At 44.0% G+C, this 71691-nt stretch overlaps 2 protein-coding genes across 7 annotated transcripts; both read left to right on the top strand.

Annotated features, from left to right (window-relative positions):
• The first annotated feature begins 32635 nt into the window (after positions 1-32635).
• LOC116892230 (zinc finger protein 2 homolog) lies at positions 32636-43581 on the top strand. 2 transcript variants are annotated; one of them, XM_032893796.1, is made up of 4 exons: positions 32636-32811; positions 35517-35606; positions 35962-36063; positions 41001-43581. In XM_032893796.1, exons 2-4 carry the CDS (start codon positions 35591-35593, stop codon positions 43361-43363), a joined length of 2481 nt encoding a protein of 826 aa, XP_032749687.1. In that variant the 5' UTR covers positions 32636-32811; positions 35517-35590; the 3' UTR covers positions 43364-43581. The 2 variants fall into 2 exon arrangements, with proteins under 2 accessions (XP_032749687.1, XP_032749686.1); XM_032893795.1 differs by having other exon boundaries at positions 32640-32811; positions 35517-35643.
• A 4044-nt stretch (positions 43582-47625) lies between these two features.
• On the top strand, positions 47626-60239 carry LOC116892231 (zinc finger protein 883-like). Of its 5 annotated transcripts, none has more exons than XM_032893798.1 (4): positions 47626-47794; positions 50347-50455; positions 54894-55020; positions 57572-60239. In XM_032893798.1, exons 3-4 carry the CDS (start codon positions 54987-54989, stop codon positions 59479-59481), a joined length of 1944 nt encoding a protein of 647 aa, XP_032749689.1. In that variant the 5' UTR covers positions 47626-47794; positions 50347-50455; positions 54894-54986; the 3' UTR covers positions 59482-60239. The 5 variants fall into 5 exon arrangements, with proteins under 5 accessions (XP_032749689.1, XP_032749688.1, XP_032749691.1 ...); XM_032893797.1 differs by having other exon boundaries at positions 47626-47806; XM_032893800.1 differs by lacking the exon at positions 47626-47794 and adding an exon at positions 47808-47851.
• Positions 60240-71691: the final 11452 nt, after the last annotated feature.

Below are 71691 nucleotides of genomic sequence, written 5' to 3'. Positions count from 1 at the left end.
TCTGCCAAAATCAGTGTCAATTCAGAGGTATACAACAGACCCTGGAAAGTCTGACAGATTTCTTTCCTCCAGTGTACATTACTTTGTAAAAGGCAGTAGGCCCTGTTGGGAAGGACTGGAGAAAGGCTAACTAAAACCTTTTAGGTATTTTATCAAGGTCCTTCCTCAAGGAAACCTTGCCCTCCCTTCATTCAAGGAGTTCTGGATCTTCAAACTGGCCCAAGTCGGGAAATTGATTCATGGGTGGAGATTCCCTTTTGCCATGACCCAACATACCCTTCCTTTCATCTGAGAATTTTTTTCATGTATCAAACAAAAATCCACTATGCTTTTATCTATTTCATTCTTGGAACCATAATGATTGATTAGCCAGCACCAAAGGACCATTCAAGTCGTGCCACTATAGAGTTCACTTTGCCTGTGCTGACCATTATGGGTTAGGCCATTGTGAACATTGCTTTGTCCATGCTGCCTATTGTGATAAATACCATCACCTGGTCTTTGGCAATTCAGTGCTGCCAACTGGCCTCTGCTACCTCCGGGGCCCAATTAAATCCATTGTATTTATTACTTTATCCAACTTGAGTAGCAGCATCTTCAACCCTAAGGCCTGGCACAAGGAAATGGGCAACAAAGAAACTCTTCAAATGTGCTGGCTCCCCTCTCAGCGTTTTGCATCTTGTAGGATCCATGAGAGCCTTGTCTTCTGGGCCTTCCCATTGTGGAGGATTAGGTTTTATATAATGTACCAACTCTAGCACTGCGATTTCCCTGAGCCCTAAATTCTCTTTACCAACACTAAGGCAAGGGATATTCGACTCCTTTTCAGTAGGCCATCCTTTAACAAATGCTCAGCCAACCAGTCGAATAAACTTTTGACACATTTTTTTTCAATTACAGGAACATACAAAACCTAGGATCTCCGTCTGGAGGACCTGTATCAATAAATTCAGCCTGATCCAGTTTTATGTTCCTTCCACCATTCTCTCTCTCTCCCTCTCTCTCTCTCTCTCCCCTCTTTATTCCCCCCCCTCCCCCTCTCCCTCTCTCCCTCCTACACACACACACACACACACACACACACACACACACACACACACACACACACACATATATAGGCAAAAAATTCATACACATAAAATATTTTCCTTTTTTACTCAGTTTTGTTCATACCATGTGTTCTGGAAGTTTCTCTTCCCTTAACTCCTCCCAGATTTTCCCTACCCACTCAAATCCATACCCTTCCTTTCTCTAATTAGAGAACAAATAGGCATTTAAAAAATAAAATAAGATGAAATAAAAAAATAGAAAACATTCACATTCACATAAAACCAATGAAAACTAATGGTAAACTGTAAGCAAAAGACCTGTTAATTAGGTTTTAAAAAAAACTCAGACAAAACATTATGAGACCAAAAAAAAAATTCCAAAAATACCATTGGGTTTACTTTGTGTTGCCTGTTTACTGCTGGGCATAGCGTGTGTCCTTAAATGTGGTTTGTATCCCCAGTGAGACTTACTCGGAGAAAACGAATTTTTCCTTTGCAATTACTTATCAACTAGAGATGGCTCCTTTGTTAGAGGTGGTGCTTGTGTCCACTTCCCCCTCAATGCTGGGACTCCATCTGGGTTAGATGTGTGCATTTTTAAAGTTTAAATATATGCTAAAAGGAAAAGAAAAGTGACTTTCTAGTTTCCTTATCTGTGACTCTGCCAGTTACCTCCTGGGAGTGAACTCATGCCATTCCTGTCCCATTTGACTGCTGGCTTCACTTAACAATGCAGTCCAGGTCTCTGTTTGTCACATACATGATGAATAATGTTCCTTTGTGTATGCCTCACTGCTCTGTGCTGGATTCCCATGTTGCTCCTTGCTGTGAGCTGTGGTGACATTGATATGACCACGGACCATGGAAGTTCCCTCAAGACTCTGGTCTCAGCCCCGAGAAGGCTCAGTGAGAGGTGGGGCCACTGGTTCAGCTCCTCGTGTCTGGGTCTATTTGGGGTTTCACCATGGAGCTGTCTGCAGCAGCTGCATCCTGTCGCATTCTCAGCAGAAGTACCCTGGAGTTCTAGTTCCTCTGTCGCCTTTAGCACCTGTCACTCCCATTTGCCATAGTTATTCTTGAAATGGGCACGAAGTGGTTTTTTACTGTGGTTGTAAGTTCTTATTGGCATATGCTCATTTCGAGGGGACATGTTGACATTTTCATGCATGTGCAGAGTGTGATTAGATCACATTTATCCCTCGACTGCTTTCTCTTACCCCTCAGTCCCACTCTACCAGCCCCTTTCCCCAATGTTCCTCTTTGTCTCTCTTCTACTTTCAGTTCTTGTGTCCTTTCTATATTATGCACGCAGCAGAAAACATTTCATACTTGTACTCCTCAGTCTGGTTTACATCACCTAACATGATAATGGGTGTTTTAGCTGCTTTCCAGGGACAAACACAAAGATGCTGGTTTTATTTATGTATGTGTGGTTCTCAGTCTGCGGACTCACTTATGCAGTCACAGATGATGTTGGGCTTCTGATCCGCTTACCTCTACATACTGGGATTATGAGCATGCTGTTTTTACGTGATGCTGGAGACCAAACCCCAGGGCTTTCCTGGTCTATGCAGGACAAGCACCATTTCAACCAAGCCCCCAGCCTCCAGTTCAAGGGTCTAACTTGCTTTTCAAAGGACAGTGATATTGAGTGTATTGTCGTATATGGGTTGCCAGTGTGTCCGTCTTTAAGAGATGTCTGTCCATATTCCTGGACTATTTTAAAATGCAATTATTGTTCCATCATTGTGAAGCCGCAACTTTAAGAAGGAAACAAAACAGGCAATGTCTACTTGTTTCCAGATTTCTTTAGGACAGGACTGCATTCAGTTCAAGCTGACCTTGAACTGGTTTTGTAGCTGGGGATGGCTTCAATGTTGTGATCATCCTACCTCCACCTCCTAGGTGCTGTGATGACAGACATCAAGCACAGCACCCAGTGTCTGCAGTGTTGGAGATAAAACACAAGCATTTCTATGGTTTTTTTTGCCAGTCAAGCGTCGAGGGACTACATAAAGGATCTTACAGAGCAGAGAAAAGTTTGCATCACACAAGTGAGCCTCACATCCAATCGTCCCCCTGTGAGAGAAGCAGAGGGAGATGGCTTGCAGATGCAAGGGGGAGTGACAGGGCAGGAGGTTAGCATATCCGTGGTCTCCAACACCTAGAGAGGTGAGAAGTGAATGGTCTCTGGCTCTCTAGAAGGAAGGCCGCTGTGTGACCCTGATTTCACCACAGGCAATCTGACCTCAGTTTCTGACCCTGAGTCATTGTACTGTCTCCCCGTGGGACACTCCCCACTGGGAATCCCACCAGACCTCCTGCTAAACTGCAAGAGGAAACATCTGTGTGTCAGACATCTGCTGTGTGTGACTGTGTCAGGGACCATCAGGGGCTTATCAAGAGGCATCCACAGAACAAATACCACTGGAGAACATACAGGGACTCTGCATTCCTGCCTCCCCTTAATGGCCTCTTGTTCAATGTCTTGTCATTATTTGCTCTAAATTACCACCTCTTCCTGTGGATAACATGAAGTACCAAACACAGATCCCCATAGGACCCTCTGGGCTAAGCAGTCAGTTTCTGCCCCCGAGGCACTGCACTGAACCCCCTCCCCCAAGAGTCCCCTATGGAAAATGCACCAGACCTCCTTGCTTCTGAGGGTACTGAAACATTACTCTATGCCTTCGCACTAAGGTATTGTCCCCAGAGTCACCAGCCCCTCTGAACATACATCACCCCCTGTTGGGAGTGATGCCCTTAAAACCCTCCATTGTTGATGTTAATATTATGGTTAGAATTAAGTATGACTGGGTTCATGGAAAATCCCCAGCCAGCTGCAGAAGACTAATGCAAGTCTGGTGGTCAGGATGACTATATGACAAACTTGTGACCTTTCTGAAAAATACATCTGGTGGTCAGGATGACTATTGATATGACAAACCTGTGACCTTCCTGAGAAACCAACATCTGGTGGTCAGGTTGCTCAATGATATGACAAACTTGTGGTGGTCAGGATAGGTAATGATATGACCTCTCTGTGACCTCTCTGACATGCTGTTGACATAGCCGATTGCCTGACCACAAGAGCTATGTCCTGGGCCTGTGTAAATGTTTCCTACTTCCCCCCTCCCTCTGTTACCCCTGCTATGGTATAAATTCAGCCTTGGGAAAAAATAAAATTGTCGCCTTGATCAGACTCTTGTCTTGGTGTCCTTCTTTGCGTCTCTTGTCCCCCATTCTCTTCCAGGTACCCTCTGCGCCCTCGTTGACTGCCCTGCAGGATGTCCAACTGGGCTAGACAACCCCCTAATTTGTATGAATTAATCAATTTATTATTTTCATGCCAGTTATGATCACTAGATTGACAATTTCCTACTGACAGAAGTCGGGTGCCATGTGTTGAGGCATCTCTGCCCCCACAAAATTGGTATTCCCTGGTAGACACTCTTATTAGTCAGCAACATGGTCCACACACAATGATGTCATTCCTGTACGCAGCCCTGTGAGCATCACAAGGACACAGCACTCTAAGCGAGGAGCAGGCTGAGTGTGAGGATGATTAGAATGAGGACAAACCCAAAAGGGGAAAGAGTATTTTGGAGCGGGAAAAGTGCATAGTCTCTTGTGCAGGAGGTGGGGGCAGGCTTGTGGGAGGATTATCATGCAAGATGGGAGGGCTCAGAATACAGAGAGCAAGAAGACCTCAGCACAGGCTGTCATGTTTTTCTGTCTATCCATGGACAGGTTGATCAGACTGTGGAGGAATGGAGTTATGGTTGTATTACAAGTACATCCTGGGGTTCAGTGCTAGGGAAACAGGGGTTGTAGGTGAGGGAGACCGGGGACCAGGGAAAAATTAGGTCTAAGAATGACCAATGTTGGGGTGGTTTGAATATGCTTGACCCAGTGAGTGGCACTATTAGGAGGTGTGGCCTTGTTTGAGTAGGTGTGGCCTTGTTGGAGGAAGTGTGTCACTGTGGCCATGGGCTTTAAGAGCTTTGTCCTAACTCCCTGGAAGCCAGTATTCTGCTAGCAGCCTTCAGACGAAAGTGTAGAACTCTCAGCTCCTCCTGCACCATGCCTGCCTAGACACTGTCATGCTCCCACCTTGATGATAATGGACTGAACCTCTGAACCTGTAAGCCAAGCCAATTAAATGTTGTCCTTTTAAGAGTTGCCTTGGTCATGGTGTCTGTTCACAGCAATAACACCCTAACTAATGCATACGCGAAGGACTGACTCTACAAAGCAGGATTTGAGAGAACAGTGTGGGATAATTTTTCAGGCCTTGTTTTAAATGTGCAAACTAGGGATTTTTTAAGGAATGTGGTTACATAGGAACTTGGCAAGCAACTTTACAGAAGCAGACAACAGATAAGATTATCTTGGAAGAACCTCTCAAGATATCTCAAGATTCCCTGGCAGAGCAGTCTATCTTATTGGGCTAGAGTTCAGGGTATGTTCATACTATGAGTTAAATTCCATAAAGTGGGAAGCAGATCAAATTCCAGAAATAGGTTAAAGCACAGCCAGACTTGAGTTTTGTAGTAGATAGAAATGAATTTATTCTAACATTATACCAAAATGGCTTCCAACCCTAACATGGAGTCAGGCTAGTCCATCAATGGGGCCACTGATCCTGGAGTATCATGGGACCAGGTAGGGATATGGGCTTAGAGGAGGGAGAGTAGTGGACCGTCAGTAGCCATGCTAAGCCAGGTCATACTGGATCCATCACAGAGAAGATTCCTGAAGAACATTAAATGCTGGGTTTCCACATCATAAACCTAAGAGAGTAACCCACAACAGTGTCTGGATAACCCATGTGCGTAGCTGGCTTCTCCCCTTTCTTCCTATGGGATTTCATGCCAAGTGAGGAGACTAGAGTGTTCAATGTGGGCATGTAAGGGACCAGATGCAGCAGCTACATCCCCTGAGCCCTAATCATAGGCCCTAAGGGTGGTTGAGGGAGAGATTGACACCCAGATCACAGGACCCAGCTGTGGAAAACAGCCTTCTTCCCTGCAATGACTTCTTAGCTATCATGCTGACTACGTCTGGAATTAAGCCAGTGGCTGGGCATTCCTGTGAAGGACTTTTCCTGACTGAATTATTTAAGGTTGGAAGACCCACCTTTAGTCCTGATCTTTTGAGGTGGGGAGAATTATCTTAAATCTGGGCCACACCTTCCTGTGGTAGCCTATATGAAAGACATGGAAAAAGAGCTTGCTCTTTGCCTGCCTGCGTTTGCTCTTGTTCATTTCATTTATTGGCAGCAGAATCTACTTCTTTAGGACCTCACTCAGTGTATGCTGAAAACATCCAGCCTTGTGGACTGAACAAACATTGGGCTCTTTCCATCAGAAGACAGCCATTGTTGGAATGCTAAGGCCATAGGTCATAGACTGTAACCTGTAAGCTACTTTAATAAATAAGTGTGTGTGTGTGTGTGTGTGTGTGTGTGTGTGTTCTGTTTCTCTAGAGAAGTCTAATATACTCCTCAAATGGGCACATATTTGACAGCTCCGGTGTGGTGAGAAACTGTCAGTACCCACAAACTTCCTGCCTGGATACTAACCCTTAAGGTGCTCAACACTGGGGGTCTAGGATGCAGTCTCTGTCTTTCTCGTGACTCTGCTTTGGTCCAGGAGCACGGCTCACCTAAAGGAGAGGAAGCAGATACCAAGAAGTGGAAATCTGATAGCAGCCTCAACCACAGCCACCAGAACCAACTTTTACCAGGGGCCCTGATTTCCCTGCAGAAATGAAAATGGAGATGAATTTTGCCTGCTAAGCCTTCTCTAAGTAGCACTTACATATGGTCCTCCAAACCTTAGTTCACCCATAGACCTGAGGGTGCATCAGCCCCAGCTTCCCTGACTCCCTCATCGCATTATCCAACAATAGATCAGAAAAAAATCACTTTCTATCGTAAATAAGCTTCAGTCACAGAGGCATGGTGGCCATCTGTGATCCTACTATTCAGAAGGATGAAGCAATAGGACTGTGATCCAAAGCCAGCCTGGGTCACTCTCCACGAAAGAAATCAAAACCAACGAACCAAAAGGGTAGGGGAAGAACTTGGGAGCACATGGCTAATTGTGGCAAGGGGTAGCTGTCAAGCACACAAAAATAACTCTTCAATATTTTAATATTTTATTTGCCTGTATGGATATATGTGCGCCATATGAATGCCTGGTGCCCTCTGAAGTAAAAATGGCGCTGTCAGACCCCCTAGAACTAGAGTGAGCTGCTGAGAAATGAACCCTGGCCCTCTGCAAGAGCAGCCGTCTCCCCACTAAATAACTCTAGCTTTTGTTTGTTTGTTTGTTTGTTTGTTTTATTTTGTTTTGTTTTTGAGGGCTGGGATACAGGGATAAGATGAAAGGGGTTATGAGGGGAATGGTCTGTGGAATCCACAGGAGACATGAGGAGGACCAAAGAAAGGCTGCAGCTGGTAGTGTGTTGCAATGCTGGGAAGGAGACAGAGGATCTGGTTTGGGGAACAGAGAGAGAAGAGGCCTGTGGCAGCCTATCTAATTATTTGCTTTCGAATATTACTTCTTATTACATATTTATTAGCTATGTATTGTTTGGTCATTTCAAATATCTATGTTTTAAGCATCTTGTAAAACTTATAGGTTTTACAGAGTCTCCCCAGCGGTGCAGGAGGGACGCTGTGCTGTGCTGGCGCTGGTCTGTGCTTAGGGATGGGTCTGAGGCGTCTGCTGGGGCCGTCTGATAGGGTGGGGGTTGATTGTTTCGTTTCACCCTGTTTTCCGAATTTTGTGTGTTTCATCACTTCCCAGTGTGCTCTCCTGTGGGATTTCACAGTCTTCCATGAAAGTTGTCATCTGAGGACATGAGAGGCAGGATTCAGTGAGGGGGCGCTGCGGGAGCGGGTGGGAGCCGGGAGCTTCAGGGGGAGGGCTTTGAGGTGGCTTGTGACCCACCCAGGGCTGAAGGAAATGGGTCTGGGGTCTCAAGAAATGACTACACAATCCAAAGTATTTCAGAAAAGCAAAAGTTTTACATCCGTAGAAGGGCGCATAGCTGGACTTAAGGGAGCAAGCACAGACAGCAAGGGTTCTCCTGGGTTTTAGGCCGCCATAAAGGGGTCCTGTGCTGCTCAGTGCTCAGAGCTCTGTCTCAGATTCTTATGTTATGCACTAATACTGAGCGGCTCAATGACTTTGGAGAAATGAAAGGAGTGTATATTTTTCAACCCAAAAAGTTCCGACCCTGCAGAAATTTGAATTTCTGTCAAGCGGTTTCTTTACAGCGTTTTAAATGGAATTTTGTCTGAGTTACCCCTTTGGTAGAAAAGACAGTGTTAGAACACGCTAAGTGGAGAAAGTAGGATGTTGGTATGTCATAGATGTCCCACCTTTGGGCCATATCTAGTAGCTAGAATCAGGCCACGCCCCCCGTGCAGCTCTCTCTGGGACAGAGTTGAGAATCAACAGGAGTGAAACTTCTTGCCATCTCCAACAGGCCATAACAATCAAATCTTTCCCTTGTTCTGGTGACTGGCTACAGTTGGGAGAATTGCTGGAGGATTTGGTCCAAAGATGAAGGCTGCTTTCTTAAAAAAAGACTCCTCTGCCCTGCTGCCACCCACTTCTTGGAGGTGCTGAGCTCAATCCCCCACCCACCCAAGCTCCACTCGCTAGGTTTTAAAGGGAAGCCTCTCCTTCCCTTTAAGGACCTATCATATTTAGCTCTCCATGTATTATAGACTTTCTGTCTAAGGCTCTCCTTTCTACCTCTAGACCTTGAGACCTTTGCATTGCAATAAATCTCATTCCCGAAGGGATGTGTTGTTGCAGAATATTTGACCACACTGTGAACCTTGAGACTATGTTAGTTGCTGGAAAACCCTGTTTCTAGTTGTGGTATGACTCAGCCCTAGCATACACCTTTAATCCAAGAGCTTTCTGCTTATTGTAAACATGATTAAATATGTAAATGTGCTTTATTTAATCAGAAAAGGCACCCAGCTGACCTTCCTCCTCAGTTGATGTCCCAAAGGGAAAAGGAAGTTCTCCTTCTTCATGCTGTCTTAAAAACCCCTCAAACCAAATGCCCCTTCCTTTTACTCCCTTTGTCTCTCTATCCATCCTCCCGACTCCCTCATAACCTCTGTGGTTTCTTCCTGTGTTCAATCCCTGTCAACTGGCTGCTTGTGCACCTCTTGACCTATGGTTGACTTTACTTAATCCTGTTCACAATAAACAGAAAGCTAAAACTAAAGTGTCCACTGTTTGCACAGAACCTGGTGGCAGTCGAGGCATAGGGCAGGCAGTTTTCCCCAGGTTATTATTACCACAGTCCAGGTGGATTTGTCATGGCAGGGCCCCAACATTTTGGGGACCTCAGAGGTTACTGTTAGGAATGGTAGAAGAATTAAACATTTTAACTGCCATATTCATCAGATCTCAGAAAGGTTTGGGAACCACAATCTCTTAGGTAAATCTGAGGCAAACAAACTTTGTTCCTAGTTATCCGCTCCAGACTCAACCCTGAAAACACATATAGGAAGCTAGATGAAGCCTATTTCCAGAATTAATATCCTGTGTGACTATAAGTATCGCAATGAAAAGTTTATATATACATGATAATCCTATAGAATTTGAGATTATATATATCTTAAGAAAAGTTTGAGAGAGTCAAATGAAAACCAAAAGATTATGAGATTAAGGAATAGAATATTCCCTTTTTTCCCCCCTCTGTCCCATACCAGTTGGCTTTTCTGGTATGAGACAGAGATATTGGATTTTCCTTTTGACAAGCATTCATGGGTTTAGAGAAGGAGGGAGCCACATTCCAACCCCAAATCCAGCTTTAATTTTTAATTGAATTGAGACCACATAAAAGCCATTTGCCATTTATGTCTGTAGTATTGGGATCCAGAAGTTTCCCCACAAGCCACACAAATACTGGTGTCAGTCAGCCATGGATGGTTTATTGAACACATACCCTAAGATTGACCAATGAGGGCTGTAGCTCAGAATTTGAAGGCGGAGGCTATGACCCTGAACGTTTTTTCTAAGTCAGCTTACAAAGGCTAAAACTGAAAAACAAACAAACAAGCAAACAAAGAACAACAAACACACAATAAACTCATATGTAAGTGTTGGAAGTGCTGCCCAGTGGTTGGCCCAGACTCAAGCAGTTTTAGACAGAACAGTTCATATTGACCCTTAATTTGATAGTTTCTATATGAAGCTTATAGTTGTGGAATTTTTTTAAGATTAACAAACCTCATAACATACAGAACAACAGGGAACGTTGAAGTTGAAATTTCTGGTTTCTTTGGAAACTCAGTTGTGTCACGTGATGTTTTTCTGGACGCTGTCTTGTGGGAGGATGTTTTGCTGGAGCAGACACTTGAGAGGACATGTGGTGTTTGGAGAGAGTACAAGTAGAACCCCACAGACCATGAAAGGACACTCTTGCATGACTACACCTTGCAATGCTTTGCTAGTCTTCGCTGGTCTTTGCTGGTTTCCACTGATCTTTACTTCACAGAGAGAAACACGCCGAAGAACTTCTCAGGGTATTCCAGCTGATTCTTGCTGGCTCTGCTGATTCTTGATCTGCTGGATCAAGCCATCCCTACTAACTCCTGTTTCATGTTTGCTATTGAACTAGACTGCTGCTACTGACTCATGATTGGTGTTTCTATTGGACTGGACTGTTGCTATCCTACCAATGAAGATTGGAATTACACCCGAAGAACTACTTCTGAACAAGCTCTCCAGAAAAACAATTTGATGGGTTCTATGTGAAGCTTCTAGTTGTGGGAATTCTTAAGATTAACAAAATGAAATAGCTAGAAGGCACAGAACCAAATAGCCTCAGCTATGGTAGGGGGAAGGCCTCAAGATTGGTAAATTATCATTAGAAAATACTATTTTTTAATTTTTATTTTTGCATGCCTGATCAAATGAAAGGAATTTGTTAGTCTTTATAAGTTAGTTTGGACTGAATGGGCAAACTGTCTGACCAACTATCACCTCTCCTTCCTTATTCCTGTCAAAATCTTGTCTTTATCAATTTTGATGTTATCCACAGCTCTTAAACTGAAAGGGGGAAGATGTACAGGGATTTAAATCCAGCACTGTAACTACCCTGGCTGGAATACAGGCATCCCCTTAGCACTCAGCTTTAATCCTAAACAATGACAGTAAAGTTAGTTTGTTGAAGGAAGCACCTGCATTTGAAGTGTTGTCTATTGATTGGCAGACAAAGTGATGAATTTGAGAAAGATTTGACAGAACAGGATATGCCCAACTCTCATGAGAACAGAGAGAAAAGAGGGGTGACTAAAGAGAAGGAAGGAGGCAGTTTTACCAGGTCAGTTGTGCAGAGACAAGTTGCAGAGAGAGAACAAGCTAGACACAGGAGAAGGGAGAATGTGTTGTGGTAAAAATGAAAAAGCGGAGGAACTGGTTCCCGCGCATACCCTGGCAGTCACTGACCTGGGCCATTTGAACTGGGGCTAATTCATCTCAGATTAGTATCTCTCCCAGGGGCTCTGGTCCCTGCTTGCTGTAAACTCTGGTCCCAGACCAACAAACTGTAACCCAAAATCAAATTACAATTCTCAAACTGTAATCCCCAATAAAACAAATAAGAATTACTAGATAAGTTAAATTTCTCAACAACAATACATCCATCCCTTAAGAATAGTCAAAATCTGGAGAATTGTTAAGGATATAAAGGTCCTGAGTTCAATTTAGATAACCATATAATTTTGATGCCCCATCCAGACAACACATATAAATAAATGAATAAATCCTTTAAAAAAAAGAAATCATAACAACCTGTAAATGTGCAAGAGAGGAATCTTAACATCTGCTGCCATGTTCTCTAGGCTGCCCCTACCTTGCTCCCATCTCCTCTGCCTCTCTAAAAATTTCTCCCACCCATCCTTCCTTCTCATCCAATGACAGGCCTCATTCTATCCTGTACCTGCCTTCACCTGCATAATGACATCAACCTATAAGAACAAGCCAGAGAACAAAAAGGAACCAGATCAGAACATAATTGCTAAAGTTAGTATAAGGCTAAGCAGAGCAATTCAAGAGACGCTGAGAGAAGCCAGTTTGAATCAGTCAGCTTGGAGAGGAGTTTGAGCCAGGACATCTGAGTTGAATCAACCAGTCAGCGATCAGAAAGAACTCGGAAGGGGTGAGCTTATTCAGCAGCAAGTCTCAGGGCCTGAAAACATTCTAGGCCTAGGTTAGCAGACAGAGGCCGTAAGCTTCTGAGACAACAATTATATCAGACAAATAAAAGATACTTTTACAGTGTTTATGTGTTAGCTTTGCTTTGAGAAAACACTACTACAGTTGTCTTTGTTTTTGTGTTTTGGTTTTCTTAATCATCTTTTTTAAAAGGTAATCCATTTGGTTTAGATGACCATATCATTCCTGTCTGGACAGGGAATGTTAGGGAGCCTGTGACCTTAAGGTCTTACTCTGGGTCAGACATTATCCTAAGTGAAGAAAAAAATAGCAGGAGATATATATGAAAAATCAGTTTATTTATGTTTTTGTCCCACATTTGATAGACCAGCCATTCTCCATCAGCCTGTCCCTTCTCCCAGCAGAGCTGACCAAGAACTAGGGGACATATGTATACACTTAGCTCTGGGCATAGTCACCAGAACTGGAAGATGAGCTTTTATGCAGACATCAGGGCTTCTGGAACAGGACAAGTCATTTTTACCATGAAAGCTCTTGTAGGGGGCCAGAGATGCAAAACTAATGTTTACAAGGCAAATTCTATTCACTGGATCTGTCTCACATGAGTACTGCGGTCCTTTGAAGATGAGGTAGGTCAATGCTGGCTTCTGCTGGGTACATTGTGGAACAGTAAGGGTTGGTGATTGGCATTTGAGCAGAATGATTCTTATTGGATGATATCCTTAGGGGCTTGCTGTTGAGTTTATTGAAAGTTCTCTGGAAACCTTCTATTCTACCCTTTCCTATAGGCCACAATTTTTTTTTAATTGACGAATGATGCAACCATACAGTATACAAGACATTCTATTTGACTCAGCAGTTTTCTCCTGCACACAGATTAGTGTTTGCACTGTCAGCACACTGGTTGATAACCACGTGATATGCAGAAGGACCATTTCATTGCCATAATTTAATTTTCCTAATCAGAACATCTAGTCATATCTCTTATTAAGCTGCCTTTTCCATGCGTATTTTGCTTTTTGTACTGTTTTACCATTTTGTGCTCATGATTCTCTGCTTCTCTCTGTGTGTTGTATTAGGGTTCTCTAGAGCCACAGAACTTATGGGTAGTCTCTATACAGTAAGGGAATGTGTGGGTGACTGACAGTCTGTAGTCCAACTCCCTGACAATGGTCGGCATCAGCTGAGAATGGAAGTCCAAGGATCTAGCAGTTACTCAGTCCCACCAGGCAAGCAGGCAGAGAGGAGAAATCTTCCTTCTAATGTCCTTATGGAAATCTCCAGCAGAAGGTGTGTCTCAGATTAAAGGTGTGTGCCACCATGTCTGGATCTGGGACTTGCTTTCAAGGTCATCTGGGATATGTGTTCTTGAGTCATTGGCTTACTTCTCTCTCTGTGGATCTCTTTCTTCTGCTTCTGCTCACACGTGGCACCCAAGGCTCTGCTTGTTTCTCTGCTAATGCTTTTGTGTAGACCTCGTGTTAAGTGACCCATTCATTCTTCTCGGTCCTGTAAGTCTTGTAAGATTCTGGTGGGGTTTCCTCTGGTGTGTGTGCTTACACTGTACCTGCTATCTTATTTAGCTCCTGAAGAACACTTCCAGTGAGATATCCCAGCCTCGTCCAGGTCATACATTTTCTTTTTTGTAATAATTTTTAATTTATTCTTTGAGAAATTAATACATGAAATACATTAATACATGAGAGAGTGGATAATATCTATTCTCACTCTTTACTCCATAGCTCCCTAAGGTAGCCCTCTCCCAACTCCATATCCTCTTCTTTTGTTTTTCTTATTATTTTTCTATTATTTTATCTGTATAGATGTTTTGCCTGCACCACATATGTGCCTGATTCCCACAAAGATCAAAATAGGCATAGTTCTGGGATCCCTCAGAACCGAAATTACAGGATACTGTGAGCTGCCATGTGGGTTCTGGGAATTGAGCCATATCTCCCCTTTAAAAACATGAATAATTCATTGAGTCCAATTCATGTCTGTAATTATCCTAGGTGTGGGGTTAACTACTGGAGCAGTCAACATATGAGTGGCCACACTTGTTCCCCCAGCAGTCGGCTACCAATAGCTCCTCAGCTAGAGGGGTGCTTCATGAAGGCACTCCCCAGTCCATACTGGGATTTTGACTGACTTGATCGTGTGCAGATCTTGTACCAGGTAACCATAGCTGCTGCTATGAGTTCAAGACCAAAGCAACAGCCATGTCAGGTTCAGAAGATGGCACTTCCCCATCCTCCTTCCCACACTCCAGCTCTTCTTTCTGCTTCTTCTTCTTGCTCCATGAGCTTGGGGGATGGGCATTGGTATAGACGTCCTATTTAGGGCTGAGCACTCAAAGTTACTTATCCTCAGCGCTTTGACCAGTTATGAGCCCGAGTATTGACTACTGCCCATCGCAAACATAAGCTTTTCCGACCAAGGCTGAGAGCACAACCAGTGTATAGGCATAACACACATTTAGGAGACACTGTGACAATTACCTGCTTTTTTAAAATTTTGTTCTGATTTTGAGACAGGGTTTGCTCTGGCTGACTGCAAACTCACTGTACAGTCTGGCTTCTCAAGCTTAGAAGTCATCATGTTCCAGTCAACCAAGGCTAGGACTATTAGGCTGTCAAACCCGGACAAAAGGAAACTTTTTTCAATGACAAATTTTGTTTGATTTTTTGGGCCCTCTGGACTTTTCTTCTGTTTGATTTCTAATTTAATCTATTATTTAGAATTCTAGCCCTGTTTCTATTTTTTTAATTACATATATTCATTCTGTGTGCATGGGTGGTGCTCTGGAGCATGTGTAGAAATCAGAGAACAACTTTCCATAGTCAGTTCCTTCTCCTTCTCTCTACCATTTGGGCTCCATGAATCAAATACAGGTAAATTTGTCCACTGAGCAATTGTGCTGGTACCCACTTTTTTAAATATACATTTTCCACTTCATCTTTTATTCCTAACAGCATCACTCCAAACCAACTTTCTGTTTTCCTATTTAAAATTTTATTAAATGCAATTTTTAGATTCCACCTATGAGTTCAAGCACAAAACAACTGACATATCTTATTACTGTAAATATTCCCATTTTGTCTCTCTCATTTTCAATAGATTTTGAAATTGAGAGCCAAGCATTTAGTACATTTGTCTGTCTGTCTGTCTGTCTGTCTGTCTGTCTCTCTCTCTCTCTCTCTCTGCGTGTGTATTTTGTGTGTGTGTGTGTGTGTGTGTGTGTGTGTGTGTGTGTGTGTGTTTGAGGGGGGTCAGGTATATGTGTGTGTGTGCATCTGTAAGAAGTCAGAGATTGACAATGGGTGTCTGTCTCAATTGGCATCTGCATTGTGTATTTATCTATTTATTTACTGACTAAATGATTTGTTTATTTTTATTTTATGTGCATGAGTGTTGCCCTGCATGTACGTCTGTGCACCATGTGAATTTCTGGGGCCCTCAGAAGCAGAAGAGGGCATGCAGCCAAGCACTATGCCCACACAGGCTGCCAAGAAGAAGCAGCTGGCTCCAGACAGCTCTTTCTAAAAAAAGGGCTTGCATTGAAATTCCCACAAAGCTGGTCATGTCCAACAAGTATCCACTACACTGATGTGCTTCTACTTAACAAGTTAATGCTTTGAGTTTTGTAGAAACAGAAGGAAGGAGTGAACATTATTGAGCAAATACAATTTTTATAATTTCATAAATCCTCTCAACTTAAAGCTAAGTCTGTTTTGTTTTATAATTCAGTTCTTCTGTCAAGAATCATTATGTCTGTGTTCGTCCTTTGAAACTAAGTTGATATTTTATAATTGCTTATTACTTTAAGCAGCAAGTCCCTTTTCTTGTCAGCCATCTTGTAGTGGACTCCTGTTTACTTTCTTGAAATATTGTCATTTCTCTTGGTCACCAAAAACAACCCCCCTCTCACTCCCTCTCACTCTAACCATGGTAATATGGTGGACTCATCCCAGACTCTCACCCCTTGAGTGGCCCAGGCCTTTTGGCTTGCCTCTGGTGGTGTTCCCTGTGGCTCTTGGAGTTATGTCCCTACCCTCCACCTGGTCTTCCTCCTCAAAATCTATTTCTGTGGTGCATACCCCAAAACTTGTATCAGCTTTTAGATGCATTGTGGCATTGTGTGTGTGTGTGTCTGTCTGTCTGTCTGTCTGTCTGTGTGATATTTTTCAATGAATTGTTCCCTTCCATAAAATATGGTTTGAAATCTACTTCATAAGTTGTCAGGATGTAAGTAGTGTGTGTAGGAAAACCTTTAGTCAGAAGTCAGCACTGAACACACATCAGAGAATGCAGTGACTGTGGGAAGTCATTTACATAAACATCTCAATTGAAGATGCATCATCCAGTTCATATGGGGGAGAAGCCCTACAAGTGCTGAGACTGTGGGAAATCCTTTACGTACTCATTCACACTGAATTGCATCGCTGAATTCACAAGGTGGAGAAGCCTCACGAGTGCAGCATCTGTGGGAAAGCCTTGGCTACAAATTGCCATCTCCAAGATCATCAAGGAATTCACAAAGGTGAATTTTCCACATTCCACTAAATGCGGAAAAGGCTTCTACAAGAAATCATCTTTGCCTAGACGCCAAATCACTCACACCAAGGAGAGATGCTTTATCTGTCCTAAATGTGGGAAAACTTTCTTCAGAGTTCACAATTGTCATCTCATCAGCAAATTCACACAGGAAAGAAACCTGCTATATGCATGGTATATGAGAAGGGCTTCTCTGATGAGACATCTCTGCCTAGACCTCAGATAATTCACACTAAGGAGAGACCCTTTGTCTGTCAAAAGTTGTGTAAAGAAGACAGATCTAACATCCCGTCAGCAAATTCACACTCATCTGAAACCCTATGTGTGCCCTGGATGTGGGAAGGGCTTCTACAATAGGTCATCTTTGGCTAGACATCAGATGACTGACACTAGGGGGAGATCTTTGGTCTGTCAAAAGTTGGGAGAGTTCTTCCAGAAATCAGTGTTGAAATCCCATCAGCAAACTCACGTGGAAGGAGAGCCTTAAGACTGTCCTAGGAACGTGTTCCACTGTGCAACCTATTTGAATGTGAATCACCATACCCACTTCGTAGGACGTGTCACATCATACAGAGGTTTGCTCCATTGTTAGTGTGGAGAGAGGCACTGCAAGCCAGCAGACATGGTGCTAGAGAGGAGCTTAGAGCTCCACGTCTGTATTGGCAGACAGCATCAAGAGACACACTTGGCATGGCTTGAGCATTTGAAACCTCAAAGCCCACCCTCTAATGACACACTTCCTCTGTCATTCTTCATGGAATGGGGACTTATAGGTTCCATAGCTATCTGGTCCAAACAGAAATGGCCAAAATGGTAAAGCCTTTAGAAGAGAATTGAAGAGGTTTGGGCAGCCCATGCCAGCATCCCGGGTCTCATCTGCATTCATGGCAGAACTAATGCCAGCAGCAGGAGCAGGAGCCTGGTCTGTGTGGTGGGTCCAAGGTACAGCCATGAATGCGTTGGGAGAGAGAATCTTCCCCAAGTGTTTGCAGCTCAGTAAAAGAGCCATCTTCGAGGTTCCTTGGTGAAACAACTTGTGTGTTTCATTTCATGTGAATAGGGGCTTTATAAACATTGAGGAGTAGGGTGGGATCCAGGGGTAGATGCTTCCCATTGGTTCAGTTTGGGATGCTAGTGATGCTCTATTTGCATGGGGAAGGATTCTAGGCGTTTTCTCTACCTGACTGGTTGTTATGGTCCTCTCTCAGTGGAGTGTCAGGCTTACATGTTCCAGAACAGGTCAGCAACAAGTGGTCCCACTTTTACCATTCTCAATTCTGAGATTCACAGGGTTTGAGCTCACTCAGCCTTACCAGTTCTTCTGTCTAGTGGCACAGTCCATTTGCCCCACATTTCTCCAACAAGAACAGTGCTAGTCAAACCATCACAATCCATTCCCTTGCTCTATAATCGTATAGCCATATTATAATGCAAATGTGTTTAGTCAAACTCAAATTTCACATGATCTCCTCAACACTGTTTATTTTTTTTTTTGAAATTAGGACTTTTTTTAAAATCTGTTTATGTAAATCATTGGATGAACAAAGAAGAAAGCATATGCTACTCCTTATAGATATAATATTGACTTATTTACAGTCCTTCAAACTTGAAAATCGCCAACACAAACCCTGGCTATTTACTTCTTTTTTTTTTTTATCTTTTTTTCCATCTTTATTAACTTGAATATTTCTTATTTACATTTCAATTGTTGTTCCCCTTCCCGGGTTCCAGGCCAACATCCCCCTAACTATATGGGCTTTCCCCTCCCCATCCTCCCCCCATTACTGCCCTCCCCCCAACAATCATGTTCACTGGGGGTTCAGTCTTAGCAGGACCAAGGGCTTCCCCTTCCACTGGTGCTCTTACTAGGATATTCATTGCTACCTATGAGGTTGGAGCCCAGGGTCAGTCCATGGATAGTCTTTAGGTAGTGGCTTAGTCCTGGAAGCTCTGGTTGGTTGGCATTGTTGTTCATATGGGGTCTCAAGCCCTTAAAGCTCTTTTCAGTCCTTTCTCAAATTCCTTCAACGGGGGTCCCATTCTCAGTTCAGTGGTTTGCTGCTGGCATTCGCCTATGTATTTGCTGTATTCTGGCTGTGTCTCTCAGGAGAGATCTACATCCGGCTCCTGTCGGCCTGCACTTCTTTGCTTCATCCATCTTATCTAATTGGGTGGCTGTATATGTATGGGCCACATGTGGGGCAGGCTCTGAATGGGTGTTCCTTCTGCCTCTGTTCTAAACTTTGCCTCTCTATTCCCTGCCAAGGGTATTCTTGTTCCCCTTTTAAAGAAGGAGTGAAGCATTCGCATTTTGGTCATTCCTCTTGACTCAACACTGTTTAAAAGTTCATCATCTTTTTTGAGCAATAGCTTAACTGTAACCCCCTATAAAAATCAAAATGCAGATAACATACTTCCAACACATTGACAGAGGATATATATTACCATCCTAAAATAGGAAAGGGAACAATACGAGACCAAAGCCAGACCAAAATCCAGCTGGACAGACTCCAAACGCCGCATATCCATGCCTGATGTCAAATCACTCCTCAGATCTCCAGCTCCTTTCAGCTTTGTTTGACTGCAACACCTCTCTCTCTCTCTCTCTCTCTCTCTCTCTCTCTCTCTCTCTCTCTCTCTCTCTCTCTCTCTCTCCCACCCCCTCTCAGGCTGTTTCCTCTCCCTGTTAGAAGCTTTCCTTGGAAAGTATCCCACAGATCTGGCATCTCCAACATCTTGAAGTCTCCAGTGAAATCCAGGCTTACTCTTCACAGCTTCATGCAAAGACTTCTCTGTGCCTCCATGCAGACACACCCAAGACATACAAGAGGCCTAGACTAAGGAAAGCCTAGGAAATTCCACAAACCCTTTCTTCTGTTCTTGACCCTAAAGCCAGAAGCAAGTGGCCAAAGCTACTAAATTCTTCTGCTTGCCAGGAGATGGAACATGTTCCCCTCGTTCAAATATATTTTCACCAGCTTTCTGGTTTGGTTGATTTTCTTTGCTGCCTAAGCTTGGCTCTCTTGAAAGTTGGTCTATAAACCAGGCTGGCCTTGAACTCAGAGATCTCCCTGCCTCTGTTTCCCAGGTGCAGGGAGGTACCTGGTGCACTGCCATACCCAGCCATAAGCTTTTCTTTCATTCCTTTTCACAGGTTGGAACCTTAGCTGGGTGGGATCCTGTCCTGAGGCCACTACTGTCTCCAGTCCTCTATTCCATTTAGCATTATGTCCTTGAGCACTGGACTTACACTTCCTGGTGCTCCTTTCCCTCAAACTGTACATTTTGTATTTTTCCTTGCTCAACTTGCTCCTTTTCATTACAGATCTACATAAGCGTGGTCACTAATGACCAACCAACACAGTCAATACTAGACCTTTTTGAAATCTTCCCTGCCAATGCTATTAATCCAAAATCTTCCCACCCTCAGGACCACTGGCTTCCATGCTTCTACTAGCATGGAACCCATTAAGACCCATTTGTGGTGTTTAATTGCTTTTCTAATCCAAAGTCCACATTCCACCACCACCAACACCAACAACAAAAATGTGATTAGGCCTATCACAACAATGCCCCAGTCACTGGTACCAAATTCTGTCTTGGGCAATGTTCTATTGCTGGGAAAAAGTACTGTGACAATTGAAACTTTTATAAAGGAAACCATTTAACTGGGGTTGGCTTGTGTTTCAGAGGTTTAGTCCAACATCAGCATAGCAGAAAGCATGGTAGCATACAGGCGGGTGTAGCTGAGAGTTCTGCACCTGAATCCACAGGCAGCAGATAGAAACAGTGAGCCGCTAGGCCTGGCTTGAGCTTCTGAAACCTCAAAGTCTTCCCCAAGTGACACACTTCCTCCAACAAGGCCAAACCTATCCCAACAAGGCCATGGCTCCTAATCCTTTCAAGCATTATCATTTCCTAATGACCAAGTATTCAAATATATGAACCTATGGGGGAATCTTCTTACTCAAACCACCACAATTACCAATGCAGAAAGACTAGGAAATCATCCAATCCATCAACCACCCCAACTAAAAATGTTGCCTTTCATACTGAGGAGAGATATTATGTGTGCTCTGAATGTGGAAGCCCCTCATACCAGACACAGTTTTGGCAGGATGTACCCTGAAATCAATACACAGTCTAAAAGCCTATTTCTACCCAAATCCTAGACTTGAAGAAAATATGAGAAACAGAAATGATAGGATAAATCTATATTAAAAATGATTATATTAGAGTGGTTTACATGTTGTGGCCTGGTTAGTCCAATAGCAGCTATCTCCCAGTGGAAAAGCTAAGGATCTAATAGTTTTTCAGTCCACAGGACTAGATGATTAGTCGTTGGTCTGTTGCTATGAATTGTAATGCTAAATTCTGTATCCAAAGGTCTAGTTGCCTCAAGACTAGTGAATTTTCCTTGCTCCTTAATCTAAAACTATTGATTGAATAAGGATGCCTACATCTGTAGTTGTGCAGAAGAGAGGTAGGCAGGGCTTTGGTTCCTGGGCTTGGAGTCTGCAGAGAGACTATGAGACGAGGAGGAGCAGGAAGAAGTTTGTATGGAATAAGGGAGAACGTGAGTGCAAGGCTGGATCAAGCAGAGCATGGCGACTGATATCTCAGGATTATTGACAGGGAAGTAGATAAAAGAGCACAGAGGGCTGACATCTTCCCAGATCTAATGCTTTAAGGGTTATTATAAATATAAAGGTTTTGTGTCTTTCATTTGGGGACTAAAGGATGAAAGGTGAGAAAGAAACCCCTAAATAAGATTTACCTCAACTTGCCATCAAAAAGGTGGAGTCCAGATTTAGGGAGGGTCTTTCCACCTCAAATTATGTGATCGAGAAGAAAACATTTTGGATATTCCCAGGTGCTTAGGGTTTAGTTAGTTCCAGTCAAACTGACAACCAAGATTAGCCATTACCAACCCATCTCTTGTCAACTTGATCCGCAATCACCTCCCCTTATAGCAGGCTTAATTTCCAAATTAAAACAATAACCACGTCATACTTAAACCTAATGTGATATAACTGTCCAGCATACAACTGCAAACACACACTTCAGAACAGGTGGCAGTATTCCTTGAGGGACACCCTTCTAATGTCTCATAATGTAAATATGAGAGCCACTGACATCTTAATTGATATTACATTATATGATAAGAAAACTGAGGAAAGAAACCGCAAATACTTGCTTTAAATGTAGATGTATGTACAAACATTTATTTTTAAGAAAATACAAGACAAACGCTCATGTGTATTATAAGCATTTCTGCAACTGGTCATGTGGCCTTCACTGGTACTTATCACCACCTTCCTCCCTTTACCCAGACTGTTTCCTCCTCCCCCAGCAAACACCTCAGCAGGTCTTCACTTTTTTCTATTGCTATGAGGAGACACCATTGTAGGCATATTTATTTTGCAACCTACTTTCAATAAGGATTCAACCTCTCCTCTAGCCCACCACCCAGCAGAGGTAGTAGAGGAGAGAAGTTATTAGAATATGGGGGAAGTGGACTTGCTCAGCAATAGTTCTTTGGGGGCCAGCTTGATCTTCTTTGGCAGCCGTTCAGTCCCGTAGCAAATACCAAATACAATTCAGCATCCACAGACCAGTCCTCTAGGCAGGCAGACATCAGGCACAAACCAGCAGCTATCATCCAGCCCTTTCAGCAAGCAGACAGCAGGAAGCTGTAGTTCAATCCAGAAGAAACCTCCAGGCTCACTAACCTGCCTGAGGCAAGGGTGCAGAAGCCTCAAGCTGCCTCAGGAACCTCTTGAGCAGTTCTTTGGCAAGTTTCTATCAATGTCAGAGTTAACATGAGTTAAGTTCAACAATGCTATATAAGGAGAACCAATACCTGCATGTCTTTAGCAAAGAATAGAGAGGCAAACCAAACCAGTGCTTATCTCCCACTGTCTGTGGGGTCACAGTTATACTCCTTCATCAACAGTCCTTTCACAGGCTGGAGAGAGGGCTCAGCTGCTAAAGGCTAGGCTCACAACCAAAAATATGAGCTCAGTTCCCAGCAACCACAGCCACCTGTCTTATACCGCACCTGCTGATACAGACTACTGATATAGATAAAAATGAGTATGAAAAAAAAATGCAATCAGCATTTTAAAGTGAATAAGTAAATAAAAGACGTAAAAGAGTCCTTTCACAACATCTCTTCACCTGTGTCTGCTTCAGGAAAACAGTCTTTCATGTGTCTGCTTTACAAGACATCTTTTCACCTGTGTACCCCAGCAAACCATCATTTACTATAACTAACTTTCCAAAGAACCAGAAGTTTCCACTTCACACCATAACCAAGCTGACTTACAGGGAAACAAAAAGGGTTTATTAGGGGCTTACAGTTTTAGAGGGTGAGTCCATGAGCAGCATGGCGAACGGCAGACAGCATGGCGCCAGAGACCTACCTGAATGCTCCCAACCCATCCACAAACACAAAGTAGAAGCTAACTGGGAGTGGTGAGGGTTTACCTCAAAGCCCATTCCCAGTGACACTTCCTCCAACAAGCCACACTATCTAATACCTCCCCAAATGTCACCCCGTGGGCACCAAGTATTCAAATACATGCGCATATAGAGGCTACTCTCATTCAAACCCCCACAGAAGACTGTATTTTTTTTTACAGAAATCCCATTAGACATTGTAGAATTTATATTTAAGAAAAACATCTAGATGTGTGTTGTTCATTGAAACATGTAAGACATTATATGTGAGACAAATTACTCAAAGAATCTGTAAGGAAAAACACAAATGCTTTTTAGTGATGATGAATTCCCAGAAATAAATCCTGAATAGTGGATTGAGAAAATCCTTTCTTCAATAGATAGATAGATAGATAGATAGATAGATAGATAGATAGATAGATAGATAGATAAATGGTGAGCTGACTAGCAAGATGGCGAATGGGGTAAAGGTCTTTGCTGCCAACACTGACCACCTCAGTTCCATCCTCAGGACCTACATGGTAGATGCTGTCAATTGGCATTGTCCTCTGAGCATACATGGGCACCATAGAAGTACCCACACAGACATACACAAAAGAAATAAAAAGTAATAGAAAATGGCTTAATAAGAATTATTATGAGCTGGAGAGATGGCTCCGCAGTTAAGAGCAGTGACTGCTCTTTCAGAGGTCCTGAGTTCAATTCCTACCAACCATCTATAATGGGGATTCGATGGCTTTTTCTGGTGTGTCTGAAGACAGCAACAGTGTACTCACATACGTAAAATAAATAAATCTTTTTAAAAAATTATTATGTTTCCATGCTGATTTTTCTCATTCTAAACTATATGCCTTAATAGGCAGCTCAGTAGTCCATGGGTTGGAATGCCATAGTCCAGCCACTCTCTTGGATTTTATTACTATTACTATTATTCATTCTCTGACTTGTATGTTTTGTGTTTGCCTAGCATTCACAAAGACCTGTGTTTGACCCCCAACTCTGCACAAAACTGGGTGTGGTGGTACATGTTTATAATCCCCCAGCCCTTGGGATGTGGAGACATTAGGGTCAGACATTCAAGGTCATCCTTGGTTACAAAACAAGTGAAGGCCATCCTGAACTACATAATGTCCTCTCCATCCCTCCACCCCCAAAAAATACCTGTAATCTACTTTGACTAAGCTCACAGAACTAAGAAACTGTTGTGCCAGGGCTTCCCTGCCTGGTTTTCTTACTTACAAAAGGAAAAACGATTGTATCTCACACCACACATGAGAAATAAGCCATTGGGGGTTGGCAGTTCAAATCAGCTAGTCCTTGAACTCTAGTGCGACCTTGTGTTTCTGAGCCAACCTGTGTTCTTCTGGGCTGGATGTGCACCTGACATTGGAAGTCCTTAACAGGTGGAGAGGGTTTAGGAGGTGTCACGGACATCCTCAGCCCCAAGCCCTTTCAGGATGATGATAGGCCAAGGGGGCTTGTTGAGAGCAGACTTGGAGAACTAAGACAGCAATCAGTTGGAGGTCTTCAAAGTGAAACTGAGCACTGGTGAATTCCAACTGAGTTCCCTGAAAAAAAAATCTAGTGCAGTGAGAAATTTGTAGAGGAGCTTATTTCTCACAGCTGCTGCGATGCTGTCAATGCAAAGAAATGGAGGCCTTGAAATTTTTTTCTGTAGGTGTGTCCCAGTTTGCTTTCTGTTGCTGTAGTAAACACCATGACCAAAGTCAACTTGGGAGGAGATGGCTTATTTGACTAACAGGCTATGGCCTATCATTTGGAAAGCCAAAACAGGAACTCGGAGAAGCAACTGGGAACAGAAACTGATAGAATACAACGTACTGGTTTGCTTTCAAGGCTCATCAGCTTACTTTCTTACTAACCCTAGAACCACCAACCCAGGAGTTACATCACCCACAGCAAGCCAGGCCCTCCCACATCAATTATTAATGAAGAAAATGCCCCGCCCTCCCCAAACATGCAATGGAGGCCAATCCTCTATTAAGGTTTCCTCTTCCTAGTTGACTCTATTTGTCAAATTGACAAAAAGGTAACCAGTGCACCTGCCCAAGACCAAAATTTGGTCATGAGGAAATCTCAGGGTTAAAGCAGAGAGGCCAATCTCAATTCAATCACTGGGATTCCCACGGAAAACACTGAAAAATAAATAAATAACGCCATGTTAATTCATCAGGAAAATATGGCCTCCCTCACTTACAAACAAAACAAACAAAAAACAAATCCACAAATAAACAAAACTACTGCGTCTATCCCCTTAATGGTTCTAAGAGTACATGCACCATTTATTTTATGCACAGTACCAACGGAGCTTATGGCTTGGAGCCTGCCTGTCGCATGCCACAGATCCTGATCCAACTTTCCCCTCATTCTGTGAGCTTGGTCTCAAGCGTTATTTCATCAGCTGTGGAAATGATCACTTTGACCTTGAGGTTTCCCAGTATATTGTGCATTAGTCATGAAAAGCCAAGCATTTGAATGGCGACTGGCTACCCTAGTATTCACTCCACAAGGCTGTGGCCTCACAGTTCACCAAACACGAATCTGAAACTAACTAAGACGTCTTTTTAGGAATCGAGTCCTGTTATTCAAGACGGTGTTCAAACAGAAACTTCCATCCCTCGTAGTGTTTACTAGAAAGTTTATGTCTCCATTTTTAGTGTATTCACCCTACCCAGTACAAACTGCCAGATTTCTTGTCATGCCACAGCTGACTTCTACCAACGACGTCTGCTTGGAACTTCCAGACAATCCTCAGCTTGCCGCTTCTGAGGAAATTATAGCCAGCAAGAGACACCAAAGGTAGAAGCTACAAAAGGCATGCTTGCTGCCTACATGAGCTTTCCCGGAAGCCCCAGTCGTGGAACAGAACGGGTAGTGTGAGGTAAGGGGGCTGTCCCAGGTTCAAATCTGCAAAACTAGACAGCTGTCACAGGCAGCAGCAGATCCTGGGCTCTTTGTTCATGAGATTGGCCTTCATCCTCCGCGTAGGAGTGGAGAGTCCACAGGGGACCGATTTCCCCTACCACCTAGCTTTTGTGGGACATGCCCATTTGCTTCCTGTTGAGTTGAAGTTTATCCCTCTGTTGCATTTCTTCTGGAGAGGCTGTTTATACTCACCACAGACGGAGAGCAAATGACAGACCACAGAAATGACTGCATCGACGTCCACCTTAGTGAACCAGTGAGTTTATTGGCCTTACTTAAACATCCAGAAGCATGGGTAGCTGAAATAGCTGCCTTACTGAGCCATCCTACCCCTAACGTGGCTGTCAACTTGGAAACCGTATCTCCAAAGTCTCCTCACAGCAGCTGCTTGCTGGTTAAATAACCCTGAGGAGCAGCCCCTTTCAGCTCCCCTCATGATTCCTTTATAATAGTTGAGAAAATACTTCCCGAGAGAAGGGCCCCACAACATTCTTTCACGCACATATCTGTGGTTCCAGAGTCTTCGATCTTTTAACTCTTTCACTTGGTAGCTATTCACTGGCTTTTGAAAGCTGGGTATCTAGAAATAGTAATTTGGACATTTCAGGCTAAATCAAGTACTGTTACACGGACTCCATTTGTCTCTCTCTGTTCTGGTGTGAATACTAGAAATCCCTGAATTACTTTCAGGCTCCCTTTGTGTTCCCACTTGAGAACTCTGACCTAGAAGCACGGTCAGATTATAATTTGATGCTTTTTGTTTCTTCATAATCAATTCAGTGTGTCTAGCATGCATGACTCATTGTATCCCACCATGTGAGAACATGCCAGGTCATCCCTCCTCTGTGATATTGAAATTTATCACTACATCCGAGTCTTATCACTCAGTGCACTCTATAGTATACACTACATTATAAAGGTCTCAGTGCAGTGTCACCTTTATGGTTCAGAGATCACTGGTGAGCAGAAAAGTGATAGTATTGTAACCTCCATTCGGGCTGCATTTATTGTCTCCAGTCCTTCTGCAATGCAGATCTGGCCCTCGAATCTTCACTTAGCCTTACCTTGATTCCTGTAGAGAAGCTAGTCCTTTGGAAATGTGTCTATGATCATCTCAGTCTTGTACTTAAAACACTTATGTGGCCATTGACTCCAGTCCTCGCTGGGACTTAGCTCAGTTGGCAGAATGCTTGCCCAGGAGAAACCCTGGACTTGACCTCCAGCACTGCATACATTAAGTATGGTGATACGCTCCTGTAATCGAACCACCCAGGAAGTGGAGGCAGGAGGATGAGAACTTGAGCTGGTCTTTGGCTTCACAGGAGCTTTTAGGCCGACCTAGGACACATGAGACCCCATTCATAAGTGAGTAATTGCTTACACTCTTTCACAGTCATGTCCAGCTCTGCTCACTCTTTGGAATTTGGATGACATCTACAGTCCCACTGTCACAGGACCTCCTCTCTCACATGCAGCTCCATAAATTCATTATGGACTTCCTTACTTATCCACCTTCACTTCTCTGGAAAATTCTGTTCTCCTCCTCACGCTTAAAAACGTCTCAGTTCCAATTTAAGGTTTTGTACCCTGAGTATGCAGCAACTGCTTCCAGGTACCTAATTTACTCTCCTCGCCAGTTTGATTTGTGTACATTTAGGCTATTTCTTTTTGCATAGGGTCTCACCGTGTAGCCCTAGCTGGCCTGGAACTCACAAAAATCTGCTTGCTTCTGCCTCCCAAGTGCTGGGGTTTAGGTTGTGTTCCACCACGCCTGCCTACAATGTTCTTCAGGGCATCCATAGTTCAGCCTCAGATGCACAGGGATGTTTTATGGTATCTGCCCAGCAGCTCAGTCTCGCGGAGCACAAAGGAGAGGCACGCAGTTTCGCCTTCTGGTTGGCTTTTGTGCTTCATCACCTCCGCAGGGCAAGTGCCCCATCTTCCTGGTGGACTGGCTGTGGTTCAGGCTGCAAGACAGATGGGCACTGTCCCATGTTTACTGACTAGAAAGGTGAGCATAAGGAGAGAGCCTGTGGAAGAGCAAGGTGATGCCCCCCAGGCTGCAATAAGTGGGTGTAGGCATCAATCATATGCTGAGTTGCAGAGGACAAACGATCAGAAATTGATATTTGCACATCAACTTTTATGTAGTTTAAGATAATTTGGCATGTGCCGGTGGGTGGCTGATCTTACTCTTTGGGACCCCTGGCGCTGTATCTTTGGGCATAAAATCCTGGTCACAAGTGCACCACTACTATAATCTGTTCTCAAGATGATCAAAGTCATCTGTGAAGCCAGGCATGATGCCATATCCCTCCCAGACCTTGGAAAGCAGAAGCAGGGGGATCATGCCATGTTCAATGTCATACTCTGGTCTACACAGAACTAGAGAATGCTAACCTGAGATCCTGCACGCGATATTTCGTTTTATTCGAATATTCTACTTTGGCCTGTTGACTTATTCCCTCTACTGTACTGAACACTTTCACTACCAACTGGGCTCTCCCATTTACGATTATTTCCTTCTCCATATACCTCTGCACTATTTTCTATATATGCAAAACAGACAATAAATAATGAAGAATTAAAAAAAAAACACTTGTAATTGACAACAGATTCCCCCCCCCATCTCTGGTCACCATTAAAAGCCTCAGTATTTATTTCAGACCTTCACCTTTAAAGATTCTATATAGCTTCAATTCCCATTTCCCAACAAACCTACCTAGCTTTCTTTTCTTTTTTCTTTCTATTTATAATTTATTATTTATTTACTTTTTAGTTTACGGGGGAAGAAATCTTTTAAGTCCCTGAGAAAATACAGAAAAATTGTATTTTTAGTAATATGTAGCACCTCAGTCTCTTAGAAATAAGTGACATACACGTATAAATAGGAAATAAAATCCTCTGAAAATATGAGACAGCCTTAGCTGTCTGTGTGGAACTAACATACTGTGATGGTGGTCTCTGTATCACTGTATTGTGGGAGTGGCCATGACAGTTCCTAAAGGAACAAAAACTACTCGAAGAGCTATGAGAAGTATTGGCAAGCTGTACCTTTGCAAGTAGTAGCGCGCATGCGCTTCACCATCCGCCACAAGAAAAAAAAAAGGTTGGGGGGCGGGGAGGGGGAGAACCCTGATTCGCTGTAAACGGAAGTGGTCTGGAGCGGTCATATCCGCTTAAATCTCCGCGCAGATCGGTTCTGTAATTGTTGCCCGCACTGCGCGAGAGTTTGGATTCTAACACTGAGAGCCCGTGGGCGGAAGTCGCAGGGGCCCTGCGTGTCCTGTGCAGAGTTCTGCGGTGCGGTGAGAGGTGAGCTGCAGCGACACATGGAGGATGCTGTGCAGTTGAGCGTTGATTCGTGTTGAGTGACAGCTGACACCGCTGCTGGGGGAAGCCCTGGTTGAGCTAGCCCTGCTTTGGGAGTTAGGAGAGCAGGGTTGCTGCGAGAGACGGCGCAGCCAGCTACCGCAAGCCTGGGGCTAGCGTCTCTGAGGGTGATCGCGCTGCTTTCTAGTGGCCTGCGAGAGGAGAAAAAGGCAGATACAAATGGAAAATGAGATTATTTGTGGTTTGGGCTCAACTTGGGAAGGTCAGCCATTCTCTGTCAGCCTGTGGCGTCTGCCAGCGGGACTAATACTAAGAACACATGGAACAAAAGCCAGGGGATATACATGTGCACACTTAGAAGTGGGCACCACTGGCACCAGAGCTGGGAGATGAGCCTTTGTGCCGGCAGCAAGGCTTGCAAAACAGGACCATTTCATCCACAGCGTGCAGTCTCCTGTAGGGAGCCAGGGCTGCAAAACAAACGTTTAAATGGCAAATCCTAATCCCCGCTCCCATTTTACTGAGGGCTTGGATCCTTTGCAAATGAAGTGGGTCGCTGCTGTCTCTGCTGAGACCATATGGACACAGTAAGAGTCAGTGATTGGCATTGGAGCAGAGGATGCTGTGTCCTTATTGGAGGACGTTCTTTGGGCCTCGCTATTGAGTTTATTGAAGATTTCCTGAACACCAGTAAATTGCCATCTCTGGTGAAAATTTCTTGGCTGCCAAGGTAATAATGTTCTGTGGAACTAGGCATGCTCCTTTTAACCCTGTGTTAAACTAATCCCGTGGTCACTTATCTGAGGTTACTGAAGTCCAGGATGTCAGTGAGTATGTCCTGTTTACCATGAAGCCATTGTGGACGGGGAACAAATACTTTGTGTGTAGGGTCTGTTGTTTCTGTGCATGGCTTCCAAGGCAGGGAAAAGATCGAGCCATTGTATTTAAGGAAAGAGAACAGGATGCCGGTGTGGGAATAGATGAAAACAAAAATGTCTAGAAAAGCAGAGAGAGCCAGGAGTGGCCATCACCACACCACACTGCACCCACACCTCTGCTCTCAGGAGGCAGGAGGAACTAGAAAGGGTTCTGGGTGCTGGGCACACAGGGACCACACGAGATCATAGGCACTGTGTGTAGGGAAGGAACGAGACTGGTCCTGCTCTTCCTCTTAGGGTACATCCTGGAACAGTACATAACCCTACTTGTCATTTCTGAAAAAGAAATGGTTATGCTAATGCTTATGGCATGGTTAAAAGTGTCCTGTGAGAGCTGGGCACGCTGGCTCACACCTCAGCACTCAGCACTCAGGGAGCAGAGGCAGGTGGAATTCTGTGAGTGTCAGGACAGCCTGCTCTACACAGAGAGCTCCAGGCCAGCTACAGAAACATAGTGAGATCATGTCTCACAAAGTTGGGGATTGGGGTGGCCTGTATGTGAACAGCTTAACAAGGCTCAGAAAGAGCATCAAATACAGAAGCGAATGCTCCCAGCCAACCACTGAACTGAGAATGGGGTCCCCATTGGAGGAGTTAGAGAAAGGATTGAAGGAGCTGAAGGGGCTTGCAAACCCGTAAGAACAACAGTGCCAACCAACCAGAGCTCCCAGGGACTAAACCACTCCCCAAAGAGTACACATGGACAGTCCCATGGCTCCAGCTGCATATGTAGCAGAGGATGGCTTTGTTGGACACCAATGGAAGGAGAAGCCCTTGGTCCTGCCAAGGCTGAACCCCCAGTGTAGGGGAATGTCGGGAAGGGCAGAAAGGGGGGGTGGTTAGGGAGGGGAACACCCTTATAGAAGAAGGGAAGGAGGATGGGATAGGGGGCTTATGTCTGGGAAACTGGCAAAGGGAGTAGCATTTGAAAGATAAATTTAAAAATATCCAATAAAAAACAAAAACAAAAACAAAAACAAACAAACAAAAAAACCAAGGCTCAGAAAAAGGAGCAGCCTGAGAACTTGCCCGTTTTTGTGTGTATTTACATGCAGGTTCTGAGGGCGCCCCAAGCTTCGCATCACTGTAGCATCTCAGTGCCCATGACACACATGGCACCCTCACTGTGGAAAGGAAACAACTTAAGTTAATTCCTCATCTTCTCAGAAGTCAAAGGTACAGAAGGCTGCAGCGGCTAATCCTCCTAACGACCTGCCATGCTTACTTCAGGGAAGGGAGTCGTGGGGTTTGGGGCATGTGTGTTGTATGGAGTGTATGCATGTGGGCGTGGGCACATGTGTGAGTCTGTACGTGAGCCTGCTCTGAGGCCAGAGGAAGCTACAGAGTGCCCTGCTCCGTTACTCCCAGCCTTATTCCCTTGAGGTTGGGTCTGCCACTGAGTCTGGAGTGAGGCTGATAGCCAGTGAGCCCAGAGGTCCGCCTCTCTTTGTCCCACGCAGCGCTGGAGTTACAGCCAAACCTGCCTTTTTCAGATTGCTGGGGATTTGAACTCAGGTTCTCGTGCTGGTGCAGCAAGCTCTCTCTCTCTCTCTCTCTCTCTCTCTCTCTCTCTCTCTCTCTCTCTCTCATCTTTATTAACGTGAGTATTTCTTATTTACATTTCGATTGTTATTCCCCTTCCCAGTTTCCGGGCCAACATCCCCCTAACTCCTCCCCCTCCCCTTTGTGGGTGTTCCCCTCCCCATCCTCCTCCCATTACCGCCCTCCCCCCAACAATCACGTTCACTGGGGGTTCAGTCTTGGCAGGACCAAGGGCTTCCCCTTCCACTGGTGCTCTTACTAGGCTATTCATTGCTATATATGCAGTTGGAGTCCAGGGTCAGTCCATGTATAGTCTGCAGCAAGCTCTCTTATCCACTGTATCATCTCCTCAACCCCCAGACTATGGTGTTTGGGTTTTCTTTGTCATCACCCTGGTCAATACCAGACAGGGTTTTTTTGAGCATTGTCTGGTCTAGCACGTCTATACCGTGACATCTTGGCCGCTCAGAAACTCATAGGTAAAAGATGAGGACACGAAGTCATTCCCTCACTGGGGCTTTCTGCTGTCTCTTTAGACCTCAGTCAGGCCACATCATCCAGGCTGTGGGATTTTTTTTTTACCTCAACACAGATGTCCTGTCTGCTCAGCTGCTCTCCTGGCAACCTCTAGACCCTCACTCAGCTTTCGGTTCCTGAGAAAATTGGATCTGCCAGCAAAGAGGCAAGAGAGGAAACATACCTGTTGACATGAATTTGTCCCAGAAGCCCCAGAGGGTGCACCCACAGGAGCAGGATGGGTCATGTGAGGTAAGCACCAGCTGCCCAGGGTTCAGTTCTTTAAAACTGGAGGACAGACATGGGAAATAGCAGGTGCTGGCCCCCCCCATTCCAGAGGCAGAAGGTGTTCCTCCAGCTAGGAGCAGACCACAGGGGCCAGTGCTCCTGCACCTCCTGTCCTTTCATGTTACTCATTGTCCTGCCTCCTGGTGCTTAGGTAGATGCAGCCCTCAAAGCTGTGTCCCCTGAAGGGTCCTCAATCCTGTATCTTCTTGTCGCGTCTGATAGCCATTGTCATTTTGTGAGTCTCCTGAAGGAGCTCATTTGATGTGGATGCATGGCAGGTAAGTCTTAGAGACGATGAGTGTCTGAGAACGCCTTGCCAAAAACATACTGTTTGCTGCTCTAGAGGCAGTGAGACCTGGGAGAACGGAGCTGAGAAATGAGATTGTCTTAGTCAGGGTTTTACTGCTGTGAGCAGATACCATGACCAAGGCAACTCTTACAAGGACAACGTTTAATCCATTATCATCAAGGTGGGAGCATGGCAGCATCCAGGCAGGCATGGTGCAGGAGGAGCTGAGAGTTCTACATCTTCATCTGAAGGCTGCTAGAAGTATACTGGCTTCCAGTCAGTCTTAAAGCCCACATCCACAGTGATATACCTACTCTAACAAGGCCACATCTACTCCAATAGGGCCACACCTTCTAATAGTGCCACTCCCTGGACCGAGCATATACGAACTATCACAGAGGCAGACTAAAGTCTTTTGCAGTGACCAACTTTATTCCAAGGTCAGATAATTTATACTCAGAGAATTAAAGGGAGTCACATGCATAAGGTATCCAATCTCAAGGGACTTATGGTCCCTTGCTTATGGGGCAGGCAAGCTACACACGGCAAAACCATGTTATTCCACAGAGACACATAAACAAATAATGAAACCCAGTTGTAATGAGTAATCAGAAGTAAATTCACTGCTAACCACTTTACCTGGGAGGAGGATAAAAGTACATTCCAAGAACAACTCCACGGTTTTTGAGGAAATGGAGGTCACAAGATCTTGTCTTGTTTTCTCACAAGCACTCAGAGGCTTCTCACACAGCTCCCCGGTTGGATCAGATTCTTCCAATATACCATACATTTCATTACTTATATATGAAATAATTTGTCAGATATATGCACACATTTAGAGATGCCTTGGAAATATTTCTGTAGCAACACTTGTCCTTGGCTACATTCCATGTATAAGTTGGGAATCACTTCCTTATTCTCCCTGAAGCACCTGTGTGCCACACACGTCAGAAACTTATTTCCTTTTCACTTTCCCTTTTAGAAATCCTGTTGTTCAAACTTGGTTCTCCACTGTACTTTTTTTTTTTTAATTTTTTTTTTTAAGATTTTATTTTATTGTATATGAGTACACTGTAGCTGCCTTCAGACACCAGAAGAGGGCATCAGATCTCATTACAGATGGTTGTGAGCCACCATGTGGTTGCTGGGATTTGAACTCAGGACCTCAGGAAGAGCAGTCGGTGCTCTTAACCACTGAGCCATCTCTCCAGCCCCTCCACTGTACTTTTTAATTATTGATTTTTAGGTTTTGTTTTCCTTCATTGTGGGGAGTGGTACGTGCTTACCCAGGCATTGTGTGGAAGTCAGAGGACAACTTTTAGGGGTCTCTCTCCTTTCACTTTGTGTATCTTGGTGATCGAGGTCATCATCAGGCAGGGCAACAAGCATTTTTACCTGCTGTGCCATCTCCTCCACTCTAACTCTCTGGTTCCAAGTTTTGGTTTTTGGTTTTTCGTTTTTTACTGGCAGGCTATCTCAGTCATACTTTCTAATCTGTCTGATAGTTGTTATTGTTTTGTTTGTCTGTTTGAGACAGAGTCTCATTGTGTAGCCTTCTCTGGCTAGAATTCATTGTCTAGACCAGACTAGCCTCGAACTGGTAGAGATCCACCTGCCTTTTTCTTCAGAGTACTAGAATTAAAGGTGAGCATCACACCGCCTGTTACTGTTGTTTTAAAAGGCAATAACAAGCTTTGATGATGATGATGATGATGATGATGATGATGATGATGATGATGATGATGATGATGATGGTGGTGGTGGTGGTGGTGGTGGTGATGATGATGATGTCATCATCGTCTTTCAGTGAGCTGTCTTCTGACTCATGGATGGACTATTTATGTCCAAGGATACTAGAGGTGTTTTGGTGTCTGATTTTTCTAAATTAGTGAAAATGAAAATTAATTCCCCAAGTTAAAACGAAACAGCGCTGTTGGTTTTGTGCAAAGTCTTCAGTCTTGAGTGTTCCCCCCTCACTCCGTTCTCAATGAATCATGATAATTCACCACTCCACTGAGCTGCCTTCCCTGAAGCCTAGGATAATGTTAGCTCTAGGTGTCGGGGTGCTTCTTCCTTTTTGAAGTATTAGTGAAGTATTTCTGGCTGCTTGGGGGATGAAAATCCTAGTGTACAAGAGTTTTATAAACTCTAACTTCTTAAATATTTATATAATATACATTAGATAATACATATTTATATAATATATTATTCATTTAATATGAAATAGAAATTGTCTGGAAAGCCAAATGATCTGTCACCATTCAAGAGTCACTGAACCACTTCGCTGTGTGCCATGCCTGCCTCTTCAGTGAAGAGCAACTCAGAATGGACTGCACTTTGTGTGTTATAGCATCTTACAGTGCTACGTTTTGTGTTACAGAGATTGGTGTCCTTTGAGGATGTGACTGTGGACTTCAGCCAGGAGGAGTGGCGGCGCCTGGACCCTGCCCAGAGATGCCTGTACCAGGAGGTGATGCTGGAGATCTACAGCCACCTCTTGTCAGTGGGTGAGCCTGGCAGTGGGTGAGCATGGCAGTGGGTGAGCATGGCAGTGGGTGAGCATGGCAGTGAGCGAGCATGGCTGGCTGGGGGTCCAGGGTGGGCTTCGTTGAAACTATTTCCTCCTTTTCTTAGAACGTAGTGGGGTATCAAAAGTGTATCATGGTTTTTACCCCATGGTTTGTCCCGATAATTCATTACTTTTTGACACTCCAAGTTAATTACTTTGTGCCCAGTACAAAATACTGATTTCCCAATCAGCCAGTGCAAAGCCCATTGGATGAGCTCTAAAGCTACACACTGAGCAGATATTCTTCCAACTACAGGCTACCCTATTCCCAGCCCTGGGGCCATCTTCAGGATAAAGAAAAGAAAGAAGGCACAGGCAGGAGAGGCTAAGTTCCCACATCATCAGTGTTGGTGTCAAGGTGAGTGACCAGGACCTAGACGGAGGTGGATGTTATTACTGGGCCATTACCAAACTTCCTCGTTCATCCCTTCTCCTAGTGGTGGACATCAGGCTTGCCTCCTTCCCCCACTCTTTATAGCTAATGCCACAGTGCATTGTGAATGTGGGCCAGGGTCATGGGTACCAAGCTTTGCCTCCCACACCAACTCTACAGCTAACCCTGCAGTACTGTGTAACTGTGGACTAAGAGTGAGGATGAGACTCTTCGGAGGTGAATAGTGGGTCGTCAGCTGCCTCATCGTGCAGATAACAAGACCTAAGTTGATCACCAACCCTATTCTCCTGGAGGTCGATACCTGGATTCCTGTTTGCACACCTTGCTTGTCTCCACTGGGCATTACCAAACTGTCAACAAGATGAAGGAAACTCAGTAGTGATTGAGAATACGGATACATGTGTTGGTCAGGGAGGAAATTGGTCTCTTTTTTCCCGATGACCATGGTTAGGGCTGAGGATGCGTATCTCCGTGGTGGAGTGGCAGGCTGACATGTATCGAGCCTTGGGTTCAGTCCCCAGTGTGGCAGATATATAGGCAGACAGATGTATGTGTCAATGTGGATAAGATATGCTAGTGATATACAAAGCTTTTAGCACAGTTGGTGATGGTTCAGTTGGGTATTTTTAAGTTAGTTTCATCGTCATTTTCTTGTGATAGCTCTCATGCGTTTTCCTCTCCTGGCCCTTTCCCCAGTGACCTCCTCCAGCCCCCTCTTGTTGGACCCTCTCCATGCCACAAATTGTCTCCTTTCTGCCTGCATGCCACATATGCTCCACTACTCTTTTTCTTTTTTTCTTCCTCCTTTAAGATCCAATTTTTGAAGTCCCTTTTCTCCTTTGACAATTTACATATAACACATGCGGACATAACCTATATATACACATACAGAAATTAAAATCTAGAGTCCACCTGTAAGACAAGAATATGGTACTCTGTCTTTGAGTGTCACTTAATTCACCTAACATCATGTCAAGTCCATCCATTTTACTGCAGTTGTGAGGATTTTGTGTTTTGGGTGTTTTGTTTTGTTTTGTTTTGTTTTTGTTGTGGCTAGCTAAAACCCTATGAGACATGTGTTCTACATTCTCTTACTGCTTTCATCTGTCAAGAGGCATCGGTTCCCTTTCTCACTGCAGCATAAGTACGGCTGTGCAAGTATGTCTGCCTACATCCATACAGAGTCCCTCAGGTATATGGGCTGGCTTGGTCTGGCTGGCTTGGTCTGGCTGGCTTGGTCTGGCTGGCTTGGTCTGGCTGGGTCATATGATAGTTCCATTTTGAGTTCTTTAAGGACCTTCCGCCCTGGCTTCTTTGGTGGCTACAGCAGTTGGCACACCCTGTAGTGGTGCACAGGGACATAGCTTTCCTTGCTGACATTTGTTGTTTGTTTCTTTTCTTTTCTTAAAATAAAGGATTTAATAATTTACTTTATGTATGTGGGTACACCGTAGCTGTCTTCAGACACACCAGAAGAGGGTATCGGATTCCATTACAGATGGTTGTGAGCCACCATGTGGTTGCTGGGAATTGAACTCAGGACCTCTGGAAGAGCAGTCAGTGCTCTTAACCCCTGAGCCATCTCTCCAGCCCTGTTTCTTTTCTTAATAGCCATTTTGACTGGGGTGACCTAGAATGTGAGGGAAGTTTTAAATTGTGTTTCCCTGATGACTAAAAATATTGAACACATTTTTAAAATATATATTGGCCATTCGTATGCCTCTTGAGAACTATCCATTAAATGTATTACCTCTTGCTTGATTGGGGAATTTCTGCATAGTCTGTATATTAATCTGTAGTTAGAAAAATCCTTTCCCGTTATATAGGCCACCTCTTCATTTCTTTTGCTGTGCATGTTTTTATATAACCCCACCTATCCATTCGTCAGATTGTTTTTTTTTTTCCCCTGTGCTACTGAGTCTTTTTCTAGAATTCCTAGCCCATGCCTGTACCTCTAAGTCTTGCTTTTGCCTCCCTCCCGCAGTTTCAGAATGTCATTACTAAGTCTTTCAGTCTAAGTTGTTTGTTGGGGGTAAAGAGACTTGCTGCTCTCCACAACGCCCAGGTTTGGTTCCCAGTACCCGTGAGGCAGCTCACAGCTGTCTAGGCCTAGGGAACGTGACTTCCTCTTCTGATCCCCCCAGGCACTATCAGCAAACACCCATACATGAGATAAAGTAAATAAATCTTTTTTAAGAAAAAAGACAAAAAAGATGGGGATCCAGTTTCATTTTTTTACAGGTTGTCCCAGCACAGTTTGTTAAAGATGCTTCCTAATATATTCTTGAATGTGTTTTGAAAATTTTTCCTAAGATGTTTTGTGTCCATTTTCATCAAGGAAATTATTCTGTAGTTTCCGTTGTTGTTGTTGTTGTTGTTGTTGTTCTGTTGTGTCCTTATCCAGTTTGGGTGTTAGATACCAATATTAGCTTTGTACAGTGTGCCTTTTAGTGTTTCTCCCTTTCTACTTTATGGAAGGGTTAAGGAGTGTTGCCATTACCTGTTCCTTAAAGGTTTGGGCAGACCCCCCCAGTGCATCTTCTCTTGGGCTTTTCTTCGTATGAATATACTTTACTCTGCCTCTTATGAATCTATTCTGTTTGTATCTTCTTGATTTAATTTCCTTGGGCGTTTTGTTTGTTTTATTGTTTTCTTTTGTTGTTGATTTTCAAGACATGGACTCACCATGTAGCTCTATCTGTCCTGGAACTCACGCTGTAGACCAGGCTGGCTTTGAACTCAGAGATCCACCTGCCTCTGCGTCCCTAGTGCTGTGATCAAAGGCCTGCCCTACTGTACCCATCAAGATTTTAACTTTCATAGGTCATATGTGGTTAAATTTTTAATCATTTATTCTAACATTTCCAGGGTTTTTTTGGTTTGTTTTTTAATGTAAGATTTCTAGTAAACTGCTAGATTTCTTTGGAATCCATTGTAAATATCCTCTTTTTCATTTCTAATTTTGTTAATGTGACTCTCTTTTCCCTGTCGGATTGGCTAGGAGTTTTTCAATCTCACTTTTTTTTTCTTTTTTTTCGGAGCTGGGGACCGAACCCAGGGCCTTGTGCTTGCTAGGCAAGCACTCTACCACTGAGCCAAATCCCCAACCCCAATTTCACTTTTTTTAAAGTGTGTATGGGTTGGTGTTTTGCCCACACAAACATATGTGTACCATGTATGTGCAGTGCCCACAGAGGCCAGAAGAGGGCATCCCGTAGGACTGGTCTTTCCGTGTTGTGAGCTGCCATGTGGGTGCCAGGAACTGAGCCTGGGTTCCCTGGGAGAGCAGTCAGTGCTCTGAACAACTGAGGTATCTTTTCTAGCCCCAATCTCATTTATCTGTTTCTTTCTGTGTATTGTTCTGTGAGGTTTTTTTTTTTTTTTCATTTACTACTTTGGATTTTGCCTTTTTCTTCATTTTTTGAGAGTTGCAACCTTAGATTGAACTCTGATTTCTTTAATGTAAATATCTCAGATATCAACTTTCTCTTGGACCTGTCTTAGCTGTATCCAAAGATCATGGTAAATTGGCATTCCTCTCCATTTTGTTCCAGAAATGTTTTCATTTCCTCCCTGATTTCTTTACAACTCACTGCTAATTCAGAATAGGCTGATCTACGTCCATGTATCTGTGCAGTTTCTGTGGTTTCTCTTCTTGTTTTATTTCTTTGTTTCTCTTTTTGTTTTATTCCATTATGGCCTTTTAAGATACGGAGCATTGTTTCAGCTTTTTTGTACTGTTCAGATTTGCTGTGTAGCCTGGCATGTGTTCTGGTGTTTGAGAATCGTCCACGGGCTGCTGAGAAGGACTGTGTTCCATTTCCGTTGGCTGGGATATTCTGTAGATATCCCTTAGACATGTGTGATCGGTGTTGTAGATATTCCTTATTTGATCTCTCTCTGTCTCTGTCTTGTCTCTCTGTCTCTTTTCTCTCTCTGTCTCTGTCTGTCTCTGTCTCTGTCTCTGTCTCTCTCTCTCTCTCTCTCTCTCTCTCTCTCTCTCTCTCTCTCTGTGTGTGTGTGTGTGTGTGTGTGTGTGTGTGTGTGTGTGTGTGTGAATAAATGCCACGTGTGTCAGAGTTTCCACAGAGTCCAGACGAGGATGTCGGATCCTCTGGGGTTGGAGTTAACAGGTTCCTGCGAGAGTGCTGGGAGCTAAACTCCAGCCCTCTGCAAAAGCAGCAAATGCTTTTAACTGCTCGCATAGAGTTAAGATCAGAAAAGTAAGGGAAGGCCACTATATGTGTAAATGGATGTCTAAAAAAAAAGGGAAAATGCACTGGTGTTAGGTTATGGTTCAAAGATAGAGAGTGCTTTCCTAGATTAAGTAAACTTCCATCCCTAACAACAGTGAGTGACGTGAATATATAAGTCCTTAAGTAGATGAAAAAAGTGGGCCAAAGGCATGAATATGCCTTTCTCTAGAACCGATTAAGTCCACTGCTCTGCTGGTCTCTGTTCCTTTTTAACACATGGTCGTCCAGCGAGACTACCTCATAGCAGCTTTCACAGTTTCTTCCCCTACACCTCAGCCTACTAGGTCTCATACGTCAGTCAAATTCATTACCTTTGTCTAAACAGTCTTCTCCACAGACTAGTACAGCCATCGTGACCACTGACCTAGGCATTCACATTTCCTCATCTGAAAAACAGGGAAAGCAATTGTAATTGCTTTATGAGATGGTTTGTGGGATAAAATGAGTAAGTTTCCATCATAAAGAAAGTTGCCTGATGGTTAGTGTCCCACAGCTAAACTTCGGCATGTCCTAGGGATGTAGGCATGTTCTGCTTGTTGGCATGAGTACCTCACAGAGGTTTTTTTGTGCTTGTCTGTTAACTCTGTGATTTCTCACCCATCCTGTTCACTGTGCATATTCTTTTCATCTCTTTTCTTCTCCCAGAAGTGGAATCAGAGTTTTACACTCCCCGACAGAAAGCTTCCGAGAATGCAGCATTTCAAACCAGAAAGGCGAGTGCACTCTCAGGGCATGGTTTGTGGTGCTCTATTTTAGAAGTACTGTGGCAAGACCCCGACCTTACAAAAAGAGATTGGCAAAGCCAGATCCCACCCTGGAGTCCTGGTGCTTTCCTCAACAAGAAAACACAGAACACAGACAGAGACTGTGGTTGTAAAGAGCCCAGGAAAACCACCCCCTTGGTATCTAACCTTATTTCTACACAAAAGGGAGCTCCAAAGTCACTTGCGAAACATTTGAAGCGCAACCTTGAAGCAAATGGTGAAGAACAAGGCAACGTCACAAAGCAGCTTAATGACATTGTTACGTCTGGTCGACTCTGCATGCAAGACGCTAACTGTACAGTTCCTCACGAAGGGCGGTGCGAAGGTGACCAGTGCAGAAAAGTTCCCATCCACAAACAACCACTTGCAGAGAAAGAAGTCCATTCTCACGAGAAGCCAGATGAAGGCACGGAACGAGGAAGGACCGACAATGCGTCTGCTTTCTGTCAACATCAGACAGCTCACACCGGAGAAGGACCTCTTGTCTGTCACAAGTGTGAGGAAGCCTTCCTCCAGAAGACAGAGTTTGCCTCCCATCAAGAAACTCACCCAGAGAAACCTTATGAGTGTCCCGACTGTGGGAAATCGTTTAGCCGAACATCCAACCTGCAGGTCCATCATCGAATTCACACTGGAGAGAAACCTTACGAATGCCGGGACTGTGGCAAATCATTCAACAACACATCCCAGCTGAAGGTACATTATCGAATACACACAGGCGAGAGACCTTACGTGTGTCCCGTGTGTGGGAAGGCCTTCAAGCAGAAATCAATCCTCAGCACGCATGAGACGATTCACACTGGGGAGAAGCCTTACAAATGTACCATTTGTGGGAAACTGTTCAGCTGTACGTCCCGACTGAAGGTGCATTATCAGATTCATATGAAGGAGAAGCCTTACGAATGTGGTGACTGTGGGAAGGGCTTCAAGCGAAAGTCAAGCCTCACCGTTCACCAGAAGATCCACAGCAGACAAACACACCATGCGTGCAGCGAGTGCGGGAAAGAGTTCAGCCAGAAGTCAGAGCTCAGCACGCACCAGAGACTTCACCTGGGGAAGAATTCTCACAAATGCGCCGACTGCGGGAAGGCGTTTACTTACGCATCCCAACTGAAGATGCACCATCGAGTTCACACGGGGGAGAAGCCCTACAAGTGCCGGGACTGTGGCAAGTCCTTTACGTACTCATTCACCCTGAATGTGCATCGCCGGATTCACAAGGTGGAGAAGCCTCACAAGTGCAGCGTCTGCGGGAAAGCCTTGGCTTCTAAGTACCAGCTGGAAGAACATGAGCGGATCCACACAGGGGAGAAGCCTTACGTGTGTACTGAATGTGGAAAAGGCTTCCATGGTAGGTCAGGTTTCCTACGGCATCAGATAACTCACACTAGGGATAAACCTTTTGTCTGTCATAAATGTGGGAAGGCCTTCTTTCAGAGGTCACAGTTGACATCTCATCAGCAAACTCACACGGGAGAGAAGCCGTATCCGTGTCGTTACTGTGGGAAATCATTCAGCCACACATCGCAGCTGACAGTCCATCATCGAATCCACACAGGGGAGAGACCTTACAAATGCAACTACTGTGGGAAGTCGTTCAGTAATTCCTCCCAACTGAAAGAGCATCTACGAATTCATACTGGGGAGACACCTTACGCATGTTCCGAATGTGGGAAGGCCTTCAGCCGAAGATCATCCCTCAATCTACACACGAAAATTCACACTGGAGAAAAACACCATATTTGTAGCGAGTGTGGGAAAGCCTTCAGTCAGAAGTCAGTACTGCGAACACATCAGAGAATACACACTGGGGAAAAGCCTTACAAATGCGGTGACTGTGGGAAAGCCCTAGCTTCAAAGGGCCAGCTTCGAGATCATCAGCGGATTCACACGGGCGAGAAGCCCTACGTGTGCCCCGAATGTGGGAAGGGCTTCTTCGGCAGGTCGTCTTTGCACAGACATCAGATGACTCACACTAAGGAGAGACCTTTTGTCTGTCAAAAATGTGGGAAGACCTTCATCCAGAAGTCAGCACTGACATCCCATCAGCAAATTCACACAGGCGAGAAGCCCTACGTGTGCCCCGAGTGTGGGAAGGGCTTCTACAATAAGTCGTCTTTACCTAGACATCAGATGACTCACACGAAGGGGAGATCTTTTGTCTGTCAAAAATGTGGGAAGGCCTTCCTCCAGAAGTCTGTGTTGAAATGCCATCAGCGGACTCACACTTGCAAGAAGCCTTAGGAAAGCCATAGGAAATTGTCCCATAATACAACCCACCCTAGACCCATCATCATTCCTACACAGGAATGTAGAGGGGATGAGAATTCGCCCTGCAGTGCATCCCAACTGGAGGTGCAGCACTGGATTTAGACTGGAGAAAGATACTACTGTGTTCTGAGTGTTGAAAGGCTTTTAACAGTGTGTCAGGTTATAATAAATGCCAAGCACCTCATACCAGACGCAGTTCTTTCAGGCTTGGTTTTTGTGTGACGCACGTTTCCTCATAGTCTGTAAACACATTCCTAACTCCTCAGTATGGTCTTTAAATTACTTGAAGAGAATGTTTTAAATGAACTTTCTGTATTGCACTCCTTGTTGATAAACACATTATTTGTAATATGATTTCAGATTTCATCCTAGGAGGAAACCCTAAAGCAACAGAATGAGAAATACTTTTCTATAGAAAATGGCAAAAGACACATTTGTTACCAGACTATAGGAAAGTTTTGGGGATTTTCGTATCAACAATATTCCTATTTATTGTAGGATAATGTTTCTATAATGCAAGAAAGGAAATAAGACAGTGTTCTCTGTCAAAGTGTGTCTAATATGTATGTCTGATTGCACACTTTTTGTTTATATGACATCGGTTCTTAGGTATGTACTACCTCAGATTTGTGGGGTTTGCACAGAATTTATTGCCTAGAAGGAGTTTCTTTTTTTAACAATCTAAGTTGTGTTGACAGGTCTGTCCCCTAGTCACACCAACTTGAGGCTGCACTATCAATAATTAGGAATCTTTTTATCATATAAAAGGAACTTTTGAGATAAATCCATAAGTGAAATTCTATAGCATTTACTGTTCCTTATATTATAACTTTTCTCTTTCATGTTAGCTCCTCTGACCTTTTTTCCACAGGTCCCATCTGTAGTGAACTACATAGGCAGACCCAACCACTCACTACAGAATCATTGAAGGCTACTTCTTCATAGTTTTCTATCAGCTTCTAATACACATAAGATAATAAATAGTGGGGTGTGTGTGTGTGTGTGTGTGTGTGTGTGTGTGTGTGTGTGTATGTTCATGAGTGCCACGGCACATGTGTGAAAGTCAGAGAGCTATTTGTGGGAGTTTGTTTTTTGTTAACAACATTCAGGTCCCAGGAATTGAGCTTGACATGTGCCATTAACCGTTGAGCCTGTTGTTGGTGGCTTTTTGTTTTTTGGGGTTTTTTGTTTGTTTGTTTTGGTTTTGGTTTGTTTTGGTTTTGGTTTTTTGGTTTTATTTTTTTTTCTTGAAACAGGGTCTCACTACGTAACCTTGGCTGACCTGCAGCTTACCAGGCTGGTCTTGAACTCACAGAGACCCATCTGCCTTTGTCTTCTATGTGCTGAGCCTAAAGACATATGCCACCACGCCTGCCTTGATTTTTTAAATAAAGTTTTATGCGGCACAGCTTTGTTCATTTGTATATATTCTGGGTTTGTTGCTCCACCAGCACAACTGAGTAGTTGTGATCACCGAGCTACGAATATTTACTGTCTGCCTCCTCGCAATATATCTGACAATATGTGCTGCATACATTACTATTCTCCAAGTCATATTCCTGTGTAGAATCTCTTTGTCTTCTAAAAACCACATCTCTGTGGGTATTGTTTTTCTACCCTAAAATACATACCTTTGTTGGCAGCATGGTATTCCATGAGGTTGAAATACCATAATCCAGAGGCAGACAGAACTCTGTGAGCTCAAGGGCAGCCCTGTCTACATAGTGAGTTCCAGAACAACCAGTGCTAGAGACACAGGGAGAGACCCTGACTCAGGAAAAACAACAACAACAACAACAACAGACTTGTGATAACTTCCTGGGAAGGGAGAAGGGGAATAATCAGAAAAGGGGGAGCCAAAGCAACAGTAACTGGGTTCAACTGAGGCGGCAGCTCTGCTCTGTTGACAGAAACAAGCCTGGGCTGCAGTAGTCCATTCCCTATGAATCATGGTTTAATGCTTTAAAAGGCCTAGACTGTAAAACAGCAAACAAGAAAAACATGCCCATAAAGACTCGGGACAAGGAACTGAGGAGAGAACTCTATGAAGAAGACATACAGTCAAATTCTTTTAAAGTGTTTAACCCCCTGAGCCAACTCCTTACCTGTCCAAAATGGCTATCATCAATGAACAGCAAATCTGAGGATGTGACGAAAAGGGAGCCTTTATTGACTGTTTGAGGGAATGTAGTTTGTTGCAACTCCAGTGAAATCAGCCTGGGGTTTTGTTCTTGGGTTTAGTTTGTTTGATTTGTTTTGGTTTTGAGACCGTAGATCTCACTATACAACCTTAGTGGCAGTTTCTGAAATTAGAAACTACCCAATCATGTAGCTTTTCTCTTGTAGATATACACCCTGGGAATTTATATCATACCACAGAGACACTGGCACATCGATGTTTACCACTGCTCTTCCCAATGGCAAAGAAATGGAATAAGCCCAGGTGTTCATCAAAATAGACAGATGTGTAATGGAACTGCAGTATAAATGCAGTGGGGTTTTATGGGTCATAAAATGAAATTTACAAGGAACTGGGTTAAACTGGAAAATAGGAGGTGAGGTAATTCAGGAAGACAATGACAGCGTGTTCTCTTTCATATGCAGATACTAACTTGTGATTTTATATATTGAGCCTCTGACTGTCTCTAGTGACTCATCATCTCCATGAGGCAAGTGCTCCATCTTCCTGGTGAACTAGCAGTGGCTCAGGACTCAGAATAGATGAGCATTGTTTATTGACTAGAAAGGTAAAACTATGGAAAGAAATTCTAGAAGAACAAGTCGGTGCCTAGGATGCAATAAATGGGTATAAATAACAATATGTTTACAGGTAGTAGATAAATGAGGAGCAGAGATTGACATTTGCATAACAATGACGTTCATGTAGTTTATTTTAATTCCACCCTGCAGTGGTGGATGGCTTGAGCCCACTCTTTTGGGACTGGTGAGCTCTATCTTTGATGATGAAACTGTGTTTCCTAAATCATTCCTGTAGTCTGTTCTCAATGAAAAGATCTAGGCCATATGTAAACCAGGAATGATTGCATATTGCTGTAATGCTAAAACTTGAGTGGCATAGAGAAGAAGATCAGAGTAAGTTCAAGGCCAGCCTACTTTATGTGGCTCCAGACCAATGGTTCTCAACCTTCCTAATTTTTTTCATTGCTACTTCATGACTGTAATTTTACTACTGTTACAAGTCGTGATGTAAATATTTTTGGAGATAGAGGTTTGTCAAAGGGGTCATGACCCACAAGTTGAGAACCAATGTTCTAGACCATCCAGGGGTAGAATGTGTTTAATGTGGAGATGACTCACACAATTCTTTACTTTAGTTTCATTCTGTACATTAGGTTTACTAATTTAGTCACTACAGTGCTTTTTCCATTTGACTGGTGTCTCCACTTACCATTATTTCCACTGCCCACCTAGTTCTACATTATCTCTATCATGCAACTTAGAAAAAAGTTTACTTCTAAGTAAAATCAGGTTTTTCTACTCTGGGAACCGTGAGATGCCCCAGTATGAAGTACATGATGGTCTATCTCAGATTCTCACCTTTGATGTTCCATATGACTTCACCTCCTGTTTCCTAATAACCCCACATAGTTTTCAGTCTTCGAAAAATCAGAAAAGGCCAGTCTGGTGGTATACATCCTTAATCCCAGCCCTCGCGGAACAGAGGCTATGGGATGTCTGAGAGTCTAAGGCCAGAAAGATCTACATGCCGGTTCTAAGCCAGTCAGACCAACTTAGCCACACCATCTCAAAAATAAGAACTCATTTAAGTTCGGGTGAAAATAAAGAGAAAAGTTGAAGAAAATGAAACAGGTTAAGAGCACTTGTTGCTCTTACAGCTGTCCTGGGTGCTATAAACTTATCATACGGGCAAAAATACATAAAATAAATCTAATAAAATACAGAAAAGGGTACATTTAGGAAGATGTAATGTTACAGTCTCTTAGAATTTTATACACATACAAGTAGTAAATAAGCCCCCCCCCAGCAATGTGAGACAGCCTTAGACTTTCACTACATCACATTCCACAGGCTTGCCTGTCTGTATGGAACTGATGCACTTTGATGGTCGCCTCTGTGCCACTGGAGTGTGGGTGCAGTCATGGTACCAGACGAGCCATAATAAGTACTGGCAAGATTTACCTTCGGCAGTGGTAGCGCGCATGCGCGTCATGCATGAGGGCTACATGGTAATGTACTGAGGGAACCCTTATTCAAATCGGAAGTGGCCTAGAGTGATCACATCCGCTCAGATCTTAAAGTAGTTCGCCTCTGCTGTCGTTGCCAGGGCAGCGTGGGTGTTTGGAATCCGAACCCTTGGAATTGTGGGTGTCTGTGGGCGGAAGTCTCGCATCCCTGGCGTGCCGTGTGCAGAGCTTCTCTAAGGTGCAGTGTGCGGTGAGTGACTGCGGAGCAGAGAGGACGCTGTGCTGCTGAGCGCTGGTTTGTGCTGAGTGATGGTTGAATCGGCTGCAGGGTGTTGCCGTGTACAAAGCGGGGGTCGTTCGGTTCGCTTTCATTCTGTTCCTGCGGGTTTTCCGCATCTGTGTTTTGTCACTTCCCAGGAAGCTCTCCCCTGGGATTTCCCACCTTCGTCCGTGAAAATTGTCATGTGAGGGCGTTCGGAGCAGCACCCAGTGAGTGGGCGCTGCAGCATCCGGGAGCTTCAGGGTGAGGATCTTGAGGTGGCTTGAGATCCGCTCAGTCAGTGATTGGCTTAGGAGTCAGGCGAGCAAGGCTGCTCAGGCTGCGATGGAGCCTGGGGCCAATGTAAGGTGCTTTGTGAGGGTGACCGCTCTGCCTTCTGGGCTGACGGTGTTTGAGTAGCTGGTAACTGGAGCCCTGGCTCCTGGTCAAACACTGGCCTGCGAGAGAACAAAAACTCCAAGAAGTAAGAGAAAACGAACAAATGAATTTTACGTTTTGGCCCAAACTAGGGGCACAGTGCCTTCCATCTCTGTCAGCCTAAGAAGTAGTAGCAATAGAAAGAACTGCATGAAAACTAGGAGATGTACTTAGGTATATTTAGTATGGGCACAGTCATCCTAGCTGGGACATAAGCCTTGGGGCTGGCCCCAGGTGTTCTACACATTCCATTCCCTGTCTGCAGCTGAAGACAAAGGATTTAAAAAAAAAAAAAAAAACTAATCCCAATTCAATTGCAATGGCCAGTTTACGTAAATACGTAAATACACGGTCCTTTGCAGATGTGAGACCTGATCGGAGGTTTGGCCTGTGCTTGGGACCTGTGGCAATGGCAAGGATTGGTGATTGGCAGTTAAGCAGCAAGGTGCTGCAAAAAAAGGTTTTAAGGCAGAAGCCTGGGTACCTGCATCCAAACAGGCAAGGGCCAGTATACTTACTGAAGAGACCAGCGAGGATGAAAGGCAGAAGGGGAGCTGAGGTGTGGGTCAGCAGAGTTGCATTCCCAGCAACCATGCTCTCATGGTGGCTTTGAACTGCCCAGCACGGTTCCAAGGGATCTGTGATCCCTTCTGTCCTTCCAGCTAGTGGTGCACAGACACACAGACAGGCAAGACACCCATACACCTATAATTTTTAAATGTTTGAGTAGTAAGAATAGATCTTTCAAAACGAATTTCCTTAACCACTAATTGAGCTACCTTCTCCAAGGAATCCCCATCTCTTTAAAAAAAAAATGTTAAGGAATAAAAGAATAGCAGAGGATGGGATTCCATACATTGGTTACATTGAGCAGAAGGAGAGTTAAAGTGACCTGGCGTCCCCATGTCTGTCTCTGGGGTTTAGGTTTAGAAATCCAGAGGTGTGTATTAAAGCAGTGCTGCAGGTTGTGGTGACACAGAACGGGCCTGTAATCTTAGCAGTCTGGAGGCACAGGCTGGAGGATGCCAGGCTGGGCTTGGAGTAGGTTAGGAATCAGAGCCAAAATAAAGAAGACATACACAATGCTTTTTAGTAAAAGTAGCTGTGTGTGTGTGTGTGTGTGTGTGTGTGTGTGTGTGTGTGTGTCATTTTTTTTAAACTTTTATGTATATGAGTGTTTGACTGCTTGTATATAGGGACACCAAGCGTGGTCCTAGTGCACATCTGATCCTCTGGAATTAGAGCTACAGGAGGCTGTGAACCACATTTGCACATAGGTACTGAGCTCGAGACATGTGCAAGAGCAGCAATTGCTCTTAACCACTGAGCCATCTCTCCAGCCACTGTTCCCTCCCCCCACCTCCCTCCCTCCTCCCCATTCCTTCCTATCTTTTGTACCCCTGGCCAGCCTGAAACTCAGTTTGTAGGCCAGTCTGACCTCAAATGTGGCTGTGATCCACCTGCCTCTGGAGGGCTAGGATTGTAGGTCTGCAGCCGAAGTTTCCAGAAACCAGAAGCCACCCCTATGTTAAAGATTCTTCAAGGCTGATGAACTGAAAAGTACTGGGGTGATTGTAGAGAGTTTATATACTACAGGCGTGGAGTCTGTCTTTAGTTGTCTTTGGTCCCCTCAGCAGTTAGTCAGTATCCATCTATGTAGTTTACCTAAGCAGCCCGTTAGTTTCCAGCAACGGAAAGGCCAAGAATGTCATCGGAGAGCATGTGAGGCCTGTAATGGAGACTTACTTGTTCACCTCGTTGTAACCTAACGGTCCCACCAGCGTTCATTTTTGGTTGTTGTTGTTGTTTTGGTGTGTATTAGGGGCAGGGTTATTTGGCTGTGGGTACATGTATGTGTACAGGTGAGCATGGAGGCCAGTGGACACCATCCAGGCTTTCCTTCCAGCCCACGTACATTACTATTTGAGACAGAGTCAATCAGTCTCTCTCCCCCCTTCTCCCCCACCCCGTGTGTGTGTGTGTGTGTGTGTGTGTGTGTGTGTGTGTGTGTGTGTGTGTGTGTGTGTTGTGCATGTATAGGTCAGAAGACAGCTATCAGGAGTTATCCCCTCTTTCTACCATGTATGTCCCAGGTATCGAACTCATGTTGTCAGGCTTGTTGGCAAGCACCTTTTCCCTCTGAGGCAGCGGTTCTCAACCTTCCTAATGCTGTGACACGTCAATGTAATTCCTCATGTTGTGGTGAGTCCCAACCATGAAACCTATTTGTTCCTACCTCACTTTGACTCTCACCAATGTACTTTAGAACTACTCTGATTTATGGTTTCATTTTGTTCACTTAGACAACAGTTTCACCAAGCTGTTACTGCATTGGAACAAGGTAGTAATGTAACCTGATTCTCCACTCCCAGGCTGTGGTACACTTATTTGGCTCTAGACTAAACTGTTCCTATTCCCTTTGAAGTGAGAGCTGTGTTTTTTTTTTTGTGTAGCCAGCCGCTAGGCATGACTGACAAAAGTAGCTTCTAGAAGCTTGTTTCAGAGCTGCTTCCAAAGCAGGCTTGGTGGAGCATACATTTATTCCCTGTACTGGAGGATGAGGTAGGATAGTCAAAATATCAAAGCCAGCCTGTGTTACAGAATGAATTCAAGCCCAGCCAGACCAAATGATCCTATGATCCTACCTCAAAAAGAAGATAGAAGAAGAAGAAGAAGAAGAAGAAGAAGGAGAAGAAGAAGAGGAGGAAGGAGGGAGAGGGGAGGGGGAGGAAGAGGAGGAGGAGGAAGAGGAGGAGGAGAGAGGAGGAAGGGGGAGAGGAAGGAGGAGGAGGAGGGGGAGGAGGAGGAGGGGAGGAGGAGGAGAAGAGGAGAAGAAGAAAGCAGCATCAACCTGGGCTCTGTTATTTGGACCCCTGTGTTGCGAGTTATTTGAGATTATGTGGAAGTCAAGAAAAAAAACTCTAGAGAAAATTTATGTTAGCTATAATTTCAGGGTCCTACTGCATGTCAGTCACTGGGGGATAGTTTGTAACCTGACACTCCTGTATTGTCTTTAGAGGTCACTGAAAATCACTGGTCTGAGTGACCACATCCAGTGTAGCTAGAGAACTCAGGAAGACATTTATAGTCAGCCAGAGGGATGTTTTACCTGCAATCCCGACTTGATAGGCTGATAGAGCAGTGGCACTATGACCTGGAGGCCATCCTGGAGTATGTAATGAGTTCTCTGTCAGCCTGTGATACAGAATGACAAAAAGGAGGAAAGGGTAGGATTACAGAACAGAGGTCCTGGTCCTTACGTATGTCTCATCTTTGATCAAGGAGGGGATTGTGGTAGTTACAGAGATTTTAGAAGAGAATAGGCTGCGAGGTGCGTTAGTACATTTGAACACTGTCTAGAAACAAACAAAAACTTTGAACTGGGGCAGTGTGTCACTTTGTATTAAGTCAGATATATACTGACCCCTCATTTCCATTTGATGACCTTAGGTCATATTAGGGAACATCGTACAGCCTTGCTTGCCTCTGTTGCTGTAAAATTATAAAGAAAAAAATCTTTCTTTTATCCCGCACTAGATCCAGCACCGTACTTCCCCAAGATGTCTTCATCTCAGTCAGCAAAGCCTCTCACCCGCTTTGCTCCATCCCATATCACACTGTCAATGGCTCCTCTTGAGCCTGGCAACAATCTCTCTGCCCATCTAGTTTCCAAGGCAGGTTGCCACCATGCCAGAAACATCTCAATTCTGTAGCAGCCCAGTGTCTCCACGGCCACCACAAACTCTCTTAAACTTAAATCACCATATGAAAGAACACACAACACAATAACCTCCGATCCAATGGATAATATATAATTTGTTCATCTAGACACACAAAACCCTGTACACATCCATCCCTTAAGAATCTTCATAACAACCTGTAAATGTGCAGAGAGGAATCTTAACATAAACCTCCATGTTCTCTGCTGCTGCTTCTGCCTCCTCCAGTCTCCTCTCTCTAAAACTTTTCTCCCGCCCATCCTTCCTTCTTGTCCAATGATAGGCCTCATTCTGTACTTGCCTTCACCTGTATGACATCCTACATGCCTCCTTGTAAAACACCAGATATAAGTAGCCTCTGATGTACAGCTTAAAAAATTGGACAATAAGCTAATAGCTAGCTGATATTTTTTAGTCATACTTCTGACCTTCCAGTCAAAAGCTGAGGGCCGATGAGCCTTATCCTGCATTGAATTCCCAATACCAGTGATCAATACCCGCATCCTTGCTTTATGTCACCTTACATAATACCTTCCTGTTGTCACAGTTAAGAGGTAGACTGGAGAGTTGGCCATTTCTGGGCTTTGTCTGCTCTGCAGTGTCTACAGGATGACCTTCAGGTAGAATCTTCAACTCTTTATGGGCAAATAAAAGTTGGCTGAATGATAAAAATAATATGGTCGTTGACTTCCCAGGACTTTCTGATGTCTTTGCAGACCTCTGAGTGAGGCCGAGTTATTTATACCTCCAATTTCCCCATCATAACCAAGCTGGCCTCTGCCCCGCAACTCTACGTGGATCCTCCACATGCTGACCTATCTTCAGAATCCTGAGGAAGTCAGAGACAGACCGAGACTAGAAACCACGGAGGACATGCCTACCGACATGAATTTCTGCCAGATGCCCCAGCGATTGGGAGCAGAGGAGCAGGATGGATCGTGTGAGGTGAGGAGAGATGCCCCAAGTTCAACTTTCCCTAGCTAGACGGTAGACACTGGAAGCAGAAGATTTGACACAACCCCGATTCTCCAGCTGAGAGTGAAACACAGAGGGTGAAACCCCAGCATTTCCTCATCTTTTCGTGACGCGTTCATTGTGCTGCTTCTTGAGTTTAGATTTATCTGCCCATCTATGACTCCCTGGGGAGTCCCGTTCCTATTCAACCCAAAGTTCTGGCAGGACAAAAACGGGGGCGCATCCAAGCCTAGCTTGGTGACGCAGAGATTTCTTTTTATATATATGTTAATTATGGTATCATGTGTGAAGTGCAGCCATCAGGGGGTGGGGTCCTTGGGCAGCTGCCTCACCAATACCTGTCACTGCCTTCCCCTAGCTGTGTATCCAGCTTACACATTTACGTAACGTGAAGGAGTGGCATCTAGAACCTCTCCTCCCTTCCTCCAGAAGGGAATGGTTCAATGCCAAGGTAACACATGGGTACAAGTCCCTGAGTCTTTGGACTTTCTCTCCCAGCTCATAGATACACATTGGCTCCTCAAGGCTGACTAATTTAATATATATGCATTATATGCACATACATTATTTTATGTGTGTGGATGTTTTCCTGCTTATATAGCTGTGTACCATGCGCATACAGTTCTCACAGAGGCCAGGAGAGGGCATCGAATACCCTGGAACTGGAATTAACAGCCAGTTGTGAACTGCCATGTGCGTGTTGGGAATTGAACTCAGATCTCTGGAAGCTGGTGCTCTTAGTTGAGCCCTCTCTTTAGTCCGAAGCTGAGTATCTTAAAACAATAATTTGGATCTGTTGGGCTAAATAAAATGTGCTATTGAGTTGATTTCATCTGCGTGTAATTATTATGGCTGATAGAAATTGGAGATGACTCCGTGGCTCCCGTTGCTTGTGCGTTGGAGATCTCTGCTCTGGAGAATGATCACACTCCGGTTTGATTTTATTCTTGCAGTATGCTTCACAGTGGTGGCATGCTTGCACTGTTGTATCCTGCCATCATGCAGGTCATCTCTCTCCTGTGATGCTGTCATACCTGACAACGCTTCTCGTGTGTAGTTTAGCGGCCATTTTCAAAGAGGAAAGTTCTGTAGAAATAACTGCCCTTCAGAAGGCTTCATTTATGTCTTAGATGCTGCCAAAGGCAGGTCCTTTTACCATCATGTCTTTGAGTGACACGCACTGAATGCAATAAAACCAGCCTTTTACATTTGAAGGTCTTCATGTCCCTGCAATTAATTACTTAAGCGACAATCCATGACTCAAAATTGAAAACTCCATACCCTTTTCTTCAACCCACTGAGTACCTCTTTGTGATTTGGATGACAACTAGTTTCTAGGCATTATGGCTGTTACTGCCCCTCCATGAAACCATGGCTTTTCTTACCGTCATTCACCTTCATCCTAGTTCTCCTCTAGAATATGCTATTCCACATTCCCATTCAAACTTCTCACTTCCAGTCTAAGTTGCTCTGCTCTGATTAGCAACAGACATTGCTAATTAGAAAATTATCATGACAGCCATTCCCAGGTAAGTGTCTTAACTCACTCTTCCCAACAATTTGCTTTGTATATTTGTCTAAAAATACTCCTTTATAGCCCCATACTTGAGTCTTTATATTTGCTACTTGGCAAGTCTGAGCTTCTTTAAGAGTAAAACTCATACAGTGTTGACTCCCAGGGACCCAGGACAGATATGGACGATGTGACTGAATAACTGTCATGCTGTTTAATCTTTGAGAGAGAATGAGAAAGAATCCATTTCTGGCCTGCTGGTGAGGGGATGATAGTGTTTATTAGGTGGTGAGTTTTTTTCTATATATATCATTTTCCTTTATGCTCCAAAATACAATGGGAAATAGGTGTTTTGTAGAAAGCTTAAAGCTTCATTTAAGGGGTGGGGGGTAGCTGGAAACAATGTTAATTCACGGTGAGTATGTTGTTACAGAGATTGGTGTCCTTTGATGATGTGACTGTGGACTTCAGCCAGGAGGAGTGGCAGCACCTGGACTCTGCCCAGAGATGCCTGTACCAGGAGGTGATGCTGGAGATCTACAGCCACCTCTTGGCAGTGGGTGAGCATGGCAGTGGGTGAGCCTGGCAGTGGGTGAGCATGGCCGTCTGGGGGCCTAAGATCTGGGCCTACTTATTTCTCATTTTGAAACATAGTGGAATACCAGGTCTTCTATGAGTTTTTTCCTTCTTTTGTCATGATGTTTCATTCCTTTTTTGTCATTTACATTTGTTGCTTTGTGCTGCCAGTAGTGAGTTTGACTCAAGGGGCCTGCAAGGCTGATTTCCTCAAGTTGTAGTTTGACTTCCACACATATGCCATGGTATGTGCAACACATGCAAGTGCATACACTTACACACACACACACACACACACACACACACACACACACACACACACTAAATGTGGGATGTGTATGTTGAGGTTTTATTTTTATTTCACGTGTATGCATGTTTTGCCTTCTCATGTCCATATACCATGTGTGTACAGTACCTGTGGAGACCAGAAGAGGGCATCAGATTCCTTGGAACTGTAGTTAACAATTTAGCTGCCATGTTGGTGCTGGGAACCACATCTAAGTCATCAGCAAGAACAACTAATGGTCTGTTGCTGTTGCTGTTGCTGTTGTTGTTGTTTATTCTTCTCTCATATATTACATCCTTTCTATAGTTCCCGCCTCTTCTCTCCTCCCAACCCCTCCCCCACCTCCTTAGTTTATCTTAGTTCATGTTTTATTGCCGTGAAGAGACATCACGACTACAGCAACTCTTTTAAAGGACAACATTTAATTTGGGGCTGGCTTACAGTTTCAGGTTTAGTCTATCATCATCATGGCAGGAAGCATGGCATCATACAGGCAGACATGGTGCTGGAGGAGCCAAGAATTTCTACATCTTGATCAGAAGACAGCAAGAAGGAGACCATCTTCCTTGGGCAGCCAGGAGACTAGATTCTACACTGGTGGAGCCTAAGCATAGGAGACCTCAAAGCCCACCTGCACAGTTACTTACTCACTCTGTCTGACAAGGCCACACCTCCTAATAGCGCTACTCCCTTTGGCCAAGCTTTCAAACCCATGAAACTATGGGAGCCAAACCTATTCAAATTACCTCAGCCCCTCTCCCTCAGATCCACTCCTCCATTTCACTTCAGAAAAGAGCAGGTCTGCCAGGGATATCAACCAAATATGGCATAACAATAAGACTAGGTACATACCCTCCTGTCGATGCTGTATGACACAACACAGTAGGATGAAAAGGGTCCTAAAAGTAGACAAGAATGAGAAACAGCCCCAGCTCCCACTGTTAGGAGTCCCATAAGAACACCCACCTACACAACCGTAACATTTGCAGAGGACCTAGGCCAGACCTATCCAGGCTTCCTGATTTTTGGTTCAGTCTCTGAGTCCTGTTAGTTGGTTCTGTAGGCTGTATTCTTGTAGTGTCCTTGACTCTTCTTGTCTCCTTCAGTCCTTCCTCTCACTCTTCTACAGGACTCACCAAGCTTTGCCTAATGTTTGGCTGTGGGTCTCTGAATCTGCTCCTATCAGTTGATGGATGAAGCCTCTGTGCTGACAATTATTCTAGGCTCATGGTCTATGAGTATAGCAGAATATCATTAGGAATCACTTGATTGCCTTTTTGTAGTTGTTGTTCTTTGGAGGTTTTGTTTTTTTGTTTTTGGTTTGGTTTGGTTCTATCCTAGGCTATCTAGCCTCTGGTTCTTGGCCTTCTAAGCAGTGTCAGGTGTGGTCTCCCTTTTACGGTTTTGCCCCAACTCGCAGGGCAGTCAGCAGAGGTTGGGGACCACCTAGGAGAGAATGGAGGACAAGAGACGTGAAGAAGGACTCCAAGACAGGAGTCTGATCAAGGCGACAAATTCAACAAATTTTATTTTTTCCCAAGGCTGAATTTATACCATAGCAGGGGTAACAGAGGGAGGGGGCAAGCGGGAAATATTTACGCAAGCCAAGGACACTGTGCTCTTGTGGTCAGGCAATCAACTGACGTCAACAGGATGTTGGTTTCTCAGAAAGGTCACAAGTTTGTCATATCATTAGGCATCGTGACCACCAGATTTGCATTAGCCTTCTGCAGCTGGCTGAGGATTTTCCATTGTCCTGACCTCTTAATGAACCCAGTCATCATATTTTCATTTTAGCATTTTTCCATTTTATCTTACTTAACTCTAACTATAATATTAACATCAATAATGGAAGGTTTTAAGGGCATAGCTCCCAACACAGTTTGGTTCTCAAGTTGGACCATTGGTTGGCCACTCCTACAAATTCTGCACCACCTTTACCCCAGCACATCTTGCCGACAGGACGAATTAAAGGTGGAAGGTCTTGTGACTGTGTTTGTGGAAGCCTTGCCTGGTTATAGAAAAAAGCTGCTTCAGGTTTCATTACTTCATTACTAAGACCCTTCCCTAGGGTCACCCTGCTAGATTCCAGTGAGTTTCCATTGCACTAGTTGTGCAACAAGTGTTCTTAACCACTGAACCATCTCTCCAGCCTACCTCAGATGTCTCACTGTTCAGATTCATTTCTGTGTGATTCCTCCTCCATCCTGCTCGCTGCCTATTCCTTCATTTCTTTCTCTTCTCTACAGGTAAATTGCAGCTTGACATACAACATCAACAGATTTTTGTGAAAGCTTCCTTTCTAACTGATGCAGCCAGCGAAGTCACACGGCATGGCTCATGTTCTGTTTTAGAGAAACTTTGGCAGGATGATGACACTGCTGCAAAAATAGATCAGCAAAGCCAGGTCCGACCCATAAGTCCTGATGCTTTCCGAAACCAGAAGTTACTGAACATAGACAGCGTTTGTGACTATGAAGAAACTGGAGAACCCCACCTCATTTCTACACAATATGTACCTCCAAGAGCAAATAGTGACAATCAAAGCAATACCATAGAGCAGCTCAATGATATTATCGGATCTCATCAGTTTTTTACACAAGGTTCTTCTAATGACGTGTGCACAGTTCCCCCTCAAAGAGAGAAATCATACAATGAGAGTCAGTTTGGAAACATTCTTTCTCCTAACCTGCCACTTATGGATCACGAAATTAATTTTCAAGACAAACCAGTTGGATACACTGGATGTGGGAAGGTCCTCACTGGTGAGACGGTTTTCTGTGAACAGCAAATAACTAACAATATGGAGACATCTTTTATCTGTCACACATGTGGGAAAACGTTTCTTCACAAATCTAAATTGGCCTCCCATTCAGAAACTCATAGAGAAGAGACACCTTATGAGTGTCCTGACTGTGCCAAATCACGGAGGGGTAAATCTAGCCTGCAAGTGCTCTGTGGAATCCAAACAAAGGAGAAACCTTATGAATGCCATGTGTGTGGGAAGTCATTCAGTTACACATCCCATCTAAAGGTGCACCTTCGGACACACACTGGTGAGAAGCCGTATGCATGTTCTGACTGTGGAAAAGCTTTCAGCCAAAAGTCCGTTCTCACCATCCATCAGAGAATCCACACTGGAGAAAAGCCGTACACATGCAGTGACTGTGGGAAAATGTTTGTTTGTGCATCCGATCTGACAAAACATTGTCGATTTCACACAGGGGAAAAGCCTTATGAGTGCCCTGACTGTGGGAAGTCATTCAGTATTAAATCTAATCTGCTTGCACACCATCGAATTCACACCAGTGAAGGACCTTACAAATGCTTTGACTGCGGGGAATCATTCAGGAAAATATCCCAGTTGAAGGTACATCATCAGATTCACACTGATGGTAGATCTTTTGTATGTTCTGACTGTGGAATGGCCTTCAGCCAAAAGTCAGTCCTCACCACACATCAGAGAATTCACAGTGGAGATAAATGTTACCCGTGTAGTGACTGTGGGAAGTTGTTTCTTTATGCTTCGGATCTGAAGAAGCATTGTCGGTTTCACACAGGAGAGAAGCCTTACAAATGCCATGACTGTGGGAAATCATATAGTGTGAAGTCGCACCTACACGTGCATCATCGAATTCATACCGGTGAGAGACCTTACAAGTGTGATGATTGCGGAAAGTCATTCAGAAGAAACTCTCACCTACAGATGCATCAGCAAACTCACACCGGTGAGAAGCCTTACAAATGCTCTGACTGTGGGAAGTCATTCCGGAGAGCATCCCACCTGAAGGTACATCATCGAATTCACACTGGGGAGAAGCCTTATGTGTGTTCTGAGTGTGGCAAGGCTTTCAATGATAGGTCAGTTCTCAGCACACATCAGAGAATTCACACTGGAGAGAAGCCTTACATATGCAGCGACTGTGGGAAAGCAATGTCTTCTAAAGCCAATCTCAAAGAGCATCAACGAATTCACACAGGCGAGAAGCCATACGTGTGTTCCGAATGTGGGAAGGCCTTCAGTGATAAGTCTTCTTTCTATAGACATTGTAAAATTCACAGTAGGGACAAACCTTTTGTCCATAACAGAGGTGAAAAGGGTTTCCTGCAGAATTCACAAGTGACATCCTATGAGCAAACTCAGAGTGCAGAGAAATGACAGTGATGCTCTGCCTGTGGGAAATGTGTTATGTATCAGCTGAAGGCATATAATCAAGTCACACATATTACCATTCCTGAAGCTGTGGGACATTGTACATCAACTCTAGGTGCACCGTCCATGCAATACTGAGAAGAAACATGAATTCAGAATACAGAAAGTCCCTCAAAATCATGTCATTTCAATAGATTCAAGTACTCATACCAGGCATTCATTCGATCACATAAAAGAATTTATTGTAGAGTCCGTTCCTTATCCATTTCCCTCATAAAAATATTCCCCTTGGTTTTAATGAAAAGTGATTTATCACAGCTCTAAATAAGACTAGGAAGATACACTACTCAGTTGGTAAAGTCTTTGTCTTCTGCACACCACAGGCAAACACACATAACCCGCCACAGGTGTCTACACACAATACATACACAAACTACTATACAAGCCATAGTCCATAGTTTAAAAAAAAAGCTATGCATTGCTTGTTTAAACATAAATATATGTTTGAGAAATATTAATCAACTTGTAGGAAGACGCACAAATGCCTGTACTGTAGTAGATATTTTATGGACTGTGTTTCTTTGCATGTTGAGGAAATACTGACTAATTATTTGAGACCTTCTAAAGTTAAGGTTACAAGATTTTGAGGCTTTTAGAAAAGTTTATTGGAAATTATATCAATATTACATCAATGGTTTTTTTGTTTAATGCAGGAGGTTTTTTGTTTTTGTTTTTTTCTTACATGAGACAGGGTCTCACTATGTTGCTCAGGCTGTACTGGAATTCACTATGTAGACCTGACTGGCCTTGAACTCACAGAGCTATGCCTGCCTCTGACTCCCAAGGGGTAGGATTAAAGATGTGTACCAGTATGCCTGTCTGGATAATAATATTTTTATTTTCATCAATGGATTAATTTACATTCTGATCAGAACTTTCCCTCCCTCTCACCTTTCCGTCCTTTCCCCTCCCTTCCTTTCTCCTTAGAGAAGGGGAGGCCTCCCATGGATATCAACCCACCTTGGCCTATCAAGTTGCAGTAGGACGAGGTGCATCTTCTATTGAGGCTAGACAAGGCAGTCCAGTTAGGGGAAAGGGGCCCAAAGGCAAGCAGCTGAGTCAGAGACAGCTTCATTGATACCACATGAATACCAAACTGCATATCTGTTACATATGTGTAGGATGCCATGCCTAGGTCCTTCCCCATACATGCTCTCTTGGTGGTGGTTCAATCTCAGTGATCCCCTATAGGCTCAGGTCAGGTTAATTCCGTAGATTTCCTTGTGTCCTTGACTTCTCTAGCTTCTTCAGTCATTCCTCCCCGTCTTCTACAAGATGATACTGGTATTTTTAAATGTCACACAACTTCCCTCGTTTTTGTCTAGGAAGGGACAGCTTGTGCTGGGCTTGTCCCTAGCATGGTGGCCTACAGACAAAGTAGCTAGTTTTAACTTCTTAGGCATTTCACTAGACTTTAAGCACCACGTCCAGTCTCAGGTTCCTGGAGATCATCACCTTCAGGGTGCCATTTGAAAGAGATACAGAAACCTAGAATATTCATGAACTGATGCCAGTACCTGCAGAGCCCATTTGTGCTGGTGTGAGTAATGCTTTTCCATGATTCATGTTCTTCCAGAACGTCAGAAGATGGTCTCATAGAAATGGCTTCTTTGTAGAAATAACTTAGGATGCAGACAAACTTGGTTACGGTTGGTCCTAAATCTGCTTAGTGGCATTCTTATTATGATAAAGCCATGGGAAGACTCAAAAATTTTGGAAGACAGGATCATCGAGGCAGAGATTTCAGTGGCATACCTCCAAGCCATGGAATGTTGATGACTGTTAGAAACGGAAGCTAAAGGAAACAGAACAAAACAAACAAAATGCCTTCTTCCTTGGGTATTTCCAAAATTAGCCATCCCTTCGCCAGTATATTGATTTCCACATTCAAGTGTCAAACATGGTAAGAAAAATAAGTTTTTATTGTTTTGCCAACTATTCTAAACCAATCTCAGAAAACCAATAGAGGGCTCTGGGATGCCCATGTAAATTCATAGCCTCCCTTCCCTGGTTCTTCTGTTACTTCTCAGAACCTTCTTTAGTCATTGTTTTCTCATCCACTGTTCCTGACCTTATGTGCCCCCTTGTTCTCACTCTGGTTCCTATGTTTTTAGCCCCTCTTTCACTAAGCGTATTTCATGTTGCTATTCTTATGAAACAATGACCTTAACCTACCAGGTATCTAGTCCTTATGGTTCGAAAACCTGCTATGTCCCTCATTTTTGCTTTCATTGAAACCCTCTAGACATGAATATTCCTTCTTTGTTCAGACCATCTATTTCTTGTTTATTTCAGTTTTTGTTTGTCTCTGAAACCAAGTCTTATGTAGTCCAGGCTATATTCTAATTTCAGTTAGCAGAGGATGGCTATGAAATCTTGAATCTTCTGTTTCTACCTCCCAAGTGTATTTACAATGTGAGTCTGACTAGACTATGGAAAGATGAGTCTATCCCTATCATCTCCAAGTTCAATAGGTAAAATATAACAGAAATAACATGGTGTTTGAGGCCACGCTAAAAGCAGTAGAGTGTCTACATTTCTTATCTGGATGCTTGTTCGTGAAAGCTTCTGCCATTCAGTAAAATCAAGTCATATGAAGGCCAATATACTATGAGAAAACCCAATTGAGCCAATGTGGAGAGGCCCAGAGATGAACATAAAACACATGGAGCTTGATCCAGGACATTCCTATGACTGGGACCTAAGTTATACCTCATCAGCTCTAAGGAGAACCAGTACCATAACCACTTAGATGATTCTTCCTGGATCTCTGCTCTGACTTAACATGAACCTTGAAATTGAACGGCAAGATTTACTTTGATATGTTGTGTTGCACCAACAACTATTCAGAATATCCTCCCTTGTTTACATCAACCGTACTGTTGCTTGTAATTTTAAAAAGCTCGCTTCCTCCTTTGCCCCAGGCTGCGCTCCCACCAGCCTACATTCTACCTCTTCCTCCAGGCTAGCTTTGTCAAGCCACCATCAACCCCCTGTCTTCTCTTTCTCCTACCCACCTTAGGTCCAAGGAAGGAAAACACTAGACCACTTTATTACTTTAAAACTTTCCAGATAACACAATTGCTGGGCACAGAGATCTCTAGCCCTAAACTTATCAGCTATCTTATATCAGCCATCCGCCAGTGGAAGAGGCCACCAGTTCTGGATGCCCTAAGTCCTTACATGGCTGTTGTGTCCTTCTTGCTCCAAAGCCTTGCCTGAAGAGCTCCCTCCTCTCTCCCTATGTCTGCTCTTCCTCTCCTGGGATCTGGAAGTCCCAGCTTCCACCCACCCCACCCACCCCGAGATTGACTTCTGCTTTCTTTATTGACCAAATCAAGAACCAATTAGGAAAACAACACTTCCCCCTACACCATGCCAATTCCTTTGTGCTTCCAGGTTCTACTGTATCACTCCTGGGTTTTGCCAAGTCCCTAGACTCTAGGGGTGGAAAAGACCTACCTGTAAACCTAGTCCTGTAGGGCGAGGTGATGGGGCAGTTGGGCAGACTCTCCTCACTGATGTCCACAGGTTAGGTCTAGCTAAGATTGGATGAGCATTCCAGTGAGGAATTCCTGCCCGGTAAGGGCAGTTCTCTCATCTTTAGACTGCATTTTAGGAGGTGTATAAAGGAGATAATCTCACTGGTGGTACTTTTACTAGAAGTGTGCACCTACAACTACCATTTGCACTAAGAAAGGACACCAGGATACCTGTGCTGCTACATCCTGGAAAATGACACAGAAATTCATTTTTCCTGTTTCATACTACTCAGTTTTGTCTACATCCCTGTGAGACATGTACCCAGCCCTGTCAAATTGGCCTTGAAGACTTCACAGAGGTAAGGCCAGAGTGAAAGGTAGCCAGCCCAGAGTACTCAATACAAAGCTGTGTGAAGCTGGCAGTTGCTTTCAGTCTATATCCATGTTTTTTCAACCCTAGACCTCTAAACCGTCACTCATTACCTTTCCTAATAAGTAACTTAGCATGAGTTCTGATTGTAAAGTGGGAATTATGACTCAGCTATGCTGGATTGTAGTACTAAGACTATGTTGTTTTGTAACTGAGTCTGGTTCTTGCGTCTCTAGAATCCTGCATGAAAGCATACTATAGCACATGTGCTAAATCCGAACACCAGCACTACCACCCCCAATTGACAACAGGCTCATGCTGGTGGCTCTACCACTCAGCTGTCCCCACCCCCCATACCTGCTATAATCCATCATGGATGTACCTGTCTACAACTTCCCTATGACAATAGCAACTTGCTGAGGGCAGTGCCGAGGACGCACCTGTATCTGGGTCCCCCCAAGAGCCCAGGACCAAGCTCTGATTTCTCCAAACCATCTCATCTTAGAGCAGCATTCATTGTGGAAAATGGGGCAGAGCTCAGGAAGCAGATCTTGATGGACACCACAATTCCATCTGCTAGGGGTCTGGTTTTCTTTTAGAAATGTGGGTGAGGCTGAAGCAAACTGCTAACTAACCTGGGTCCTTTCTCTTAGTGTCAGGATTTGGAGAGTACGTGTATGTGTGAGATATATATATATATAACCTTATTTTATCTCTGATCAACTCAGGTGTCACCCAACCTCAAGCCCAACTACTATATAATTACAGAAATAGGAATGTCTCACTTTTTATGCTTAACATTTGTGTCTCACAGTTCATCTCCAGCCAAAGTGTTTTGTCCTGTATTCAGTAGGTAGAAACTTATCTCTCCCATATCCATCAAGAATTGCCTACCCATCGTGAGCAATATGACCATGATTCTCAGAATGCCACACTATCCAGCTACATTTTTTTTTTGCATTTAGGAATTGATCTAAAAGACAGATGTACACAATGCAAATACAAGGTCAGTGCACATTTCTGTTAGCAGAAAGAAATCAGCAGTGGCTGTCCATTAGTCCAAGATTGCCCAAGAATTGGGGTCCATTCATGCCCTGGGTTTCTCAGTCGGGAAACAGGGACCATCTGTGCTTCTGATATCCTGTCTCTCCTTTGACACTCCAGGGAACACAGTATGGTTTGGAAATGGAGCGTTTCTGGGATGCACTACTACCTGTGTCTTCTGAATAGTGCCTGTGTGATTCTGTCTCCTAGAACAATCGCTTAAACTTGAGTAAATAAAGATCCGGGGGACTGATGCAGATGGACCAGCCTGAAACACAATTCTTATATATGAAAGTTGCCTTGTGCCTCCGTGGCAGTTATCCAGAGGAGTGACAAGCAGTGGAGACAAGGAACCTGGCAGCTCACATGTCTGCAGATGATGACACTGGTTATGCACCCTGGTTAACTCTCTCTGGGGTTTATGGAGGGTGAGGGATGATCATCTGGCCTGAGGTGAAGAGGCCCTGTTCCATAGCACAAAAGGGCTCCCTGCTACTTGGGCCTGCTCCTCTAGAGACATGGATTTGGGGATTCTATACAGCATCTTAGAGAAGAGAAAATTTTCCATCTTTAGAAGAAGATGAGAAAGGGGTACACTACCCCACAGAACACAAATGCAGATGGATATGATATGGACCCTTTTCTGTTCCCCCAGCTGCACCTCCAGAAACAGCCACTTTCATTTCCCATCTCTGGTCCCCCTTTCTCACACTTTCAGGCACTCAGTATCGTGACTCCACACTAAGGAGTCTCTATCTTAACACTTCTGTCTGCAATTACACCAGCTCCAGGAGAGATCCCTCAGCAGATACTTTGGGTGTCATAGCTCTAAGATCTAGTGAACATCTTCACTGAAGAGTGCAAATGGGCCCAGAAAGGTTAAATAGCTGCCATCCAGGTAAGGTTGTCCCTGGCTCACAGATACAGCACAGAGGTCAGGATACTGGCATGGCCGGAGTCTTAGCTTCTCCAGGATGTGAATGTTAGGGTTCTGTGGGCCACTAAGGAAGAGAGACAAAGGTGAAGAAGCCCTTGTTTGTGTGTAACACATGTGCCCTAAAATTCAGTATTGACTCAAGCCAACTGTCTCCTGCCAGGCAGGCTAGTATCTGCAATCCACTAGCTCTGACTGACAGTCCTCAGGACCCCAGTTCTGATTTTATTCCTTGCTAACTATATGCACAGTGCTGGCTCTCTTATGTCCATCACATAAGGGCTTTTTCCCTGTGTACTTTTTCCATGTTTTGATGAGCAGGGGCTAGTTTTTTGTTATGTTTTCCTCAATTCTTTTACGAGGTAGAATTGGCTTTCCACTGATGGATCTTTGTTGGTGTAACCCCAGGAGTGCTGTAGTCTGTCCCTGTCCTGTATTCAGTAGCCACAGACAAATCATTGGAACAGTGAAGGGTGGGACAGAGAAAACTACGTGGCATGAAGAATCACAGACCCTGTTGTATGGTCACTGAGGTTGGTACTGCCAACTGCAGTCTTGTACCCTGACCCAGGAGCCCTCTGGGGAGATAAGAGACAACTCACCTGCCTTTCCCTGGGCCTTGTGCCTTTGCCCACTCACCTGCGCTTAGCAGGGGCAGTCCCAGCATCCCAGAAGTGAAGGGCTCCTGGGTTTCAGGCTCTACCTTCACCTGACTCAAGTCCTGGAAACTAGAAATAACATCAGCAAGTCTAGTTACCACAGAGAAGGCATTTCTCACCCTCATCCTGTCAAGAGTTCTCAAGGACCAGGCTGGAGAGATGGCTCAGCCGTTAAAAGGCTAGACTCACAACCAAAAATAGTAAGAGTTCTCAAGGACCATGAAGAACAAACACTACCACTTTCCGAAAAGAATTATGTTGAGACCACACTCAGCTACTGTCCGTGTGGACAGGTCCATGTGCAAAGCATGGTCTTTTAGGACAAGGAAGTGATAGTAAAACTTCTAGAAGAGCATGTAGTGTGAACAGGCTCATAGCCTGGTGAACTTAAAGCTAAGCGCAAAGAAAGTGGAGCTGGGAGTTCCCTGCAGGCATGAGGATGGGCCTTTGGAAAGGGGAGATGAGAGGTGAGGACACTCCAGGTCTCCATGCTGGGCCAAATTCATAGACCATAGGAACAGAAAGGGAAAGAATGTGTAAGTAGTCTCACTACACTGATAGGACTGTCAAAACAGTAAAGAAAAAAATTAATTGAGCAAAGGCTCAGAAGGTATGTAAGTGCCTTCACATACATACAAAACAGTGAACAGTTTTGCAAGATGAAATTTAAGTCCATGCATGTGGTCAATACTGTCCACTAGGGAATGAAAATGCAATCCAAGTTCCCATGGCAGCTTCTGCACCTCTTCTTTGGTTGATTCCACTGAGAACAAAGAAGAAGGAGACATGTAGTTTTTCCTAATGGTTCATCAACTCAAGGAGCCAAGTGTTCTAGTTATCTTTAATTGTAAACTTGACAGCCTAAAGAAAGTCACCTTAGAAGGAGTCTCTATTGAGGGATTGCCCAGATCAGATTGGCTAGGGGTGGGGGTGGGGGTGAGGGTGGTCCTTTGGTTACTGATGTAGAGGGTTACCCACTGTGGGTAGCACAATTCCCTAGGCAGATGATCTTGGGCTATATAAGAAAGCTAGCTGAATATTGAGTTCCTGCCCTGACTTCACTCAAAGATGAACTATATAGCCTGAAAGCTGAATTAAACCAATTAATCCCCCAAGTTGGTTTTGATCATGGCGTTTACCATCACCACAGAGAGGAAACTAGAACATTCTGTTGTCTTGATGGTGTGATTCAGTAGCCAGCTGTAGGACTATTGCTGGAAAGGTGAACATATGGAAATTGTTTGATTCTGGAAAACCAAGGTGGTAAGTGTATGTAATTAGTGGTTGTGGATAATGATAATCTAAGGAGATGCAAACCAATGGGCAGATTGATTTTGCATTAAATTAATCTTTTGTAGTTTTATTATAATTTTGACATATGGAGACAAATGTCTGAGCCTAGACTTTTAGGAATCCCGGAGCTGTACTTTGACCCTAAAACTGCTCACAAGACTAACACTCCTGTCTTCTTTCAGTGGGAATATCAAAACTGTCTGTGAAGCAGGGAGTGGTGACACATGTTTGTGATCCCAACACTTACTGAGGTGGCAGAGGCAGGAGGATTATTGTGAATTTAAGGCTTCCCTGTTGTACACAAAGAGCTTAAGAACAGCCAGACTAGATAGTGTTCACCAAATCCTTCACTTTATTCTTGTGTTCTCATTAGGCCTCTGCAGTGCTGGAATTTTTTTTAACGCTTTGACAAACCTACACACACACACACACACACACACACACACACACACACACACACACACACACCTACCTTCTGGCTCTACATAGTTTCTGTGTACTCAACATTCTTTTAGAAAATTCTGACGTCTTGTTCTCATGAGACCTCAAAGTGCTCTCAGTAAATATCATATATACTAGAAGGTTCATTTCAGACCTTCACCTCAATGTTTCTTAGGGCTTCACTTTTAAAAAAGAAGTTAACTAAGAAACCTTTGAAGTCTGTGGAAACACCAAATGAGTGCATTTTTCATAATATTCAGTGTATTGCCTCTACACACACACACACACACACACACACACACACAGAGAGAGAGAGAGAGAGAGAGAGAGAGAGAGAGAGAGAGAGAGAATAAGTCCCCTGCCAATGTAAGACCGACTTTTACACGTCGACATTCTGAAGCCTTTTCTGACTGTACTAAAGTACTTTGATGGTGGCTTCAGTACCGTTATGGAATGGGCTCCATCATGACAGTTTCTACAGGAAAACAGCTGACAAAGACTCAAAACTCCAAAATTGTTGGTGAACTTGTGCTTCATTGACGTTTTCCTGAGGGAAATTGTAACTGGCATCTTGAATATCTGTTTATGCTTGGATCTTCAGGTGGTGTTATCTTCAGGTGACAGCGTTATCTTTGCCGGGATACAGAAGGAATCTGGACTCTTAGCAACAAAGATTCATGGCCTTAGCGGGCAGAAGTTAGAACCCTGGCACGCTGCGTGAAGAGCTCTCTGTGGTGCGGTATGAATTGTGATGGCAGTAGGGAGGACACTGTGTTGCTGAGCACTGGTTTGTGCTGCAGCGGCTGCAGGGTGATGCCATGGCTGGGTGAAAGTCCTATGGGAGTCCAGAGAGCAGGATTGCTAAGGGCATCAATGGAGCCCGGGGCTGGTGTGGTCTGTAAGGACAACCTCTCTGTTTTTTGGCCAGAAGTGTGAGAAGGAGCCCCTCTGTGAGACCTGACATACCCTACAAGAAGAGAAAAAGAACATAAAGTAGATTAAAAAAATGAGGAAAACTAATTTATTCAATTTTGACCCAAACTGGGGACACAGCATCTTCAAGACTAATAAAAGAGATTTTATAAAAGCCAGGAGATAAGGGTTTGGCCGAGTGTGCCAGTGCCCCCAGCAGAACCGGGAGAGGAGCTTTTTGTGAGGCTGCCAAGGACCAGGCATTCTGACCATTTTCTGTTGCCCATATGGTATTTCTTGTAGGGAAATGTGTAAGAGTTTTTCCCAGCATAAGGACATTTTGATGGTCAGGAGCCACAAAAATCACATCATGTAACAAACCTCACACAAGAGATTTATTGGGGATTAACCAAGAATGGTGGCTGCCTCTGGATGAAAAGAGAGATATCACAGGGCTGGACTGAAGAACAAGCTTTTCTAGGATCTTTGCAGTGAGCTCACTGAAAAGCAGGGTGCTTACCTGTTAACCCTAAAGTATCGTTCAGCCATTAACGCTGAGTCATGAGGGTTGGGACTTCTAAGTCTCAGAGTTTGGGGTCAAGTCATGAGCAGGGGGATTTTCCAGTGTCCTGTTACCCTACGTTCTTCCCCTTTTTACTATTTTTTACTTTTTTACTATTGATAACCAATCAGTGGTCAGGAAAGAGGGTGATGTCATCATTAAACTACGTCCTGCTGTACGGGGGGGTGAATCCACAAGGACAAGCTCTATCTTCACCATCTGGGTGTAAACAGGAGTTTCAGGCCTCCAGTTCTGTAGCCAGGGCCTGATAATATTTTTGGAGATCTGTCTGGAGCTGTTGGATCTTATCTCTCACAATATCCCATTGGTTGGTATAGAAGCAACATTCCTCCCTGGAAAAAGGCCACCCTTCTCCGCTGTTAGGAGATCTAATTCTTCCCAGTTGTCTCTCGTGTTTGTCAAGTGGTTTAAATAGAAACAAGAATTCTTCTTAAGGCCATGCGATAACCTCCTTGTCTTGCATAAAGCAGGTCAAATGCCCTATCGTGTTGTAAAACTGCCTGAGCTAATGAAATCTACCTGTTGATAGGTTTGGGTCTACTTCACTCTAACAGGTACCTTTCCTAGTATGGCGGTAGGCACGGTAGTAATTATTTTGTCCCATCTGCCAGGGAGTTTCCTTTTGACCTAACACGTCAGCCTTCATAGAAAATAAGGAGGGGTGTGCTTTCTTCTGCAGCTACTTCCTGCTGAAATTAGGATGTCATTGTCAGGACCCAGGAAAGACGGAATGCTGGTAAAAGGCCTGGAGGGGATTCAGCTAATGGGACATTCATCAGAAGCATCTGGTTAGCAGACCTAGCTGAAGAGATAGGATTATTCACATCAGCTGCACCGGTTCATAGCAGCTTTAGCTAGTATAAACCAGTAGTTCATACCAGGGCTTGCAGCCATTTGGAACAGTTTGTAGTTCCCAGCTGATTCCTGGATGGTGTCTGTCGGCTGAGTGGAGATAGATATCCACTAAGGACAGACGTTAAAGTTTAGAAACTTAAAGGAAAATCTTACGTTTGGAATTTCCAGGCCCACAGTCCTGGTAGTTGTGAGAGGGGAAAAGTCCCACAACCAGGGAGAGAGAGAGAGTACACACACTTAGGAATAGGCAGATGGGAAAATCTAAGCTGTAATTACCCGAGTCTCTGTAAATGAAACTTTTTGGGGGGTTCCCATACCTGTTTTAGCTCCTGAATGATAGATACAGAAATCTGGTATTATTATTAACAAGCTGAAAACCTGAGCGGGGCCGGTCCTAAGCTAGTCTAACCCTCTAAGCTAGTTACCTCCCAGCCACAGGCACTGTGTTAGTTGCAGTTTGAGTCTTGGTCTGCCTAGCTCCGTCCCTGTGTGTCCTCATAGCTGCTCTCCTATCACAACCTCATGGTGAATCCCTTGGTGACCTCCTTATCAAGACTCCTCCTAGACCCTCTGCTTCATGGCCACCTTTTCTCTTCCTCCTCTCCTCTTTCTCTCTGCTCTCCTTTGGCTGGGGTCAGAGCTCCGGCCTTCCTTCCTCCTCTGCCTAGTCACAGGTTGAGTCAACTCTTTATTGACTCATCAGAAAGTGCTGGAGAAGAATATTTACATAACACTGGGACTGAAGATGCTTGGCCATGCTATTCATCAGGACTACAGACAGATGATACAGAAATCAGTATCAGAATACACAGTGTACAGGACCACTTCCCAACAAGTCTGTTTGACCTGTGAGAGATGAAGCCAAACTGTATGACTCCCTGGACTCCCTGAAGCTTATATGAGTTGTCTGTTTATAAAAAGAGATAAAAGTTTTAGATGTATTAGCATTGCCACTGTTATACAGAAATTCACACTGTAGAAAAATCGGCTAACAGATGTCATGCCTTCAAGTCATAGCACAAGCTGTAGGTTAAAGCGTGACCCTTTGTTTTCTATCCAGAGAGCTGAACACAGAAGCTCTGGATTAAGAAGTATAAACTTTTTATTTCTCCATCCAGAGAGCTGAACACAGATTTGGCAGAGATTTTTTTTTCAGCATGATGAGAAGCATCTTCAAGTCTAAACTTAGAAGACAACCAAAGGTAATTTACAATCTTGAGCTTGTGACTGACAATCGTATTCAGTGCTTTATCGTCTTATCAGAACTTCACGGACCAATATTAAAACTCGAGCCTTCAAAATAGAGGATGAAGGAAATCTGTAACATCTTTTCACTACCTTCGATTACTTTTTTAGACATTTACAACTTACATTTACATACCTTAAAACACCAACTTTAACATCCTCACATTCTTGGACCCTCAGAACTGACAAAAGCATTCACATTTCCCAACTAACCATTTACCAAGGACATGAATAAAAGAGAAAAGTCATTGCAAAAAACTTCCTTTAAATCCTTTTGTCTAGTTTTGCTCTCTTTTCTCTGTCACAGTCATGTGGCACACCTGACACAAATCCTAGAT

This window comes from Rattus rattus, chromosome 2 (genome assembly GCF_011064425.1).
Source record: "Rattus rattus isolate New Zealand chromosome 2, Rrattus_CSIRO_v1, whole genome shotgun sequence".
Classification (NCBI taxonomy): Eukaryota; Metazoa; Chordata; class Mammalia; order Rodentia; family Muridae; genus Rattus; species Rattus rattus.
The sequence above is the reverse complement of the archived record's forward strand: the minus strand, read 5'-3'. Positions and strand labels throughout refer to the sequence as shown.

What these genes read in the sequence shown, in the direction of transcription:
- LOC116892230 (XM_032893795.1), top strand. Translation starts at nt 32,752, where the DNA reads ATGAATTTGTCCCAGAAGCCCCAGAGGGTGCACCCACAGGAGCAGGAT. An exon ending in AGCAGGATGGGTCATGTGAG is followed by an intron (nt 32,812 to 35,516) that starts GTAAGCACCAGC and finishes TTTGTGTTACAG; the next exon opens with AGATTGGTGTCCTTTGAGGA. An exon ending in TCATCAGTGTTGGTGTCAAG is followed by an intron (nt 36,064 to 41,000) that starts GTGAGTGACCAG and finishes TTCTTCTCCCAG; the next exon opens with AAGTGGAATCAGAGTTTTAC.
- LOC116892231 (XM_032893802.1), top strand. Translation starts at nt 52,780, where the DNA reads ATGCTGACCTATCTTCAGAATCCTGAGGAAGTCAGAGACAGACCGAGA. An exon ending in AGCAGGATGGATCGTGTGAG is followed by an intron (nt 52,918 to 54,893) that starts GTGAGGAGAGAT and finishes ATGTTGTTACAG; the next exon opens with AGATTGGTGTCCTTTGATGA. An exon ending in CAGCCACCTCTTGGCAGTGG is followed by an intron (nt 55,021 to 57,571) that starts GTGAGCATGGCA and finishes TCTTCTCTACAG; the next exon opens with GTAAATTGCAGCTTGACATA.